The sequence below is a fragment of the Nesoenas mayeri genome (assembly GCF_963082525.1).
Source record: "Nesoenas mayeri genome assembly, chromosome: 20".
NCBI lineage: Eukaryota > Metazoa > Chordata > Aves > Columbiformes > Columbidae > Nesoenas > Nesoenas mayeri.
The window spans coordinates 216,263-274,306 of NC_137569.1; the positions used below are offsets into that span (position 1 = coordinate 216,263).

Sequence of the window (58,044 nt, forward strand, 5' to 3'; positions counted from 1 at the left end):
GGAGGCAGCGGTGGGACGGGGAGAGGGGCGGGCTGGGCGCGGCTGCCGCGCGCTGTGGAGGCCCGAGGGGGTGGGCGAACGAGCCGGCCCGAAGCGGCAGCGGCGCCGGTGTGAGGGGCGAGGACGGAGCGGGCGCGGGGGTCGGCGCGGAATGGCACCGAGGCAGAGAGATGGGGTGTTATCTGGCCTTTCCCGGGTTGCTTGGAGATGATGCCAGAGTAAGCACAGCCTATCTGTTCCGGGGCAGCACTGAGGCAGGGGGCGCGGAGCGCTGCCTCTGGACACCGAGACACAAATGCACGAACACGCTGAACGCCCACATGTCCCTTCACGCGCAGGAACTTGTACACACACCCACCACACTCACCCTCGCGAGTTTCCCCCCCGTGGGCTGCAATTCGTCGGGCAACACTAAGCTGCCAAATCATCCAGCAGACCCGATGTGTGTGCATGGGGGCGCGAGATCCACGTTTCTGTCAAACTAGACAGAGCCGCTGTAGGAGCGCTCTTGGGTTTACTCTGTATCGCCTGCTGCAGCACAAAACAATAACTCAGGGATAAAGCCCCTCAGGAAATCTGGAAGTATTTTAAGCCAATTTACACCAGACTGAGCCTATATATATCTAGCCTTTTTATCAGGTAGCTACAATTCCTTTTGGTACCATACAACATTTACCAGGTTACTCACTCATTGCCTTTCTCTCAGGAACACTGCATTCACATGCAAAACTCACACACATTTACGAACATGCCTAGAAAATATTCCTCTCCCCATGGTAAAGATTTCAATTTTTAGAACATTTTTAAATTACTAAGGGAAGCTTGTGCTTTTTCATATAATATTAATCTAGTTGAAAGTTCAGTCTTCTGAGAACAGATATTTTGGAAGAAAATTTTCAACCCATTTTCAGCAGGGTCTAGCAGAGCCAAGAAAAACAAATTCTTTTGTTGTTTGCAGACTCAGCAACCATAGAATAATCATAAAAACCTAGTACTTATTTGAAAACAGCTGAAGATACCAATCACTTTGTGTGGGCTACTAGCCACGAGCCATCAGTTGTTTAACGTAACTGACAGGCAACTTTTCTGTGTCATCCTTGCTTGGCACCAGGAATTATCGTAACACTGAAATGATGATGGCAGAAAGGAACAGAGCGCACGCACAAGGCATGTGCCCGCAGACATACATGCAATCGCATACATCCACAGGCAGCAAAAGGAGCAGCCATTTCCCAATTTGTGCAAGGTCTTTCATCTCCTTTGGCCCTGCTCACCCACAAGAAGGACTAACAGTCTCTGTTACCCTTGAGGGTGCCAAGCTGTGTAAAGGGTAACATTTAAGAGACAGCAGTTGCTGCCATGGCTGCAAACTTTGTTTTCTCAATACTCGTCTCAGGTAACACTGAGGCCTGGCCATCCTCTCCTCAGCAAATTGCTATCCGATCGTGTGTCTGACAGTTCCATGGGCAGTTCCAATTCTTTCCAGATCAGAGTTCTAGCTTTTCACAGCAGAAGGCAACCTAATACTCTGGCCCAGCTCCAGCTGGCACAGGACTGCCAGCTGAGGAAGGCCTCAGCGATGGGGCACTTTTTGTCAGCAGCTGTCTCAAAGCGCTCTGTTACAGAAGAAGCGGAAAAAATCTCCAGTCACTTCACCAGTGCCAGGTCCTTAATCACATCTCCTCCTCAGCACCTGCTTCGTCATGCATAGCATCTTACAATGTGACTTATTATTAGCCATTACTTTCCACAGCACTCAGCTTACACAGTCTGTGCTTACAACACAGAGCTGACACCACTGGAAATTCCAAGACCAGGGCACAGGTGGGCAAAAGGGAGAAGGAGCTGCGAGTCTTACAGGGCTCTGGTCTGCTGCAAGAGCCGCCCAGGCCAAGGGTCTCACAAGCAAAATGCTGGGAGGGAGGATAAAAACTTGCTAATGTAGTAACTGACCTTTGGATTTGGCATTTGAAAGGAACAGGGTTGCCCAACACGACAGGAAGGAGACAGCTCCATGGCTGACGCCCTGTCTGGCTGGGACACTGCTGCATGCACCCATGGCTGGGGAGCTCCCCCTGGGGACTTACCAAAGACATATAGAACTCCAGCTAAAATGGCTAGTGCTTAGTTCCCAAATCAGCTAATTGTAGTCTGATTTTATTTCTATTCTAAAAACCACCTTTGCTAAGTATCTGGAGAGTTTCAGGAGTGTAAAAAGACCCGTAGCATGCTGTCCCTGCTCATACCTCGGGTGTAATCTACTGCTAGGCACCCCACTATCTCACTCTGCATTCCCCAAACACTTCATAGACTACTCCAGCTTCCATTATGGAATTCTTCAGGGCTCTCTGACTATTTATCAGTGGTGACAGTGGCTTTCCTGTCTGATAATGCTGGCTGATGAGTTCCTCGGGCATCCTTCACAAAACCTTCAACACATTCCTGTGTCCCACATAAAATTCCCACTGTTTGGAGAGCGGCCTGACCAGTATGTTGACTTGTCTCTTTTCCTGACGGGGGTTCTCTCCTTCCCGAATGCTTTGCTTGTTTTTCTGCCTTGTTATCCCTCCCAGCTTGCTATGATCTGTCTCTCTCCTTCTTGTTCTACAGTGAATTGATTTTATTATGTCTCCTCCTGGAGGGAGACTGCGAGTGTTAAAACATGCTCACAGCCTATGCAAACTTGTAGAAATTTGGCACAGTCCCAAAAGCAAACAGCTCTCTTCCCTCAACAGGAGAATTTAGCCCTTAGCTACTGTGGCATTTCGGTCTGTGTGACATAGGTGACACGGCTGATGTTCACTAAATCACGCACTGCACCAGCAAACGGCAACAGAGTCAGATATTTACCAGGGGCAGCCATGTAATGCTTACAATACAATGTCTGAAAGATTGGGAAAGTCTTCTAGCAAAGACAGAACCCAGACCTTGCACATTTGCATTAAGCATAATGGAAGGAATGATCTGAAGCTCCTAATCAAGTAACTCTGAGAGAGCTTCCACATCAGTGTTTTGGTCACAGTACCATAATACTAGACACTTCAAAAATTATGATGTGGAATGCGGAGAGGCAATTGGTGTCCAGATGGTCTTCAGCCAGATGCTGGAATGCTGGCTGGTTAACCGGCAGACCAAATTAAATGGGAAGTTATTTTTGGGGCGGTGGGTGGGTGCATTTGTATAGACAGAAAAAGAACACGCCATGGCCACTGCTTACCCACAACTGTGCCTTAAGTTACCTGGCTGGGCACATACAGAGTTTGGTTCTCCAACCAATGGCTGGTATTCAAAAGCTGAGGCTTTTGTGACACTGGACACTGAGAGAGCTGAACGAAATGTGCATTCATTCACTTGCAGCTTTCCCTGCTAAGCATGAAACTATCGCTTCAGCAGGAGTGAAAACGGAGCTGTAGAATTACCTCTCATCAATCAAATTACCAAAGAGTGAGGGGGAAAAAAAAAAAACAAAATAAAACAAAAAAAACCCCAAACAAACTCTCCTCTTGCCTCTGCCAGCTAGACACATTAATGTGATCTGGATCTATAAGAGTCTTAAAGAACAAGCAAGTTAATTCATCCTCTGCACTCAAGCAGCACAGCTGCAGCACTGACATGCAGGGAAATAGAACTAAGGGACAAAGAGCAGCAGTGACAGCCACAACTCTAAAAGAATAAACTCGCTAGCTGTCACCAGCTGTCTTCCTACATCCCAAGGAATTGTCACTGAATCCTCTCTGGAGATGGCACATGCTCCACAGATTGCCTCATCAGTCCTGCTGTGTTTCCAAGGGTAGGCTCAGCCTTCAGACATGTCACAGTTTTCCTAAGAAAGGCAATAACCAGGTCCAAATGAGTTATTAACAGTCAAGAAGCCTTGCTTTCTCTCCAGAGAGGAGACAGGCTAAGTAAACACGCAATGCAGAAAAGCCTCTGCGGGAAAGGTCCCTGGCCCATGCAACTAAGCAGAGCAGGCACGTCAGCCATGCTAGAAAGATGTAAACTCCGACTGCCCTTGAGTACATTCAGCTAACTAAGCTTAAGATAAAACACAGAGTACCCAAACTGCCTCACCATCCTAAAATACTGCACTTTTGATTTTATACAGATATATAATCTTGATCACAAAGCTCCAAGCACTAGCAAATCCAGTACCTCATTGGAAAAGTTGTTCCAACAGTTGATTCGTCCCACGGAGGAAAAAAAAACCAGATTTGTTTGTACAGTCTGAATGTGCTTCATTTCTGCTTGCAAGCACTAGATCTCATTGGGCCCTTCTTAGCTGGCACAAACAGCCGTCAGCAAGGATGCCTCCCCAGAGGCACTGCGAAGACGTCACCGCGGTGTGCCCGAGTGAACAGGACACGGGCCGCCTGCCTCCGCTCTGTGGGGCTGGACTCACACACTGCCCAGCGTTACCACCACCCCCTGGGGCCGCACCCAGTGTCCCCTGGCCTCAACACCCACAGTTGCTGACAGACACACCATGCCATCATGCACAAGCGCAGCTCCTGCAGGCTTGGTTCTCGGGTGTGCCACTGAGGTCGTGCCCAGCAGCAGCTTCCTGTGGGGGCCACTCAAATCCACGTCCCTCTGCAATCAGTAAAAAAATGTTTCAACACGGAGCTCCAGGGAGGATGTCACACATCGTGCCAGAGGAGATGCACACCAGTCCTAAGGGCCCTTGGACCATTTTAAGGTTCCTTAAGGTTCTAGCTCAACCCTTGTGCTGTTCACAGGGCTACAGAGAATTTATCTTGAATTGCCATAGACATTCGACTGTTAGGAACCGTTTGCATCATTCTGGGGGCAGCCACAGTCCCTTCCAATGCTGCGCAAGGTCCTGAAAACCACTCCTGGATTATCCTTCAGCACCCTGAGACATTCCTGGTGTGTCTGGCGCAAGGGCTGGAGCCTTCAGTGGCAGGGCTGAAATTTCCAGAGGGACAGATGACTTCCTGGCAGCCTCACTGAGCCCCACTGCAAGCACTGCTGCGTGCCAAGACCTGCCAATTGTCATGCAAGGCGCAACAAAGTTTTCTGTTTAGCCTTCTTTCCTGTCTCAGACTTTTCCAGGTGCTTTTTACTGTACTGTGGCATTCTCTGATTTCCTTTTTGCCAACTATCACGCCATCCTCTTGCCTTTCTGTGCTCCCAGAGCCATCCATTTCTGTGTCACCCTCTGGTGTTTCTTTCTCCCTCTTGCTGCGCTGCAGAGTTCTCTCGTCCTCTCAACGCTGCCGCTCCTCGCACAGCGCACCCCCGTTTGCCGCTCGGCACGGGACGGCGGGCGCGGGGCGCGCGCGCGCTGCTGGGCTGGGCCCCGTGGCGCTCGGGTGACGCCTCCGGCAGCTCCGGGCCAGGCCCGGACGCAGCTGCGGGCGCAGGTACCGGGTGCGACGCCCCGGGCCGGTCGTGCGCCAGGGTCTCGCCCGGCTGGGCCAGCGCTGCGACCGCAGCCGTGAACCGGGCGGCACCGGCGCAGTTTTGTGCTCGGGCAGCGGGTTTCGCCCAGTTCAGGGCGGGGCAGACGAGACCGTCTCGGGCAGCTTGGCGGGAGCGGTGCGGGTCCCGGCACACAACGAGCGAGGGGAAGCCCGCCGAGCGCCGGGGCAGGCCGCGGCCCCGGGCCCGCAGCACGGCGGTGCGCGGCGCTGGCCGGAGCCGGGGCGGGGGGCGCGCACGGAAGCGATGCGGGGCCGGCGGGGGGAGCTTACGGAGGAGCCGCAGCAGCCTGAGTCAGCCGGACACGGCGCTGGGCCGGGCCGGGCCGGGGCGGAGTCGCGGGGGATCCCGGGGGCGCGCGGTGCAGGGGCCGGCGCGGGAACGTTCTGGAAGCGGCTCCCGCGCCTGGAGGGCGCGGAACACCATGGGCGTGGTCTTCCGGCGCCTGACTTCCGGCCTGTCATGTCCCGCGCAGCACGCCGGAAGCTCTGGGCTTCGGTAACGGAGCTTCCGGCCGCCGGTTTGTTCGGCGCGCAAGGCGGGAAATTCGTGTTCTGTGAGGCGGCCGCGGCGGGTCCGGCCCGGGACGCGCCCGAACACCGCGCCGCGGCTCCGGCGGAGGCGTCTTTCCTTCAGTTAGACGCAAAAGTTAGTGACTACAATGAATGGAACCTCTGAAAACTACTGTACCACAGCAGAGGTATTTTATTTGATGAATTTGATAGCATTTGGTATCTGTATGTTGCTTCCAATTACTCTTATTTAAAAGTAATGTTCACTTGACAAGCCTGTTTTGGTAGGCGATTTGGTTTAGCAAGGTTTGGTCTTTCAAACTGAAGCGAAGGTTCCTCGAGCTCCCGGAGCTGCTCTGCGCGGGTCTCGGTTAAACTCGCTCTCACATGAACCTTCACACGTAAAACTGATTTGGGAAACTTTGCTCTACTTGAGAGTTTCAGATGCAAATGTAATTCAGTAAAGCTGGAACCACTAAATTTTTAATGGTATTCAGTAGGAATATGGGAAGCAGTCATGTTCAGTTCTGATTTACGGGCAAGTATTGACCTTAAACTTGCTCCTGGTTTTTCTTTCCTCATGTCAAACTAGACTGTTTTAAACTATTGGAATAGTGAATGGTGCCTGGAAACATGAAAACAGCCCTCGCTCCAGGCTTTCCGGTGACCGAGAGGTTGAGCTTGTGTTTCTTCTTGATTCAGTCTTCGTGTGTGTCTTCTGTGTTGCGGTCTTGTTTTTATTTTTTAAAACACGTTTCTATATGGAACAGCAGCTTGAAGTTATTCTTTGCACATACTGAACCACTTTCACAAAGATGGTGTCTCATTACTGAAACATTTTCTTACATGACTTTTCAAAAGGAAGGAGGGTTGGAGTTCTGTGAAAACTCAGCCTCTAATCTAAGTTTTATTCCAGACAGTCAGAGGTATTAAACAGCCTCTCTATAGCGCTCGACTGCCTACCAGGACATTGCAATGATGATCCAATACTTCCTGCATCACTGGTAGGAAAAATCAGTGACACTGTTTGTTTAAAGGCAAGGAAGGTTTTATTTAAGTGACTAATCTGTTATAAGACTTTAAAAACCATCTCACATCAAAATCTATACCAGTTGTAGAAATCTTACTCCTTATTTCATATTAAGAAATTCATTATTGTACATTTTTGAATCTTTACAAGGCAGCCATAAGAAATATAAACATTTGTCACCAGATAGAACCTTCTCACTGACAAACAATATTTAAAAGTATGCACTTAATAAAACTATAGACTGAAAGAACATGTATAATTTCAAGTTTCCTTGCATTAATTCAGCTGTAAGTGGACTGGCCCCTTCCCTGCCCCACAAATAGAAAAGTAAGTTACGCAGAAGGCTTGGGGTTCTGTGAAAGGACTGCCATTCTGGGCCCTACATCAGTCCTCCCGGAGTAACGCTATATTTAAAGCTCGCAGTCTGTAAATGGTGTGTACGTTGTGATCTCTGGTATTATCATCTCCAAGCAAGTCAGAGTAAACCTGCCTCTCTCTCTCTTCCCCGCCCATGAGTTCTGTACATCCTTACAAATTAGAAATGAACTGGCAAATGTGTTTCACATTCCCCCACCCACCACAATTATATCCAGTTTCAAAGGCATCTTATTGAGAGAAATACAAGTAGATGGTAAACTGTAATCCCCTTACCTTGGGCTTGAACTAAAATGAGGGAGAGAGGAAATACCGACACCTGACTTCAATTCCAGAGTCCATGGCACAGGATTCTAAGCTGCTCCAGGCCATTTCTTATTTCTGAAAAAAAGAGCTCTTTTCATCCAGAAAAAAAAACGTGTTATTACCTCAATTTTTTAAGGGGGACTGAATTTAGGATCAACTGTAGGAACCTGTATTTACACTTGAGTGATTAAACATCACGAAGTCAGATTACCTTGTTAACCCCACAATTTCTGCTGAAGCTATGAACACGGATCACGAGGAATCACTGCTCTTAGAGAAGCTGAGGAAGTATGTTGTAAAGTTTTGTGTTTATGGGAATTCTATCCTATACCAGCTCCAGATGAGGATGGAAAGTGCCACTTTCTCCCCTGCATGCCTGAAATGAACAATTCAATGCAGCAATCTTGAGTTCAGATCCCACATTTTTAGCTCTAATCAGAAAAATTATGACATTGCAATGTACGATCTCTTCTCTCCATTATTAAGCTAATGAGCTTATTAAAAAGGTGCCCATACTCCAATCATCTAGTATGTTTATGATGTACTCACCTTTCTGTGGCTTAGATGCAAGAGGGGGAAAAAAAAACCTGGGCAAAATCCTATTTGTTCAGTAACAATTGTTGTACTTACAAATTTTAAAAAACCCAAAAATACTTATTGATTTTGGGTATTATAAAAGTGCTTATAAACAAAGTTTTTAGCAAATTTGAGACAGGAAACAATAACGAAAGAAGGAAAAAAATCTCTTGTTTTATCTTCCGAATCTATTATGTGAAGTACATTATGATACTATATATCTCAGTATTGGGGATTTGCTTAAACACACACACATTAGTAGTGCCCTGGACAAAAGACTGCAATGTAGAAGTGGGACAACTTGTTCACTAATAATGGCAAACAAAGCCTATCTTGCAGAATGGTGGAGCTCCCAGATAAAGTGTCATTGTTCTGCTTACTTTAATAGTAGATTAAGATACGGTCATTTTTTTTTCCACCAGTTTACTGATAGTTCCACTTCTACATAACCAGTTCAAGTTTTAACTCTGTTTAGAAGTGACTTCCCTAAGTACTAAAGGAACAGGTGAAGTAATCTGTAAGAATTTAGACTCCGTTCTCATGGAAATAAATCAAAATGGCAGTTCTCATGAACCCCAATAAAAAAGAACAATTACCAATACCATGTCATTTTTACACCTAACAAAATTTTATGCTGAATAGATATAAATCATGCCACAAAACTAAACAGGAGTACTTTGGTCAAGCAAGATTCTGTTCCAAGAGCACTAGTGTATGCAAACACTTTAAGAAAGTTATTCAAAATAAGCAGATTTGGATCAACATCACTATTCAGGTCTATGGAATATTCTGCACTCTATACAATGACACCTTTTTTCAAACTTACTTAACTAGACAACAAAACTGAATACAACCAGTGCTGTGTGGTTAGTGTTTGGTTTGGGGTTTTTTTGTGGTGGTGTGTTTTGTTTGTTTGTTTCTTAACAAGTATACTGGTTACAAATTTGCTGTGACAACAGAACCAAAACTTCACTTAAGGTGTCTTCCAGTAGATACACACACATACACACAAAACCAGAACACCACAGTTGTGAAGGTATGTTTTAAAAATATCTCGGATAAGTCTACCACTGCTATTAGTCGTAGCAATTTTTTTACATAATTTAAAACCGGATCCATATCAACAGGGCAAAGAAGTGAACGCTGCCAGCTGTGGCCTACTCTGTGCTGACCTGTGCTGCTGCCTTAGCACGCACTGGAATGACAAGTTTGTGTTTTACAGTTTCGCTTATGCTCCCTCCACTTAGCAGGTAAAAGAATGTGCTTTTCTGTAACCAGAGGCACTAAAGGTGCTGAAACTAGTGATGAGTCCAACCTGCGCCCACCGTTCCCACCTGACTTCTCGGACCCTTTCCCTTTGTGTATCTTTAACACTTCCATAGCCTATAAAGTTTGAGTAAATGTTGACTGCAAAGAAACTGCAGCAATGAAGACTTGCAATCAGAGAGTAAGAACACTTGCAGGACCAATCTTATCCTTAGCAAATGTCCTGCTTAGCAGGATTGATAATCCTTCTGTGAAAGCACAATTAAAACTGAAATCCAATTGCAAACTGAATACCCATGAACCACTGCATGCAGTTTCATGTGGACAAAGTGTATAACTAAAATTCTGACCAGAAGGAAGTGTTTTAAGAGAAAATACGATCAAAAAAATTATGCTCTAAAACTAGTGTTTCATGGAGGAAACCTCAGAGATCACCCTAGGGAAAAAAAAAAGCTACCAGTTCAACATGTATAAGGTTCCCAGCCATTGCCTCGGAGTGCGTGCTCAACTGCCAGCCTAGTTAGAGACGTCTAAAAATCACACTTGTACATACTCTCTCAGCTTCAACCGAAGTTGTTGTTGTTGTTTACCGCTTTAGTGGCAACTGGCTAGTGCTTTCCAAACAAGTGCATCTGGCACCTGATGTTTCAGAAGATCAGCTCCTGATTAACATGAAGCCTTAACCTCGAAGCTGATGCCTGTATCACTGTTTGCCAAAGTGCTCAGCTGGAGGCACATGGTCAGGAGATAAACCATTCTATCCCTGAGCAATAAGTCGTGTTGGAATTCTGCAAAGGCCATATGAGCCCTCATACATGATAGGAAACATAGGGAGAATATTTCCAGCTTGATTTCAATACCATGTGTAGAAACTCTGTAATTGCTACCACTCTAAATCATGCACACACACTAGCATTTGTTTTACTACTATTAGCTCATGATATTCTTAAAAGAAGCGAGCACAGTGACTACCGTAAAGGTGACCCAGATATTAATAAATGACATTGTGTCTGCAAAAGACAGACCTTAACAACCTAGGTGACTTCTCTGACCTTGTGCTCAGATGCTAGCTCCTTTAATACAGTCACAAAATTAAACACAAGATGCCCCTTTTGAAAGACAGTAGGCCCTTCTACTACAGCAACTTAAAAAACAGATTTTGGAGTCTTTTGAATGATAGAGATAGATGGCTAAAGCAACATGAGCTTTGAACTTTGCAGCAGGAACAGTATTTACTGTCAGGAGACATGCTACACAACACCCAGTGCTTAAAGAGAACGTTGCAATCAACGCTGCTTTTAGGTCCCCTCAGCAAATTTACAATTTGCCTAGTGAGCGCCTTCCTCAGAGGCCCTGGATTCCCACATCTCTTTAAAACTACCAAGCGGGAACTGGCTGGAGGGAGCAGTCCGGCGCGCCTGCGCCATCCGCTCCTGGCTGCAGAGGACAGGAGAGGAAACACCACGTCATTAGAATTAATGCACACAGTAAGCCAAGACAGAGCACAGAATAATTCCTCCAGGTTTGTAGGTTAAAGAACTAGGTATGATCTTACTGGGAAAGAACTTGTAAACCTGAAGACTGTCTCAATGTAGTTTGTGGATACCTTTCATTTAGCTTTTGTAGCTGCCTGACTTGGCAACAGACCATAAAAACCCAGCTCCCTGTAATGCAGTTTTTACCTGCTCCCAATTAGTGTGAGCTACCAAATGTTTAATACGTTTCCTAACTCTTCAGCAAAGATTACCCCTTCCCTCAAAGGAAGCATTATCAAAAACAAATCACTGATGTACCAGAGATCTTTCAGGTAGTTTGAAATACGTAACTGACAATTTTTAGACACGTAATGTCTAAAAAAATCAGATATCTCCATCTATAAGCTACTTTGCTGCCTTTTAAGGCAAAAGTCACATTACTATGCCATTCAAAAAGCACACTGAAACGTTTGGGTAAATGGAGAGTATAGACCTAGGTTTACTCCTGCACTGTCTTAATAGTTTTTCATTGCATTTCCTGTTTGCTTTACATGTCAACTTTCAAAATCATTAACCAGGCTCGTTGAAAGACTTTCTGATATAGCTACAGGCTAGGAAAACCCGAACGTTAGGGGCTGGGGGTGGGCACAACACCCTGTCCGCCCGACTCCCTGAAATTAAAAACAAACAAGTCAACCTGAAAAAAGAAATCTCCTTTTGACTTAAAGCTTTCTCAGGGTCAATAGTCTGGTTTTAACTTTTAAAGAAAAGGGGGTTTTATGTGCACTTGTAATTTCATTGCAGGTTTTAAAACATGCTCCAGTTCAGTCATAGAAGTTCTCTGTGTGAATTTAGTGCAGAAGTATGTACATGAACAAACTGCTACTATGTTAAACTAACTAAAACGCTTCAGAAATATTACCACCTGGGGAAGATTTCACACATTTTACTTCTAATGAGTTCACTAAGAGATCAGAGAGAAATTTAAATTGGTAGGAAAATGTCTATTTGGCACCTGTAATTTGGTATGCCCATTCTTTGAAGCTCAAATGCCGTAATTCTGAATACTACAGATTGTCCTAAACAGTAGTTGCTATAAACCACAAGAAGGAAAACAATTTACCCACAGGAATTCCGTTACTTTTTTCTCCTCCAGTGTAAAGATTCTAGTTAGAATAATGAAAAAAAGCGATTGCTCTGAAGTCTGCAGATCCCTTAGTAAAAAGGCTCCCTTTAGCTTACCACCTCAGGATCTGTCTCTCGACCTGAGATGGTCAGAGCCATCTCCTTACTCGGAGTAGTCCACACATTTTACACAGTCACCAAGTTCCACAAAACAATGTGATCTTAGTACACTTGCACATTACTTTGTATACAGCAACACTAACTGCTTCAAACTGGCAGACACATTTATTTCTAACATGAAATTTTTATGATTTGGTTCATAAGTGGAGTTCTCCCATTTACTCGATGTCCAGCACTTCACACAAACACGAGTGCCCATGTTGGGGTCTGTTGACCAACACTGTAAGCTGAAAGGAAATCTTGGGTTTAAGGCACCCAAAAAGCATCTTGCTGTACAAATCCTGACCACCCATTATTGTAGTTCCCACTTCTGCTTCCCTTGCAAGTGTACCACTGTATCAAAAGTCAAGTGGAAACAGATATAACTGTTTAAAGTGTAAACTTTCTCTGTAACCTATGGGACCTACTGTTTATACTGGTTTGGGCGCAGCTAGTTAGCTGATACCTCAATCCTTCTGAGTAAAATCAGCCTGTTACAGCTTTTTCTCTTATTGCACATTTTGCTATTATCTGTTGTAAAAATAACCAAAGATATTTCATGTTGCTTTGATGTTAGAAGCACTTGCAATAGTTTCAGATTGTTTTAAAATTTCCTAATAAACATGTCAAGAGGAACAGACTGGAAGTTCCCCAGTTGGTGTAAGAAGGCAGATTCCAGAACAGGGAAGACTCCGAGGTACAGGTTCCCCTCTACATCTCTTAGTTTGAAGCTGCCTAATTATCATTGAGGCATGCCTACAAGTTTAATGAGGTGCACCCAAGATCTATACTCCCAAGCTTCCTAGGGGACAGATTCAAATTTGTGAACTCCACCTCGAACCCAGGCCATGGAGGGCAAGTGCCTGTCGTGATCTTTGTCTGATTCGGGCTGGCTCTGGGCACGCTCTGGCTTGGGGTTCAAAGAAGGTGGGTCGGGTTGCTGTACAGACATAGTCCTGCGGAGATGGTTTCTCTTGCGCAAAAACTCGGGTTGGGAGTGGAGGCCAAAGCTGCCTTTTCTCAAGATCATCCGAGAGTTGTTCTTTTTGGGTCGTGAATGGAGACTGAACTCCAACGATGCCAAGTGGGCTGCATAACCTTCACTGAGGAACTGAAATAGGAAGGAAAGAAAGGGAGTGACAAATTACTGCTGCCTCAACCTATGAGCTCTATGGGAATTAAGTTCCTATTTTGGGCACCCCAGTTAGATACCTACAGGGTACTAATACTCCTCTCCCCTCACTGTTCCATTTCGTTATTCAGTAATATGCAATACATGCACTTGCAGACACAACCTATGATCACTCCATTCTCTTTACTATTCACCCTGCCAGAAAATGGCTCATCTGAAACCAAAACTGCCCTTCTTTCTCTGAAACATCGTCTCTGCTCGCGCGTGTGCCTGTGTATGAGCGCACGCACGCATCCACGTGCACGCATCTCCTTGCTCCCCCAGGGCCTCCCGATTGAGTGGCAAGAGTTACTTACCTGGCACTGTGCCTGGTACTTCTTTGTTGATCGTCCAACTATGTAGATCTGGGATGGCGACAGAGCCAAGACATTGTACACAGAAATGTCCTTCATGGAACCATATGCGGCACAGATTTTGATGTGGCACTGAAACAAATATTACTTCCAAAGTGAACGCTCTATTGAACACCATGCACTACAAGGATGGCACTTGTTTTGCAATGAAGCAGCAGATGAGTTCATTGTTAACAACCTCATTCTGTAAACCACAGAAAGCTAAATCTGTCTACCTGCATGCCAGCAAGAACTACAGATATGCATGCTGGAAAGAACATGCAGTTCATTTACTTATTTGTCAGGCCCCTTCGGATGTTTTATCAGCCTTCCTTGCTCTTTAAAAAGTGAGGAAAGAAATGAGGAATGGCAAAAAGACTTTGTGATGGCCAGTGAGATTCACTGTTCAAAAGGCAGGGAGGTCTCTAACTTCACTGAATGACATTCTCTGGAAAAATGTTTCAAGGCTATAAACAGGTTTCTAGTACCTCTTGCATGAGATTCCGGAGAAAAATGGTCTTTTGTCGCAGTGGATCATGAACAAGTCCATCTGAGAAGAAGATCATCCCTTGTGGGAAGTTGTGTTGAGACAACCATGAAACCACACGCTGTTTTTGCATATCTGGACGGCCAGTAATATAGATAATCAGATATCCCAGGTCCTGCCAATGCCTGTCAGAAACAGTGGGTAAATTATGTAGGCGCAGAAAGAGAAACAACACTCACAGGTCAGGTCAACGTTTCTTCGCTCAGCACAGACCCAGTTAGAAGTCAGACGTTATCCGCCAACAAGTGGAGAGCAGCATGCCTAGGTCTCTGCTCCTATTGAGAAATCAAGTAATAATGTCACATCCTGAGGAAGATAGAGGGAAGCAAGAGAGATTCTTACACAGTACGTAAAAATGTATTTACAATAGACCTTGCTACACATCAAGTCCTGCTACATTTGAAACCTTTAACGAGATTCCCTGCCATTTTAGCTCTAAGGAGTGGAAACCCTTGAAAACTGACATCCCTCCATTCCCGTGCAAGTTCCAAAATGAGAGCTGTATTTCCCCGTTTGGTGCGACATTAATGGATTTGCAAGAGTGGATTTAAAGGCCTTTTAATTCCTCCTCCAAAAGATGCTCTTGCATTCATGGCACTTGGTATTTCTGAAATAGAAGTATGTCTTTATTTGAAGTTAATGAAACACAAAATAGAATTTTTGCTAATAACAGTAACACATGGAATCATTATTAATTCACTGCACACGCTTCAAGCCCATATTCCCAAGAAGCAACCTTTCATCTTTAGGGAACTTAAACTACATATTTCAAAGTAAACCACAGTATTCTAAGATTCCCCTGAAAATCAGGCAGGCCTATGTCCAAGTAAATATAGAAATATATCTGTAAAGAATCCTGGCCTTTAAATAATTGTTTATTTAGTAAAAAAACCCCAAACTATTCAGCCCTCTTCCTTCCTATAGTGTTCAAACAGGAAAGGCAGAGATATAAAAAGTGCACAAATTTCACTTACCTGACCACATCAACAGCCCCAGCTCGGACTTTGGGGTCACTGCCCATAATTGAAACGCTTGCTGCAAATGAACCATCAATGCTGAAGACAACACACTCCATTCCTCGGGGAAGCACAGTCAGGTAACTTGCAGCACTGCTCTGGTCCCCTCTGGAGAGTCAAAGCAATAAACACATTTAAAAAGCAAAATGTCAGAACATATTTTCTGTGCATTCCAGTTAAGACCCAAAATTACATCTGTCTGGATCTACATCTTCAAAAAAGTCACTGTCACATAGGGCTTCTGATTTCAGTCCTACATGGAGCAAGTAAAACTTGCTTTTAGGAAACAGTGTTCCAAATAAAAACTTGGAATCTGACTTTAATAAGAAATCACATGTGTATAAATGCCTAAAAGAATTACGAGAAGAACCTCAAAACAACCTGAAGTACTCCAACTACTACTCAAACAAGTTGTCTATATCTGTATATATACGTCTACATATGTGCACAAACACACGTACCTACACACATAAATTAGCTAGTTCGTTGTTGTTTGGTTTGAGTTTTGGTTTTGTGTGGCTCTTCTGTTTTGTTGGGTTGGTTTGTTTGTTCTTCCCCAGCAGTCTACAGCTACTGGAAAATCATTAGAAATTACAAGGGAAGAACTGACATGCAGCTTTTATTGGCACGTACTTACACAAATTAGCTTTTCTCCATTACATAAACCGTTGGTAATACAAGCACCGCCCACCCCTCCATCCTTGCAAATTACAGTGGGAATGCCAATCCAGAAAAGCTTTCTTCAAAACAAAACAAAACAAAAACCCAGCCCACCCCAAAACGAACATAAACCAACAGAGAAATGCAATCACAGGTGGCCTTGCTCATGGAAAGGCATGCAAAATGCAATCTTATCCTCATGATGCATTTTCACCAAGAGGTCTGGACTTTAAGACACTGATAAAGCACAAAGTGATCCAAAGCTCTCACCACTCCATGACCCCATGCTCCCTAAAAAACATAATCTGAAGACCACATCTTCTTTCCTTTCGAAAGATGATTATTGTATGACCTAGAAATTCCTATCTGGTGATGAAGATTCTTGCTGTACATATGAACAGCTTATTCAGGAAAGACAAGAGAATCTCTTTAATCCCTGCAGTCTGAAAGTCCATGGAAGCTTGACTTCTGAAAACACCTGATTTCATTTTTAAGTAACTCTCTTTTCTTGAATTGTCTCTTCTATTACACTGATGTAAAACGTTTCTTCCTCCTCAATTAGCACTACATTAGATTGTAAATTGACTTTGGACTTGGTTAACTGGTCGGTAACAACACATACTGTTTGAGCTAAATTCATCTCACTGATCAGCCTCTGAAGTAGGGGTTCAAAGGAAGCTATAAAGCTACTTCCTAAGGGGCTAGGCATTTTAATTTTAAGTGCAATATTAAACTAAAACTCTGTATGAAATCAGACGGGGCTTTTATTAAACTTAAGACTTTTTTTAAAGCACAGCTACATCAGGCCTGCACCTACCTAGGCCAACAAGTTTTATTTCACACATCTTCATTGTTCATGTTTTACTGAGCATAGAGATTTTTTTAAGAAATGCTGGGGTGCTAGGAGAGCAGCCCGATTTTGCTTCAGTGAATTGGTATTTTCAGGTGATGGTTTTGGTGTTGTTGTTTTTCCCAATTTAAAACAAGCACGGTCCTGAGTACAAAATTAAGGCAACTTTCTTGATCACCCTGACATCAACAGTGAAACAGGAGGCTGGGAGCAGGGCAGTACCTCCTCTGCTGCTAATTTCAATATTAAAAGCTTCTTATCAGTCTGACAAATACAAAGCTATACCCTCCAGCAGTCTTTTCTCCAATGAACATGCCACAAAATATCCCCAGCCATGCATCTTCCCACAAGAAGACCAATTACAGTCATCCAGTCTCCATATTTTGCAAGACCAAGTGCTCCTAAACAGAATTGCACTGAGGATTTGTGCTGCAGTAGGGATAAACCCATTGGCCTGGGCACCTCCAAACTGGCCAGTAAACATTATCACTGCTTCAAATCGAAGCTGACACCACAGTGACAAGACCAAGAAGAGGTAACTGACCAAAATCTCCCTCCACGCCTTCTTCAGTCTTACGCATCTCGCTCTCTTCCTGAACACAACAACCCACCACAGCTGTAGGTCCAGCTTGGAGCTATTACCTGACCACCATTTTGATGGGATACACACCAACTCTCAGTCTCTTCTGTGTGGGTATGTTGTAGGATATCCGTCCACTGCTGTTGGATATCTCTGTGTCAAAGTACACCCACCTACCCGAAGATGGCTCAGTCATTATGAAGATATCAACCTGCAAAAACAACAAAATGGCCATCTGGTGCGACAGCAGGCAACACAGCCCCTATTTACGAGGCCTGCCCAACCTACATCACATTAGTATCTCCAACTATGGCTTCTACTAAAAGCTTACAAGGCGGTTTGAAGGAACTTCAAAATTCAGTAAAAACTTCACAGAGGGTCCTCTCAATTAGAAAATGCTTCCTAACACACAATACAAGAGTTTATTGCCTTCATCGTTTAAAGCACTCAGCTTAGCACTGCCAGTGTCAAACAAGGGTACAGAGCTCAGAAATCTGGCAGGAACCCTTCATTAGAATATCAGTGTATTCTTTTTTCAATATCAATGTGAAAGCTACTAGAACAGCATTCTGCCCACTGTGGTCATTTAACTGTTCTGTCTCACTTCTCCCTCTTTACATCAAGAGATTATGAAAAATAGCCTTTTATGTAAAGTTAGACAAGATTCTTGGAGGGACAACATGCAAGTGCCCGGCTACTACAGGCACCCTTAGGAGTGACAGTTCCCATCCATGTCACATTACTACTTAAATTCTAAAACTAATATTTACTCTTCCATGTCCAAGAGAAACAGCAGCCACCTAGCCTCTAGAATCCCTGTTACCTTAACTCGTTGTCTTACTTGGGTAGGAGGTTATACATTTTTGTTTTAGTGATTTGCCAACCACTATAAAATTCTTTTTCCTCCTTGCTCATAAAGTTAATTGTCTCCAGCAGGCTGGCAGGTTCAGAAATCAGGGCACACCACACTTGTCGTTAACCAGAGGAGATGGCCAGCATCGTGTAAAGATGGATGAGAGCTGGGAAACGTGTGCTACATTCCATGACTGTTTCTAGTAAAAGCTGCTTTAGAAAAACAGGGAAATTGATTACTCGGACTTCACCTTTTCACCTGTTAAAGCCACCATGTCCAGAGGTCCATACATAAAGCGCCCAACCAGTACCTGAGGACCATCTTCTGCTGCAATGACGTCATTAGCTCGGTGATTCGCAGTCACATTCTGAAACAAGAGCAGACAGCGGGAAGGGTGGCGTTTGCTTCTGTAATGAGGCTACTGTCTCCGTTTCTACGAACGGTGGCGCAGGAACACAGTCCTGGACCGCGCGCCTGAGGAACGTCACAGCACACCTCAGCACACCCAACAACACCGCGCTCTTGCTCCAGCGGGAGCCAGGATGCCAGGGAGAGCGCTCGAGATGACCACGCAAGAGAGAACATAAAAGGGAATGCCAATTATCTGCAAGTGGTGCCACAAATTCAAACGATTATATGCAAGACAGATGCATCTTAATTGGCATTTCTAACTGAAGTGGCATCTGAAGAAGATAATATTTTTTTCATGAGATACAGATTCATCTAGCATACAAGAGAACAGAAGAACCTCTTTGCTTAACTGAAACCCAAAGCTCCTCTGTTATTTAAAGTAAGAAATATACTTTCTCCCAACATGTGGAGATAAAGCAAGAATAAATAGATCCTATTCCCTAACTGTTAATTTGTTTGCCTCTGGATTAGTTTAGCAGTTTTCAGCTCTTCAGTAATATTCAGTCATGTAAACACACGCTTTGGGAGATCAAACTCCATTTAAATTGCTGCCAAACCCAAGTTCTAGAGCTGCCATATATATTCAGATTTATACTTACTCTCAATTTGACATGTGTCCTTTTGCGCAGCCATTTTTCTCGTGGATTGGATGGACTTAGTGTTGCTGGATCCAGGTTGTCACTTTCCTTGAAATTCACATTTTCATACCTCATCACCTGAAATTATATTAATATTTTAATAAACAGTGTGTGTCCTGGGTAGTCCTGGTACTTGGCAAAGAAAGGTCAAGTACACTGCTGCGCCAGCTGAGTGACACTGCAGAGCCAAAAGCACAATGACAGTAAAAAGGTACAGGCTATACATCCATGTTAATTGTACAGACTCTGTTGGCCAACACTCAGTCTCAAATACTTATTGAATGGCTTTTCTATTCACAACAGAGCTTGAACATTCTTCCAGAGAAGATGGTGAAAATATTAGGGTGGTATCAAGTGACAGTCACATTGTCTGCTCACAGTCTGTAAAGTCAGTAAAGGAGCTTAAGACGGTTAGCCATCTAACTGAACTGAAGATTAAAAGACCGATACCCTCGGAAGATGCAATTAGCAATCACAAGGTTATTCATTGCAGAGTAAAGAAACTGAAGAGATAAATGACCTGTCTTAAAATGAAGGCCACAACGTCTGTCGATTCCCAGTAGCTGGCATGGAAGAGATGTGGCAGGGCCACAGTTGGAAAGGCTGTCAGCACATCTGGACAATACAAGGCATAATCTATCCGTTTTGTTCCCCACCACTTTGCAGTAACTACAGAAAAACCCCAAACAAAATAGCATCACATTTCTGTAAGATATGTTCTCAATAAATCTCTTGCTGCCTTTATGTATAAGGTAGATAATTGAACTAAGACTTCTGCTTTTTGAATCTTGACATTTAGAGTCTGTTAAAGGTATCTATCAAACACAAAAGTACTGTTTTCACTGACTGCGTCATTACTTAAATGTCTGCAGTCTAAACAGTTCTATTGAGTCCAACTTTTGGGAAGCAGAAGTCACCTCACCATGATTCCCATCGCTTTCTGATCCATAAGAAACGTACCATGAAAGACTACTACTCTTGTGATCAAGTTATAGAGTAAGAATTGCAAATGCTTCTCAAATAGTGAACAGAATATTGATACATTACTACAGTCCATAACAGGACACTACAGTAACTTAAAGCACTTTTAATGATGGGCAACAAATCTTATCTATATTTCTTAATGCTGGAACATGTTTCTAAACCCCTGTTAGTATGAAACCCTTAATGACTATGAGTCACAACTTAAAATAAAACTGTGACTTCACTTGTATTACTTTATCTACTTAATTACTAACAGAAGAGGAAGCTAAATTGTGTTACTTAAAATAGCAGAAACTTAGGCTGTTCTCATTCCCCCCAAATTTCCAAGCAGGTAATTTTCCTTTTCATAATAAACTTCTGCACAGAAAGGATGCGGCGGGCAGACAGCGCATGACTCCACTCACTGCTGGTGAGGTATGCTGATGGCAAGCTTTCTGCTGACCCTGAGTTTTCACTGTTCGTGCTGGCCAAGCTCAGCTTTCTGGTTTTTCCTTGTGGTTGATCAGATGCATTTGGAGACCCAGGACTCTCCTGAGAGAAAGGTATGTTCGAAGAGCTGTTCTCAAGGAACAGAGCACTGTGGTTGTGGATAGCATCACCTGCAAGTTACAGAAACAAACAAACCACATTTAGAAAGCCACAGTGGGACGAATAACGTGTTTCACAAAGCTCATACACAAGAACAGTTTTTCCTTGGTAATCTTCTTTGGTTCCACACTTCCTAAATACGTCTGTGCCATTCTATCCCAGATGGTTTTTAACATCCTGGCACACTGGTATTTCAAAACCTCTGGAGCTGTGTAATGAGAGAATGCTTAGAAGAACAACAGGTGAGGAGGGCAATGAAAACAGGCACTGTACCGAGGTGGTGAGATCTGCCGTCCCCCAGCGGGTATCTCTGGTACCGCGGGACGCTGAATGGAGGCAGGAGATGGAACCTCTTCTCCAGCAACGGTTCCAGTCTGCAGGCAGAGGGGTCAGCAGAGTGAAAGAAACTGTACACTTGGCTGCAGGCTGGGCGGACCTGGCACACTTGAATGAGAATGAGACGGAGAGTTCAGGATTGCTCTTTTAGAACTTTCAAACAGTCTACACAGAAACAGGGTTAATATGGTCTTCTGCAAACTCCAGACTAGCACACACCTGGCCACAAGAAACTTAACCAAGTTGTTTGCTATTTCATACATAAAAAACACTTCACTGTAAGTTAGTTTACAGAGACATCATAAGCTGAGATGCAGGCACGTAGCAGACATGAAGGCCAGCCAGAGAAATAGACTGGATGGAAAAAGAAGCTTTAAAATCTTGTAATTGTATTACTGAACATTACAGTTATCATGTTCGGCACTTCAAATACTTATGAGCAAAGTGGTTTGATGGGCCTGTTACATCCAGATGACTTAAACCTAGGTGACAACAGGAGCAGGTAGATGACACAAAGCACTGCCGTTTCTGAAGTCACCTTATGGAAGTTAATGTATAGAAATGAGGCTGGTCATTAAGGTAATCAAGCAGCCTGTACTCTAGCCCCGGAAAGAGCTTACCATCCAGGCCAGGCAGAACGGTACTCCTCATGGCCAGCACCAAACCGAGCGGCGATCCAAAGAGGAAGAAATCAGACACCTCAAATTCAAATCGGCCCAGGTTTACTTCTGAGAGACTGGAATTCACAGGAGGAAATTCTGCACCATCTTTCAACACACTTGAGTGGATGCTGATGAAAGAAAATGCACTGATTCAACAGTAACGAAGAGGGCATCCAGAGAAAAAAAAAGTTACCAAAGCAGACTTCTTAGAAAGCTCTAGCATCTGCACCCAGATCCAAGCAATACGCCTTCGACTGCGGACAGACATTGCAGTATAGCAGCCACTTATTATTTTCAGTGCAGCTATTCAGTAAATTTACTGCCTCCAATATGTAAGAGTTCTCTACAGTTAGTCTACAGAATACCCACTGGTAAGCGAGACTGAAGTTTAACTCACCTCCCTTTTAGTAGTACAGAGGTATCTAAGTTTATTCTGAAACTTCTGCTACAAATTCTGATCTACTCAAGTTGTATAAGAACAACAGTATTAAAAAGTTACAGACAAAGCATGTTACATAGGTACACAAAAAGCATTGTTCTAATCTGTTCCCCAAGCTATGAACTAGAACTTCACTGCTTTTCAACTACTTATTACAGGTTAAAATTAACGATGTTTATACACAGCTTTTAATCTTTTAAGTGATTTTAACACTTTCATTTACTTTATATGCCACATACATCAATAAGGTAACGAGCTGATAGGCTCCATTCAATGGCAAGTCTATTTCTTTTAGTCAGTCATCAAGCACGAGTTACCTAGACAGGAAAGCATGATGCTGGGCTATAGTATCGCAGTCATAGGTGGAGGAGTCGCTCTGTTTCCTAGACAATGGCTGCCTTGGCTTCTCATCCGCCGTGATTCCCGAGATGTCAACGTTGCTCTTGCTCAGGCGTTTGCTGCCACCCAGACCGGGGTCCTCTGCTAGGAGGGGATTATCCTTCAGAGAATGAACAGAGCAAAAGGAAGATTTGGACAGTGACCAAAATATGACAGAGCTTATACGAAATGGTATGCGTTTGGCTTCACTTTATCCAAGAAAGGGTGGAATGGGTTAGGCTTTTTCTCTGCAAGATAAGGAAAGACATGAAAACTAAATTTCCCTCTAAGATGTATAGCCTAAAAGCTGGAAGGAGAATCAGGAATAGTAGGAGAGGGAAGTGTCACACAACAGCTTTATCCCTCATGACTTCCTCATCCTTAGAGATCTATAAATATCATAAGCTAATCAGAAAGGGTCTTACCTGCGTGCACAAAATGCCCATTACAACATTAATGGTCTTGCTCATCATGTTCCATGGATGTGGGACCTGATTTTTTTAAGAATGTGAACTTCTGCAGGATTCAAGAGGAGACCGGTGGTACCATGTCTTTAAGGTACCCCTTAAAATAGGAAATATATTTATTTATTGTTCGTTTCCCCCAGCAGGTCTGCAGCTCGCACCAGCATCCTCCCTGGCATATTCCTATTATCCTCAGACTTTTATTCCTGCACCCATTTCAGTAGCCAATACAAATGCTGCTTCTCAAAACAAAAGCCATTAGCCTGAAACCCCCCATTCATGCGCGAGATGTGGGTGCACGAGGCACACAAAATCTGGTTCTTTCTAACAACCGTGTAATCCAATTGTCTGTAAATCTCCTAAATCTGTGAACTATTCGGAGAATGTAACAGTCACTGCATCACCAATCTGGCTTATTATAGACTACTTTGAAATAAAGAGAAGGGAACTATATAAACCAAATTTACTCTACTTTCACAGTTTATAAATAGAATATAAAATGCAATGGTTGAGAGTACCTCAGTCTCATCCTTATTTCCAACTAGTTTCATTTCACAAATGCCCCTGACATTTGTGAAATGGTAAAATAACAAATTCTACATTTCTGCATCTCAAACTCTTCCAGTGAGATCCATTTCTACTGCAGACACCGCAGGTGGACGTAAAACAAAGCAAACAAAACAACAACAAACAAACAAAAAGGTTTCTTAAAAAATATATAGTCCTCCTGTATGTGCTTCACAGGAGCAAGCTGAGAACAACGGACAGAAAGACAAGGAAGGAAAAGAACACTGAACACGAGTTGTAGAGATGAAAACAGGAGAAGAAAAGGGAAAAAATGCAAACAAGAATGAAAAGGGAAACTCTGTGGTTTCAGGAAAGAGAGGAATACAGGAAAGTTGGAACTATAAGAACCTATACTGCCCAAAGCCTGATCCCCGCTCTCAGATTCGTCATCAGCCCTGGCACAATCAACCCCAGAGCAGGACTGGGATGCAGGAGGACCATTTCTCCATTGACTTTGCTTGCAATGCACTGTCCTCAGCGCTGGTACCGCCAAAGGCCGGCTGCTGAGCACACAGAGCCGTGTCCTGAATGCGAGCAACTCCTCCTTCAACGCTCCGGGGGGTCTCGGCAGCGCCCCCATCACACGGCTCCCAGCTGAGCCAAGCAGGCCGGTATCGCTGAGCCCGTTTTCAGGAGTTAGGCAAGAGTCAAGAGATAAACAATGTGGCCAGGGTCACAAAACCATCGAAGAACGGAGCGTGGGCACCTCATTCAGTGTTAGCTCTAACACATCACACCTCCTCTCCATATCCATCTGAGTCTGAAGTACTTAAGATTAGTTGAACTTCCATTTTCTTTAAGTGTTGAACACAATAATGAAGCTTACATGCCAGCATTACTTTAAAAAATTGTGCTTTTACTTTCATAAAATCTTTCCTGGATCACAATTAGAATTAATCCTCCTCCTCTGCAAACATAGCACTCAAACTGTCACATCCACAGATCCGCGGGCGACTCACATTCCTCATCAGGCAGGAGGCATTCTTTCACCAGCCACTAACACTTATTAACGAACACATTTTAATGCTAGACGACCTCCAGGCAGTAGCATAAGGAATTCCAGACCCTATGTGAACAAATAAATTATAAAGAGAAAAGATTTTGGCAAAAACAAGAGTCTACCAGAGACTGAGAAAGGACACATTTGCACGACAGACAGGGATAAAATAAAGGGCACTCAGTAATCCTGCTTTCAAGTTTTACAGATAAAGCCTTCCCTAGTGATTGCTATATATCGTAAAACTGAAGCTGCAAACTTCATTTCAGACAGCAATTTTTTGATACATGAGCAAAATCCCATGATATCATGGCAATTTACCAAATACTTAAATTTTCTGTGGTTTATATGGAGACGATTTCCTCCAGGAAATTAATCTATAGGGTTTCAGCTCTGTGGAGTTTTTCTCTTCACCTGGATGCTGCTGATGCTTCCTCTCCTGCTACTGTTCCGACTCTCATCAGCCGTATTAGAATTATAGCAGATGGCATCAAAGCCCAAAATTCCTCCAATGCAGTCGCCAATGAGATACACCTGAGGAAACAAAAAGGATTTTTGGGGGGAGATGTAGCGTGGGTTTTGTTCTTTAAAAAAGCACCACAGCACTGCAGAGGAGCTGCTGTCTCACTTTACACCCGTGTGTCTGGTTTTCACACCTTAGGTCCTATTGCAGCTGAAAATGTGGAGCCACATTCTCCCACTTCCTTTTATCTCCAGACATATGCCCAATGCCAGGGATATTTGTCTCAGGGACTATTTTGACCAGCTGGGAGCTCTGCCAAATGGGTTAAAACTCTTCCAGCTGCTGGCAGCCGGATTCCAGCTCGAAACGCTCAGATCACCAGACAACTGGTCTCACAAAGACTTTAACCCAGTTAACTTTTCCTTCAGAGTCATACAGGGAAGAGCATCAGGCCAGATCAAACACAGGCTGGGACTCCCCTGGCAGGACAAGGGAACAGAACTTTTAAACGAGGTATTAAGCAGAGCGATTCATTCTTGCTTCACGTTTAATGTAAACACACAAACTACGTTCAAAGTGTAGATCTGTGAATTAAGATACATACAGTACTAACATTGGTAACTCAGTAGCTGGAGTGACCAGGCTGGGCTCCACCTCCGCAGCCAGCTCCACGGAACCGCGCTCCGCCGCAGCGGAGGTGACTGCCCTGCCCGCCGCCTGTGCCAGGACGGGCAGCGGCTGCGTTACCTTTCCCCGGGTAACAACCCCACGGCTCACAGGCTGTGGCAACCGTTTCTCTCCAGTCCTCAAACTGAAGCAAACATCCAGTCCTTTGTTCCCAGCTCCAATGAGTTTAACAGAACACACTACCTCTCCTTGGAAAACTTCACTTGCTTCTAGCCTTAATTCAGCTTACCTACAACACTAAACTACAAGTTTTGGGTAACAGGATGTTGTACATGCTTTCTTCATTGTAAAGTGTGTAAGGAAAAGCAAGTGCTTCAAGATGCAGATAGGGAAAAACCTCAAACCTCTCAGTGCATCCCCACATACCACACTCTCTTAAAAGAGCACGTCTTGGGATAAAAACATTTTAAAAAATAAAATAAAATATAAAAATACATGAAGGTAATCCTATATTCTACATTAAATGTCTTTTTTCTTCTTCTGAAGCCTGGAGGTCACTGTACTTTAAGGAAGTGCACGTTTCCGGCTACATAGAGGGCCTCATCACAGAATAATTTCAGTAACTCACACAGGGCAGAAGTACCATATTTATTCTAGGTGAAGCAGGAAAGTAGCGGGGTTTGTAGCCTAAAGATGGAGAAGCAGGAACAGTAACTGTGACATGTCAGCCAGAAGAAATCTGCAGGTGAGCCACTCCAGAAAAACCACCCGCCTTCCCCGGTGACACGGGAAGGCGGCAGCGCTGCTGGCCGCCGACTGTTTGTCTTTTAAGTTTCTTTACCGTCAATTGTTTTATATCTACTGTGATGGACACAAAAGAAAACAGCAATAGTTAAATGCTGGATTCCTTTTGCTCTTAGTGAGAAAGACCCCAGCTTTTCTATCAGCTATAGCAGGTGTGTGAGAACTCAGTAACACAGGTTATCATCTGTCGTGGGCTGGCATGCTTGTTCGCTGCTTAACACACCACACAACTAAGGCTCTTATACATCAGCAGAATTCACAGTAAGTAAGAGCTTGGGGGTCCAAATGCTTGTGGGAGAAGGCACGGTACCTTCTACCACCCGAGTAGGTCCAGGTTAGATACTGCACAGGCTTCCAGAAGTGTCTTTCTCACGGTGGGCACTGCGAAGGCATTTTGCCACACTAACACTCATTCATCGTATTCACAGCATTGTTCCACAACTCAATACGCTGAACACAATGGCTTAAGAAGAAACAGCCTTGCTCCAAATAAATTTTACTTTGATGTAAGAGAAAACAGTCCTACCTGTCCATTAAAACCAGCCCCATCTGTAGATTTGAGAAATTCATTGTAAACTTGATTGGCTCTACTGATCACCATGGCAACTGCCTCCTGGTACTGAGGGGATGAAACAGCCAGCAAGGGCAAGGCAGCCAGTGGGATGTGGTCTTCACTGCTGCTGAGACAGCTCTCATCATAGCTGTAGGGATTGAGGCTGGAGAAGGACATGCTATCATCAGGAAAAATGCAAGAGGCAGCACACAGCATTAGAGAATGAACAGTGACTTACTAACAGAAATGGGTTGGGCTATTGCAGTTCACAATGACAGAACAGAGGAAGGATCATTTTCTCACAGAATTCAACTGCTTAAAAAAATGAAGGAGTTACTGCTTTATGCGAAAGGGATCATGCTAGAAGGCACTTCTGTAGTTAAACATACTTGGTGCAATTTTTCCACATACAAGTAGACAATCTAGAACAACAGAGAGATTATTCCATTTTGCCGCTTTTTTTTCCCCACATAACAACTTACTACATCAAATAATGGGATCCAACCATCATAATGGAATATTGTTTCCTAGAACACAAGTGTGACACACGTACGCGTATATAAACATTTTTCCCAGTGTCCCATCCTTTCAACAAGATTGAACAATGCTGTACACATTCCGAAATCATACTTAAATGTCTCCCTACTAACATTTCACCAAAAGGAGGTGACTAGACTGAAAACACAAGCTTAAATTTGATAGGATGCCAACTTTATTTTTGCTTGGATGTGCACCTTGTACGTTTCTCAGCAAATCTGTCAATCGTGTCTTGACTGATTTTTACTGACGAGTGGGGAAACAGCTCCCCGGGAGCCCAACCGCGCGCCCGGCGCTGCTGCGGCTGAGCGGCTGCCCCGCGGAGCTCAGCGCCAGAGCTACTTCGGGTAACTCAGCTCATCCAAAGTTCATCCAAAACTGCAAGCGGGCGACTCCAACACTGTTTTGTATTCATGTTCTTCAGGAAGTTGGTGGGCTATCCCAATATTAAAAAGCAAGCTGCCTGAAACAGAATGAATCTATGTCTTTTCTAAAACCTGCATGCTTGAGTCTATTACGAGGGTAATGGAAGAAGAACAGAAGACTTGCCATGCCCAGGTATGGAAGCTGGTCTGTGTCAAGTCCTGAGCCCCACTGGACATCTCCACACTTGCCTCTCGTTGAAGCCTCCAATGATGGTGTGTTTTCCATCCAAAGTGGTGTAACAGTTTCCATGCCCTGGAGCTCGGCTGCTCTGCAAAGCTGTGTCAATTCAGTAACTAACACAGCTTCATTTTGCCAGCTGATCAGATCATCCAAATGCACAGCAGACATACAGTTACAAATACTACCTCTAAAAATGAAAAATGAACCTTAAAAACCTACATTAAAAGGCCTCATTTACTATAACAATTGGTAGATAACACCTCAGAAAGGGAAAGGGAGGAACACAGAAGGAAAAAAAGTTAAGTGAATGTTTGAAATGGACAAAAAAAACCTTGTGTATGTTTCTATAATAGAAGTAAAATGCAAACAATATTCACAAGAGAACTACAAAAACCAGAGTCAGTGGCTGAATAAATAGCTGACAATTCTTTTCATTTTTTTGTGACTAAAGGAATATAGATCAAACTGAAACTGAGCAATTTTTGTCTAGACCATTAATCACTGCTGACTGGCTCAGACATGAGGCCTTAGGTTTCTTAATTTCCATTTATTTTATTGTAAAGGTTGCAGCCACAGAGACCTCTGTTATTATCATAGACTTAGACATAGGGAAGAAAGATCCAGACCACTGAAAAAGTGCATGGAAGAGATGTGGTTGTTTCTCAGAGGGGACATGCTGAGTGTTAGTGCTGAAGCTGAGACAAACAGGTAAAACATCAGCACTGGAGCCAAGAGGAACACAAGCCTTGTTATCTTGATGCATCGGCAAGACACCGCCGGAGCTCCTTCCAAAGCACACACGTGGAAATTCCACTTCCCCAGCGGCTGGAGAGGGAAATCACAAGGAAGCAGCAGGAATCACTAAGTGACAGATAATCGAGTCTCCAGTGCTAGAACCAAACACCTCCCTGACCAAAGGCAGCAAAGACGCGGCGGCAGACACGGCCGGCCCGCCTGGCGGCCAGAGGGGCCGGCACAGCGCCCGCCGGGACCGGCACCGCGGCACTGCTCCGTGGGGATGGGGCTGAGGGCTGTTCGACCTCGGCGGGGAGCTGGTGAGGAGGAAAGCAGGCACAAGTGAACAAAGGTCTATTCTGAATGCAGAAAGCGTCTGGCTAGATGCAGACCAAGACAAAACACCAGTCCCTCCTCAAAACTTCCCCAGATCAGCAGTCCTTGGCCATGGCAGAGGTGAGAGGAGAAAGCAGAGGGGGAAATCATCCGTATGTTAACACTTGTCCGGATAACACAGCCGTTTTTTGAGGTTTATGATTTGGCTATCTGCGCTCCATGCTGGCAGTCCTAGGGACTTGCTATTTCTGTCTCTGAATGCCAGAATATGCATTTACTTCCTTAGGTTTCAGGATAAAAGAAAAACAAGTAAAGGAAAATACTCAAATCATAATGACTGGACTTCTCCATATACTTTCTAATTGAATTATAAAAGTATTTTAAAAAATCAGTTAGGAAAATGCAACACTAAGAGCCTACACTGTGGGACCAACCTCTGTGCAAGAGGTATGTAAGGGGCTGAGCACTCCAAAACTCATACAACAAAACACTTCAATCTCATTTCATTGTTCACCTGTTTGTTTTCCTACTTAAGTGTTTGCCTCCTAAATTTAACTTTTGTTTTGGCCTTTTTTCCTTCTGTCTCCTCCCCCGACCTTCCCCCCAGATCTGCAATTACTCTTCTCCGGTGTGGCTAATACTGTAATTCAGGAGCTCTAGTCTAAGTGTGAATCGGTGTGTGCTCATCAAATCATATGCTATAAAAAGCATAACAGTTGATCCACTCTGGCATATTTTACTCCCTGAAAAAGGAAGAGATGGTTCTCATAGAGTCACCTCGCTGGAACAAGAACGTGCCTTAGTTTTAACCCTTATCTGTCCTTAGCAGCAGAAACAGAGCTAAGTGTCACAGAAGATCATTCCTACATTATAAATGTACACAGGCTGCATAAACAGTGTCTTTCTGATTTAAATGAGAAATACAGGCAACTGAGTGTCATGGGAATAGATGGGAACAGACCGGATTAAACAATCAAACATTTACTAGATGGAGTGATTTTGCCTTGAAAGATCCCTTTCCTCTGAGCCACCCTGTAGGCAGGGAGGAGCACACAGGTGCAGTCACACAAAAGGTCCCGGGGGAATCCCCCGATCCTGGGCAGGCTCAGCACACAGACACAGCACAACTCAGCACCTGCGCCGAGGCAGAGCGGGTGCGCTCCCCGGCACGCACTGCGGCTGCGCGGCCAGGAAATGGAGGACACATTCCAACCAAACAAGAAATCTTGTGCTGCTGCTTAGTCAGTCATCTGGCTCACCCTCGATGAAACGTTACAGTAATTAAGAACACACACTTCCTCCCCCACAGTTTGCTACATGAAATGTTTAACGCAAGTTTATGCTCCACGGCTGCATCCCGGAGTTCTGGCTGTGAAAGCTGCTGGCATGAAGCTGCAGAAACGCAAGAGCAGAATCATCTCTCCTTTTGTCAGCCCCAAACGGGTACATCACAAGCAGCTCCACGCAAGAACACACCAAAGCAATACCAATCTTATGTCAGTGCTGGCAATGATTCTACAGGACGTGCAAACATCCAGCTCTGCTGTTCTCAGCCTGGTTGAATACTATGTGCTGCAACAAGAGGAAATCAAAAAACAGAGAAAGAAAGTGGGAGCTCCACTCATTTGGGCTGCCATCACACGCTCGTCCTTTCACTCTACCAGCTCTTCTTGCAGACAGCTGAAACCTGCAGGCACTCAATTACGGGATACCCAAAAGACACGACCGAGCCCTGTGTGGATCAATGGCGTCGATGAGCAAGGATGGCCTCCCAAACACTCCTTGATGCTTCACCTCCTCTTCTAACATCAGTCCTCTTGCTTTACAGGGCAGTGACTTGGACATACACACACACCTGTTTTCCTGGTTGTTTCAGTGCCCTTTCTCCTTGCTGTGAACAGTCAGACACACCTTCTTACCTTCCTTCCTTCCTTTCTTCCAGTTCTGCTAACTCTTCTTCCTATATGCCTGCCACAGCTTTAAGTCCAGCTAGTATTTCAGAACATTCATGTATTCCCCATGTCTCCTCTCTAACTCTGCGATCCGGAAAGCGGACGTCACCTTTCCTGCACGTTATGGGCCAAAATATGGTTGTAGAGCTCTTCAACCTCAACTCCTCTGCAGGGTTTTCTGCTCAAGGTGAGGTTCAAATGTAACCTTGGGCACTATACTGCAACAAAAAGTACAAAAGTGACCATGGCTTAGGGGAAGCCCCAGACAAAGCTGACAGGAGTTTCTCCTTGCTTAGAAAAGAAGAAATCAAGCAAACCTGATTCTCTTCTCCCCATTAGTACAGAATCCACTAGATATTCCTGGTTTAGACCTGCAGAAGAGTTGAAGCGGGCCCAAGAGCGTGTGCTTCTTTCTCCTTTATCTATCATGTAATTTAAAATATTTATGTCAAAGAAAATATCACTAAGGAAAAAAAATGTTACCTGAAAAGGTTCTCTCATTTAATGAGTGAATTTCAAGACTAAAAAAGTGGGTGAGAAAGAGTAGCTACTGAAGCGGATATATCCACTGGAAATTTCTATTTGTTATTTCTAAATGAATTTCACTAGAGCCACAGGGACAAATAACATCAAAAATATTTTAAGATGTTAATCCTTTCCCTTACTGAGTATTCTGTATCTGCTCAGCTATCCTGCAGAATGCTGCTTGGGCTAGTACCAGAGCTGACAGAATATAATCGATTATCATTACAACAGCGTGGAGCCTTGCAGTAAGCAAAAGATTAAGAAGGATTCACAACATTTCATTATGAAAAAGACAGGTCACAGAGAGCCATTCAAAACCACACTGCAACGTCAAACATTAGAACGTGCAAATCAACTTACTTGGAAACAAGAGAGAAAGCTGCTGAGCAGATTGCTGGGCAGGGAACAAGTCTGATTAAGATGTGGCCCAAAGCAGCAGGGAAATGGGCCTGGGTCACCTTCTCAAACACAGAACTGAAGGTGTTGATGTCTGCCAGCTTGCTGCTGTGGTCCCCGCCTCCCGTGTCCAGGATGTTCCCCCCATGCAGGATCAAAATTAGCACATGAGTTTTGCAGTTCTGGCGTTGAACTCCTTCCTGTGAGAAAAACGGAATAAGAAGGGAGGTGTTTTTCGGGCAGCACTGTTACACCGCGGTCAGTGTCCGCAAGCAGATCGCAGTGATTTTTGTTCTCCCGTCTCCGCTGGGATGTTCTTGTGGTATTTGCCTTCCCTGGCGGTGCGTGCGCACGCCGTGCCACAGTTAATCCAATCCTGCCTAAACCAGGCAGGGCACGCTGTGCTCTGCCAGAAAACCCTTGCAGCACAGGTGTAGGTTTCATATCCACAAAGATTATAAACCAGTTCGTGTACATCAAAAGCTATTTAAAATATATTGAGACTGGGGAAGAATTCCAGCATCCACAGACAGCCCAAGCGAATGTATTGTATCTAGGTGTTGCGAACAAGGTCGCTGCATTTACTGAAAATCTGCTAACTTAAAGCATCACAGGTTCTAGAAAGGTAAATGTTTTTTGTCAAACAAACGCCCTGTAACGGCAGATGATGCAGCTCTCCCCGCCTTTTGAGACTGGCAACGTTTTACCAACATGAAAAACGGGGCTAACTTACCCACACATGTACTGAAAGTGTAAAAAAACCGTATCACTGCTGATATCCATAAACCTCACAAATACATTTACGAATATGTGAACACATGCATACACAGACAATAATCAGTGTGCTCCACAGAACGAACAAGATGTTATGAATTTGAGACTGGAAAAACATTTTGAATGTCTCAACTCCACTTTTTTTTCTCCTTTACGCCTGGAGAGTTACACACGCTCCAGTAAGAACTCACTAATACACTAGAGATTAGGAATTCTGCTTCACTTTGGATCACATGGCTCCTGGAGCCTTCCCGTTCTAACCAAATATGAACACAGAATAAAAATAACAGTAACATGTATTGTATTTGTAACTAGGTCATACTTCCACCTAAGTTAATGATGCAATGTCTAAAAAGCTTGTGATGACATGACAGTATTTCCACATGCCTTGGAAATCAGCACAGCTTGTTCTGGGAAACAATCTCACCTCATTGTCCTCCTGTATTTCAACACTGCTTTGTGCCAGGAACCTTTGTTTTCTTAAAGAGCCTCTGTATAATTCACCTGAAAGGAAAAGAGACATAGACCACATAAATATTCGGCTGGCCCATCTTTTACAGACACCTGTGCACGTCAGGCACATTTCTAGTTTCAAGACAGAAAGACCCGTTCACGGGAAATCCCGTGGGCAAACAGACCAACAGACAAGGGCTGTGTTTTAAAACTTCAGCTCACTCAAGCGCCGCAGCCTGAAAATTCAACTTGACTCACCAGGGCGAGCAAAACTGGCAGCCCCCCCCCAGGACACACACAGCTTGGGGAGCCAACGGGAAAGGACTGCACCAAACGGGAATATCGAAGTAGGGCACTGACAGCTCTCTTGGTTTGAACACATCTTCCTCTCTTTCTTCCAACATGTCAGAAGAAAATAAACCCATCACATAACACTATAGATTACTCCATTTACTGTTTTCTTGGCGTTCTGAGTTCACACCCTGCTTGTGGCTCCTCTCATCTGATGGATGTTTGCAGGCAGTCTGCCAGACCCCGACCGACCAGGCTGTAATTTCCACCCAAAAGTACTGAAATTAGTCCTAAGCACTTTCTGAACACTCCCTACTCTCTGCACTAGGGTTGAGTGCTAATTCTACAGCAAATTCTACCACGATCATTCCTTAGAGCCACTAGAAATTTATTTAACCTCTGTGGCTACGTTTCTCTGTATTTAAAAGCAAGGTAATTACTCTTGCTTTCCCAGAAGGCAAGGATCTAAAGGTTTAGTCATTTAATACTTGTATAAAACAAAACAACAAAACCAAAACACCAGAAAACAAACCCAACAGTAACACCACACACCCATAAACCCTGAACTTCCACCAAATGCAACTGCCTTCTGAAGTCTCTGCAATTTAACGCTGCTTCTACTTAGAGTTGTCTCCAAGAGCCTGTCCAGAACACTCATTTTTTCTGGAGGTCGTCTTTGAAAACCTGGCAGGTTTCTAACACTTCAGCTCACGATGGAACCAGCATCACAGAAACATTATCTTTGTGTCACGAAAAAGGATTATCCCAGGCCACGGGGCACCTCCTTACAGTGAACCACAGTGTTTATGTCCAAGGGATCACTGAAACAGGGAACTCGGGACTCCTCAACACCTGCTCCCAAACCTCTTCAGTTCCGTGTACAGTGCATCGCAGCAGACAAAGCACTTCCCCAGCCTACCTGTGCGCTGTTAATTAGGGTGGAATTCAGAATAAAAACAAGAGAACTTGCTTTAGGTACAAAGCACAAGGTGGTGACAATTCCCAAAGAAAATTGCTATTTCCATTTTCGTGCTCCCATGAGAAATTATGCTGTCTTTTGCCATCTGCTGTGCTGTTACTAGCCATTTATAATGACAAGTCCATCATGAGAAATATGTTCACACAACGGCTGTAACATATGCTTTCTATTAACAAATGATAAAGAATACTGTAAGACACTGCAGATGCAGCTTCGCAAACTGCACTGTTCGGAAGAAAACAATAGCACGTATCACGGAGCCCAACCCCGCTCTGGACGCCGGAACACAGCAGACAGCCTGCGTTAACCTCCACGCTGGTCCTTCCTGAACCACCCTCACACGCACACGCCCAGATCCCGCACAGGACCCCGCAGAGCGCCGGAACAGAAGCGACGCGCAGGGCTCACTGAGGACCCAGCTCCCAGGGCTCCTCCGCCCCGGACCTCAGAGCGGCCCAAGCAGCTTCCAAAGGGGAGGGGGCTGGCGCGGAGCAGCAGCTGCGCTCCTGAGCACGGCTGCAGAACCAGCCGACAGACACCTCCCTCTGCACCGCGTGAGCGCAACCAACAACGGTCCCGGAGAACGGTGATGGCAGAAAACACCTCTCATTTCTGTAAGCCAACTTGCTCTCTTGCACAAGCAATGCAAAAAGAAGCACAGGAAGATCAACAGCACAAGGCCAGGGGAACACACTCCTCAAAGTGGCGCAGCAGCGGCAAGGGAACCCTACCAATGCCAGGCATGGCACTACTTTGCATCCCTACAGCACTCGGAAACTTTAACACCACCACCTCTTGCACCTCTTTAATCGCAGATGGAAGAAGGAACTCTGGAGCACAAAGCACCGAAGGCTTCCATGCTCCAAACTGAGCCCCATTGCACTGTCCCCTGTGAGCTGCTGTGTGTCCCAGCAGCTCCACCCTCCAAGGCTACACCTCTGCCACTCCAGCCAATGCTACAAGGCACTAATGCCTTAAATAATGTTACAGGCACTTGCTTGATACATTTTCATAGTCCACATTTAAAATAAATACATTTTAAACAAAACGCAAACAAATCCTACTCCTAGTCCATGCACACCCATCTCCCTTCCCAACATAACACCAGACCTGTGCTGGTTAACATTTCTATCCTATTCTCTTTAGTTGTTGTACGGCCTTGGTACAAATAAAAATGAGAAGAACTTCAGCTCACGTTGTTTTTCCTGTAGAAAGCCAGATGAGCAAAACGCAGACTCTTCACCTGCAAAACGAAAAAACACAGAAACCAAAACACGCAATGTGAAACAGGGTTGCTTTACATGAACATCAATTTCTTTGCTTTTTTTTATGGTATTGCAGTAAATATTTTTATTTGCTTCAGTGGGAATAGCTCAGCACACTTGACATGGCACATGGCACACTGGACACCTGCTCTAATCTATTCATCAAAATGGTTAGTCTAGAAGCCAGGTTTTACTCTTCATTTCAAGGAAGGCATCATAAGCAATGAAAATGTAGCTAGAAGTTCATTTGATTACCTGTAGCATTAGCCACTGAATCTCTAGATAACTAAGAATTAGCATAGCTTATCTAGCTACACAAAATAGATGCTTAGTCCAAATATTTAATTAGCAGTGCTTTTAATGATGTCTCTGTCCTTGCATTCCAGTCCACTTGTCCAAGGAAAGTTGCAAGTACAAAGGGATTTCCTCAGATGTAAACAGAAAAACCTAAAATACAGACACATTAGGATACAGGAATAGAGGGGCCTTTCATGTAGTTTGTGCATCTAGATAAAGGTCTCCTGCAGCACTCAGGCCGTTCCTGCCACGGAGGGTAAACACCTTTGCCATCATCCTGCTGCTACAGAAACGAAAGCCCAGTGGTGCCAGCCCACAGCTGCTACCAGAGCTGGGATGGAAACACAGGTTTCTCAATCCCTTCTCTATTACAAATTCCTTCTTTGGAGCCCCAGGCAAAACTCGCTCTTTTTCCTGGAGCCTACCTACTGCTTGAACATATTCAAACAAGCAACAGAGATGTTACTCTTCTGCTGAGACACAGTCTGAATAAACAACAGAGGCAATGCTATATTCTGTGTATTTGGAAATAAAAACCAGACTGGCGGAATGACAAGGAACAGGTGGTGGCACTCCACGCCACGTGAACAGAACAGTGCCCGTGTCGCAGCGGCCTGCCCCGAATTTTAGTTCAGTGAAAGCTTCTACTCGGTGCCTCAAGCGCCCTACAGACCCTGTACGCGCTGTTCCTCACCTCGGGAATTCAAAACGCTGTTACACTAAACCCCATTAGGGTTTATACAGAGTGAGCAATAATTTTCCTCCTCTGATGGATGCAGCAGTACAGAATAAGAGCTCCGCCACAGTTCTCTTCTTCTTCAGATGCCCCAGCTACTCACAACTGACCACTTGGCTTTTAAAGGGAGCAAAGAGAAAGTTAAAAACGACAGCCTCCTCAATCTACAGCATAGAAATCTACTCTTCTCCATTCTTTGTGCTGAAACTGCAAGCAAAGAGCCCACCTTGGTACCTGACCTTTGAGGAACGAAAATTATTTGAATGAACCACTTTCCAAACTCCACATACAATCCCTTCCATTTTCAGTTCCTCACCACAGACATTCACAGGCCGTTGTCCTGCCCAAGAGCCTGGGTCACAACCATCACCTGCGTTCGGCTATTAGGAAGCAGTATTATCTGCAACAGCTCACAGCAGAAGTAACTGCTGAGGCAAAGCTGCCGCCTGCCCTGCCCTGGGAAGAGCCCGCGGAGCGCCGGGGAGGGCGAGAGCTGCAATAACACGCGGGCCGCCCGCCACGAGCGCAGCGCGGCCTTCAAAGCGCTTACACACGCGACTCTGCCGACCCCGGCACGACCGGAAAACAGGAAAACTCCTTCCCGTGACAGCTTTCCATGGCTCGCAGACAGAAATTCTCCATCCCAAAAGAAGAACTTCTCATGGAAAGTGAAGTCAATTTCACTACAGAATTGAAATTAATTTTTATTCGGTAGGTTTCAAAAAACAGAGAATTACTTCTTTTTAAAGCTTTACTAACAAGTTTCAACTCTGAATGTAAGTTTGTAACATCTAGATTCAGGTCTTTTGGTATGCGTTACTGTGTCTGTCCACATTTGTCATTGTTACAAGAGAATACCAAGAAGAGGGCGGGAGAAAAAAATTACACGTGCCCTCAAAAATTACAGATAATGATTTGTTGACTTTAAGGAGCAAAATAACCCTGTGGCAATGACCAACAAGTCTCTTATATACCTTGCGGTCTCGTAGTCTACCTCACAGTTGTGGAGCGAGTCCAACACCAACTTCCCACTGAAGTCAATAAACTTGTATTACCTGGCCTGCCAGAAGTTTTCTCCTGAAAGAGATCATTGCAGTTCATCTGACAGCCCTAAAATACTGCTTACACGGCTGTGTAAACCTTTTAACTGTGAGATACTGTAAATGATATTTCTGCCGAGTATTTACATAATATCTGACAACTAATTGCTTCAGTAGCCAGATTTTCTTGTTAACTTTAAATTAATACACAAGGCAAGCTAAACATTACCTTGATTTTCTTCCAGCTTCCCAATTGTTTCTATCTGTTCAACAAGGTCGTTTGAGTTCCACTGGCTCATCCCTATGAGAATGGCACTTTTTCCTTCCACCATCTCTTCTGTAGGAGGAAAAAGGAGAATATAATAAATTGCAGTGACGGACAAGAGAAAAAAGACAGAGTGAGAACTAGTAATTGAGAGAGAAATAAACACTCATTGTGGTCCCTAATGGTCATACAAAACAGGTTAGCATATGCAGGACTCTCAAGGAAAACTGCCGGCTTACTGATACGCCCTACAGCATCCCCACATGCTTCAAACTGCAGGAAAACCATGGTTATGAAGGTCAAGCCTGACTGTGCAGCTGGAACCCCCTGCAGTCTGCCCAGGTCTGCACTGGGAACAACGGCGCGGTGCGCGGCACGCAGTCCCTGCGGCACCCGGTCCCTGCGGCACGCAGTCCCTGCGGCACCCGGTCCCTGCGGCACCTCGGCGGGCGGACGCCAGCACGTCCTGCCCGCTGCCGCCACTCCTCTGTGCCTCTTCAACAACTGACTACAGAGATGTGCTCATCTATTTTGTGCTAGAAAAAGTAAAGTGGAGCCTTGACATTTTTGTGGGCTGTCTGGTAAGGAGAGAGAATATCTTTTATCTGTAATAGTTTTTTCCCCTTTTATTGATGATGCTTGCTTGAGATTGAAAGTCATAACAAAATTCAAAGTGAGTTGTTTCCCCAATTACCCTTACTGAATACATAAATTTGGGCTTGCGTTTTTGTGCCCATTTAAACCTTTACCATTCCACAGTGTTTCTGAAATGCGGTTAGTCCACAAAGAATGCAACTACATGCATCTAAGGAAAAGATTTCCCCCTCCTCTCTTCACGCGTTTGCTTATCCCCACCCCTTCCAAATTCTCCCATACAGAAACATGGTACTGAACTCCAGCTGCACTGTGCAGAAGGTCCTTTCAGCTGCACGAGTATCAAACGTGGACAAAGTGCTGTGTATAAATAACAGAGAATGGGTGAGAAATACAGGTAAGACACATTACAGGAAACTGTAATGCTGTAGATAGAGTCAGGATATCAAGCTACTTCATTTCTAGGAGGTGAAAGCTACAGTCTCTCTCCTGGACAGGTTCTCCTCACCCCAGCACAGACAAACTCCTGCAGTTTCTCTGGTGCTATGTTTAACCCACCGATAATGCCAATTACCGCAGCCCACACATGCTTTCCTCTACCAAACATACAAGCTCCATCATCACCCAGAGAGCTTCTGAGCACAGAAACGCCTTCTGCCTCTTTTGCTGGTATATGGTCTATTTTGCTTTTGTGTATATTTATTTTCCTGACATTTAAACACTTTGTTATAGCTGACTGTTTGGGAGAAAGTATCTGTCATCAGGAACAGACACCATCTATGTATCTGCTTCGGGCAGCAGCTCCAAAATATTTATGAGCAGGGAGGTTTAGAAGACTGTTGCATACAGTTTGCACAGAAATATCTGGAAACTCTCATACCTATATTTGTCTCTTGTAAAGTCTCGTAAGCAGAGGAGGTGACAAAAGACCATGAGTGGACTCCATGGATATAATATACTACAAACACCAGACACAAAGAGCCACTTCAGCGCCACAGATGCACAAGTAGCTCTGTCAACATCAGGCGCTTGGGGCTCTTCCAAATGAACGGTAAACCACGTATCATCAGCAATTAATGTGTCACATGGAAAATAATACACAAGTGCTTCCCATGGACGCTTGAACTTGAAGCAGGGGGAATGATACCCACTAAAAACTGAGGCAAGATACACATCTTTACATTAAGACATTCACAAGCCATCTTTGCAACACAGCCCTTCTTAAAATTACCGTACTTGGGTGAATGAGGATCAGCTTTCCCACAGCTTGAGGCTTTTTGCTCAGCACAGCAGATTTACATCACACTGCTGCTTAGGGCACAAGCACGCCGAGCAGCGCTCAGGTCTCCCAACCCTCCACTCTAGTTCCTTGACAGCATCTCCAAATAATACTCAAGTTGCTCAGCAGAGCATTTTAAAATTATATAAATGAGACTAGTGGATCTATTTGCAGGAGAGGAAGGTGCAGCAAATTCAGGGCAGCTCTTAATTAGCAAAGAGCTGCCATAGCCTCTTCCGTGAATAAAAATACTGAGAAAGCGCACAGAGAGCCTGTCTTGAAATACATACCATGTATCTATTTGCTTCAACTTTATATAAAGCAAAGTAATATAGAAGACAGTGCCATAGGCTCATTTGAATAAGGCAAAACTAATGACAAAAGTTTTTACGCCGACTAAATAAACCTCTCTGGAGAAACGAGGCGGCTGCATTCCAACAACCTGTTCAGTTCTTAGCAAAGCCGCCAGCAGGCTTTTGCCTCCAACATCTGCTACAGCTACTTGCTCACAAGGCAAGGAGAAAAATGCCCTCACGTTCCAAATCAAAAGCCTGGTGCACAGATAAAGAAATGATGACTTATGTTTCTGATAGGTCTGGTTCTCACTCGCTGGACTAGTTTAAATCCAGAATAACCGTTTACGTTGGAGTTCATTTGAATTTAAAGGAGGTCAAAAAGTGGCTATAGGATCCCCTGCGAATGGCAATACTACCATTTGCATCTACTCACAGACACGCCATCAACTGTTAACTTTGCTGCTTCTGACGGAGTCCACAAAAAGCCTGAAATCACCTCCCAGGTGCTGTAATAACAACCACCAACAGCTTCCTCTTAAATACCACTCGATTTCCAGCCACCTGCCGGAAAAGAGTCCTCATAGTTTGCAACTGGAAAAACGAAAACCTAAAATAGACCATATGTACTCACAGTCCACCTCTGTTTACCCACTGCCTCGTTCTGCCCCCCGTGAAGAGTCCAACGCCCAAACAGGACCAGTCTCTAAGTGACACCGTCACTCCTCTCTGTTATACAGCATGATCCAACATGGTCAGTTTTGCCATGTCTTCTCCACATTATTCCCGAGTCGTACATTTAAAGTCTTCCTGGAAAGGACATCTTGCTAACTTTGTGAGGGGGTATGAAGGAAAGTGTTTTCTGAATGAGAACTTGTAACAGAGCTCAAATGCCGTAGGGAACGCTTCTGTCACTCCACAGGGCACAGATAAAAGGGTCACAGTAAGTATGTAGGTGGAAGCTTACATACACTCGCTTTGTTTTAGCTTCCAAATGTATGGATTGCTCTTTGTGCTTCGCTCTGCCAGCCAGAAAGCGCAAAACCTCCCATTCGTATCAACAGCTCGTGAGCGCTCCCGAGTCCTTCACAGCCCACCCGGCAGCCGCTGGCAGGCGACCGCGGCTCCCGACAGCTCGCCGCAGCTCACGGGCCCCTTCAGAAGCTCCGAGTAGCCTATGTGCACCTATTGCAGGATTCACCCACGTTGTAAATATACACGAGGAAAAACCACTTGTTTACTCAGCACACAGTTCTCCTGCCCAAAGACAAAACCAAACAAAACCCCAAAACCGCACACCCACACTGAACAGCCTTTACCCGTCATGCTGTGCAGCAATTGTCTGCTTGCCCTGTGGTGTGAATTCAGCAGCAAATTTCAGCAGCTGAAGCTCTGCTCCTGCTTTCCAGCCAAGAGGCAAAGCAGCATTAACTGCAGTTTTTCAGACCATGAAGCATGTAGTAGAAGCAGAGCCATGTCCCTGAGCAGGACTCACTGTACACGGGGCAGCAATATCACAGTAGCAAAGTGCCAAGAAAGACTGAAAGAGCTTAAAACAGTGGCAAATTCTGGATGGCAAATAACTCAAGTGTCCTGGTGAATCCTTTCAGCTGTTCTTACTGCCTGGAATTTGATACTGTCCACAATTATCTGGCCATGAATATTTCAGTCCATTCATTCCATGAAACCTAGCCATAAACAGCCCCATGGAAAGGAGAAAGACTACTATTTCCTCACCAAAACCCCTGGAGATTGTATTTCATCCTGCCTGCTCCTCACTGCCAGGACCTGCGATCCCCTGGACGATGCACATTTCTGCGATCCCCTGAAGGCCTTCCATCGACTGAGATGGATTTCAAGCGCATGGATTCTCATGAGACATAACACAAATACCTTGAGACTTTGCTTTTGCTTCTAAACCACAAGACTAATAGCTACCATTCCTACGGTTAAAAAAGTAAACAAATATGTACCTACACACATATGCCATACGCAGTCTCTCCCCCAAAATCTTAGTTATGCATCCATATCAGCTTTGTACCTATGACAGTTTACAGCACTCATAACATGATGTTAAATTCCCATAACAATAAAGTCTCCATCCTCGGTGCAAGGCTGACGGGCGCAGCGGCTGCGGGGCCCGCGGCCCACCCGCCGGCACGGGCGACTGCGAGGGGCAAATCGGCTTACAACCGCTATACTGCTTTTCTCTCCCTGTGCAGACAGCTGGAACATCCCTGTGCTAAAAGTCTCTTTCAGGTAAGAAAGCCACTTGGTTCAGAACAGGTATAAAAACCAAAAGAGCATTCAGCCATGTATGTTCTGAAGCATGCGCTGGCACGTGCACACACACAGAGCTCTGAACCTGCACTCAGAGCGCTCAAATCCCTTTTCAAATAGAGACGGGTTGCTGAATCCCAGCTCAGAAGTGCAGATCTGAGCCAATTTCTGGCTGGGCACGAGCTGGCACTGTGACATCAGACAGCAGACAGTTGGACCTTGTGCCTCAGCCCACCCATAAATATTTTTTAAAATGCTCTCATTTATTTACCTGAGTCACTTATTTCCTTACTCTTCCTTTGATTGCTTCTTGATTCTCAGATATAGAACCCACTACACCAGCCAAGTAGGTATTACTGTAGGCCTAGCTGTACAGGAACAGGGAAGAAAACTGGTATTTGATGCATATCTCATGTCTCAGGCTTCAAAAAGGCCCTGAACTGAATACACACCTTATTAACACAGGCAACAGATGAGGGAAGTTGGTTCCCTGGAATATATCTAAGAGTGGGGTTTTTTAAACAAAACAAACAAGCAGAGGTTACAGCCACTTCAGTGACAGTTTCACCAGAATGGAAAACCCAGGCCACTGGCTGTAAGAGCTGGGCACCAGTGCTGGGCACCAGTGCTGGGCACCGCAGCCTCCCCGGGGGCTGCGAGCGGGAGCGCCGCAGCCGCCGCGCCGCACGAGCCGTAACGGGGCCGGGCGCCACGCACCCGCGAAGCTCGGGACTGCTGCTTCTAACACCGGATCCAGTCCACGGCAGCTCCCTCACCCACCCCAGCACCCACCTCCGGTAAATTTAGGCCAGGTCACAAATCCTTGAGAGAAGATCGGATGTTCTCTTTTCAGACCTCAGTCTGAAGATAACGCATGTTGTCAGTTCAGCCCCAAAGGAGCTTGGTTACTTGCTGCAAAACTGGGGAAATAACAGGGAGGGGAAGACTAGAACCATGTACTGACCTCGCGCATCAAAGAATTCATCATCGGAGCTGTCCACAGAGTCTTTGAGGACGTTCTGCATGTGCCACTGAGCAGCACTGAATCGGCGTGGGCCAGCTGGAAACACAGAGAGACTCACGTTAACCCCGGGGAATCTCACCTCTGCTCCAGGCTTAGCGAGAACAGAAGTCACAAACGGCCTGTGTAGATGGCTCAAGAGACTGTTGTGGTCGGAGCGAGTGCCTTCATCTCGACAGCCAGCCAAAGCTCCCAAGATGGCACAAAAACTACACCTCTCACGTTCACCTAACAAAAGCAATTAAAACAAATTCTTGTTAAAGATAAGCCTGCATCACTTTCAGCTAATGCAGTGACTTGAAAAGATAAATTCTGTTGAATTCACAAGGCTGTTCAATTCCAGCACTCAAACTGTACATTGTTTATTAAGTAGCATTTCCCCGGGACATGGCAGTAGCTCCCATTTAAATTCCGTTTCACTTCTATAAGAAATGCCACCCTATTTGGCTCACAGATTCAGAGGCAAACTACTGCATTCTCACTCACCGAGCTGTTTCCACTAGACAGCTTTGTTTTGCTGGAGCCTGGGGCTCTCATTTGGCACTTGCCACCCGAAAACAGCAAGGTAAAACCACATTAGAATAAGTACAGTACCAGATGCAGTCACGACAGCTCAGATGGTCCCAATGGACTGTGATATTCAAACTAATTTGTAACTAGTAAACCAGACCTGCCTAACTATATCAGTTCTCCTCCGATCTACAGCACCTCAACACTAGAAAGTAGTAGTGAAATGTATTATTTATATTAACAAAGTCTCCCCTCAAATCAGTGGGGAACCAGGGATCAAGTTCCCCATATCCATAACAACACTGCAGCTGTTGGAGAAAGGACTCTCCTTGCCAAACAGAATAATGTTCTTGGTTTTATTAATTTCTCTAAATGATGACATCAGACCTGAAATCTAATATCCTGTGGGCCTGTCCACAGAAGCCACCTCCTCCTCTCGGCAGCAAAAAGCAGCTCGGGCAGGAGAGGCATCCTTCCCATCCTTCCACATCATTCCGGGAAAACATGCCACTGGGTCACAGGCCTTTGTTCTACTTTCACTCCATCGATAGATGAGCTAATCAGAAATATGAATGAAAGGTGGTAGGCGGAAGCAGATTTTAGCTGTCCAAAAATGAAGTAAAAAAAAAAAAATAAATCAGTTAACAGCATTTTATTAGCTAAAAAAAAAAAAAAAAAATCAAAATAATAGTTTATTAAGGAGTCAGTGTTCATTACAGGAATACAGCGTGTGTTGGGAATGTGTCCAGTGATACTTGCAGCTACCAGAGAATGCACACAGATCACATTTACTGTTACGGACTTCTGGAACCTTTTACTAATGATAGGGAACAGCAGAGTGAGCTATTCCTTACCAAACACCACCTTGCGGTCTCTCCATCCAAATATCTATTTGCTAGAACTTATCACTACAGTTGTCAAAACAGTGGGAGAAAAACACTAGTGCGAACTTGTAACCAAGAAAAGTCTGCGTCTGGCCAGTGCTTGGAAGACCAAGAATTCCAACATTTTAAAGCATGACAATGGGAAGCAGCACCTTTTTTAACCTCTGTTTTTATTTCTGTTTAAGAAATTCCTAGTAACAATATGCAATGTTTTTGAAGGCTGCCATTTTTTAAACCATCGCACAAATACTGAAGAGATATTTCAGGCTTTTACTTAACACAGTAATGTGCATATTCAGGTTGTTTGTTAAAAAATACCACTGCAAAAGTATGGTTTGCAAGTTACCAGACTGATACACAGAAGACGAGTTTCTGTTGAAAGGTATTCAACAAGTATTTGCACAAGACGCTCCAAGTCGCATCCACAGCAATATACGCTGTCCACTGCAATGACACGGAAGGGCCGCCATGGCAGAAGCCAACCTCGGGCTCAGCCCTCGGCACGCAGCCGAGGCGCGCGCCGGGATGTCAGTGCTCCCGACAGCAGCGACAGCGGTGGAACACCAGCGCACCTCACAAAGGTGCCTCTTCTTGACATCCGGCTTGCACGTATGCAGGCTCGGATTGCATTGATCATACATGATCGTTACCAGGAAAATAAACAATTACAGTATTTTTATATTGCAGCATGTACAGTAATACACAGGACCTCCTCCAACGCTGAGACTGTTCTATGTATTGTGTTTCCCACCACTTCACATAATGCGATCTCAGTCTAGCACTGAAGTTCCTGGTTATTACAACAAATCAAAGAACAGAAATCCCATAGACTACGTAAAAAACAATGTACCGGCAGATTAACAAAGTAGCAGTTGTACTTTTATTACCTGTGGTTATGACCCTGCTGATTGGCTATGCTGAGGAAAACAGAAAACAAAACAAGGCCCACACAAGACACCACCAGGTCCCAGGATCACATCTGGTACTGTATTTTTTTTCAGTCAAGCATCCACTTGAAAAACTCTCCAATTATGCACTCACCTGATCCAGTTAGTATGATTCACTGAAGACTCGTTCCTCATTATGATTATCATTCATTTGCTATGATTCATTGATACAGCAGAACAACTGTTTAAAGACCTCGTAACAGCCACTACTTTTCCTTAATTCCCAGTTCCCTTAAAAATATAGATACATTTGTATTCACTTTAAGAAAAAGAAGATTCTCGCCTTAAGCTGTTTGCAGACCAAACTAAGGAGTGAAAAACCTGAAGTATACAATTGCGCGCACGCAGGCGTTTGCAAGCATGCAGATAAGAAACTCTGTGACGTGAAGCATCCCAGACAGACACTGAACTGTGTGTCTCAAGCTCACGCTGCTTAATTGCACAAATGGCACAAAAGGGCACAGAACTATATTGGAAAGGGAGCAATCTACAAACCCTGTAATAGCGATGGTGGTGGAAGAAGCATAAGCAAGAGAAGATAGACTGGTGGGGTAAGAAGGCACTGGAGATGAAGGACAGCGAGGACGTGTAAGGACCTGTGTATGAAAAGGTCTGCGTCTTTTCGGCCAGGTCAGACAATGCAGCCCAGGAGCAACGTGGTGGCAGATCTGAGATGTAAATGTAGAACGAAGCCGAGAACTCAGGGTGCAAGCAAAGTGGATTCTGTTAAGTCAATCCACACCCGCTCGGCCACATGGCCGCTCAGGAAAGCTCACTGATACTGCGTAAATTCACTGTCTTGGCTCTAAATTGAAGCATACCTATCAATGATAAGCAATGCACAATGTCTGTGCAGCATCTGCTTGTACTGGTAACTGTTCCTTCCTGTACATTTCTTACCAGAACCTACCCAATTTGCTTAGGTTCTGTCTCATCTTCCGATTCCCAAGTTCTTTTGTTTTCTTGTTTTCTTTACTCTTTGGCAGTAGGGAAGAATATCTTCTGATGTGTTCATTTTTAGGCTTACAGAGGTTGTGTTGGTTTTTCAAGGCAGGGAAAGACAAAGGAAACTGATTTCAAGCATGGCAATTTCAAAACGTTTCTGCAAAACAGTCCTGCTTCTTCGCAATAGCCTTAAAATAAACCCAGCCAGACAAAAAGAATGTGAATCTCAAGGCACAGCAATGTAATGCAGCAATGAGCACATGCAGATTTTTACATAATCTGTACAAGGCCCAGATATAAAGAAAAGGAAAGAAAGATGCCTAAGTACTTAAGTACCCTTGAAGTCCCACCAAAGACCACTACTTACTTCAATTGTGAGTAGAGCCCTGTTCTGCCCTGCAGCTCCGCCAAATTTCATTGCTAACTTGATGGGATGCAGAAGACACCCGAATTTTGCAGAGTTTGTCAGAATCAGGTTTTTCTACTCTGTTTGATGGGAGTAACTGCTCTAGGGACTCCTGCCCTTTATGTGCCGCTGTCTAAGCTCTGATCCCAAAGAGTTTATCTACATTTACACCAGAGAAAGCTTTGAAGTTGTATGGGGTTAACATGGCGAGGTTTTGGCAGCAAAAGGGCTACAAGGGAGGCTTCTGTGAGAAGATGCCAGAAGCTTCCGCAACGTTCAACAGAGCCAGTTCCAGCTGGCTGCAAGACAACCACCGCTGGCCACGCTGAGCCCAGCAGCGATGCTGGCAGCGCCTCTGTCGTAACGTATTTCGGAAGGGGGAGAAGTTGCTGTGCAACATCAGCCGAAAAGAGGAGTGAGAACGTGCGAGAGAAGCAGCCCTGCAGACACCGCGGGCGGTGAGGAAGGGAGGAGGCTCCAGGCCCTGCAGCCCACAGTGCAGACCGGAGCGGGGCCGGCTGTCCCGGCAGCCGTGCAGGGTAACGGTGCAGCGGATGTCAACTGCAGCGCGTGGAGAGCCCCGCGCCGAGCACGCGGACGTGCCCCAACGGAGGCTGCGAGCCCACGGCGAGCTGGTGCTGGAGCAAGGTCCTGGCAGGACCTGTGGCCTCATGGAGAAGAGCCCATGCAGGGTTCCAGTGACCTTGGGGTTTCGTGCAGACTGTGAAGGGAGGGCAGAGAAAAGTGTCACACACCTCCAGGCATAAATTCTGGCTACGAGAAAAGCCCCAGGGAGCATCAGTTTTATTACATTGCACTAGGAATGCTTCTAGATTTAAAAGCAGCTTAAACATAGCAACAGTCGGCAGCACAAGTCTGTGTAAGCTCACTGCAGCAGCTCTTCACATCTACATTCACTGCTGGCTGGACTGCATTGCATCGCCCTAATACATTAGTCTTATTGAGTCTGCTTCCTTCTGTGCCAGCAGATTAGCATTAGCCACCTTAATAGAACTCTATTAACATTTCTTGATTGCATTAGACACTGGCATTGCCTGGACTCGCTGATTTGATTTACAGTGTCAACTGCTGCATGTTTTATTTTATTACTTTTTTTCAGAGAAGGAGAAGACAAGCCTTAACTTCAAATACAGGTTAACTCCTTGGTAATGACACTTGATGCTTCTAACTCAGCAAACTTTATCAGATTTTTTGACTAATTCTTAACAGCCAGTTTTCAGCAATTTTTGCAAGTAGGGTAGCAACTTAGATTTAATTTCCATTCTTCGGTATCACAATACCTAAGCACAGAAGGGGAAACCATGTAGAAATGCAATGCCATTAACAGAAACGTGACACATCACTAATTTTCCAATCACAATAGTTGAACTAGAAGCACATGTAGTAACTCCCACAGGCTGTTGAGGCAGCAGGACAAACTGACAGTAGGATCCAAGGGGAACATTTCCAAGCGGCAGAAGGAGAGTTCACAGAGATGCACAGGTGCTTTTCTTCCAGGAGAAGCAGAAGCCAAGTTTCCTACCTTAACTGGTTGTTTTTTCATAGTGCTGCAGGTTGCTAAACTGGGCTGTTCCAGAGCTCGCCCTGAGTGCACCCACAATAGCAGTGGGGGAGACGACAAAAGCAGAGCTATCATGCAGCACCATACACAGAAGCTGCATTCCCTAGTTAGGCTAACACTAATTAAAATTAATTGTAATTATAATTAAGATTGCAATCAGTGATTTTTTTTCTTTTGAAAAAGTCTTGCTTTTTTCTGCAAAGAACAGCTGGAATTCCATTGGTACTTTACTGCACCTGTGATCTGGTGAGATGAGATGAGGTGATGTGATGCACGAGTAAAACGCAACTTTGAAAAGCACTCTCCCGATCTTCCCTGAACTAAATCATGTCACATTTTAATTTTCCTGTGGCTGACACTATCACATATCTGGGTGAACATAACTCTTGCAGGACCCACAGAAAACAATTTTCAATATTACTTGTTACGCGAAGATGATATTTAAAATACCTATCAAGTCAGGAGAAAGAAAAGGCATCTACGTGCTCCACTCCAGTAACTGACATTACCTCTGATTTACAATAAACCAATACCGTACATGGTAGGCCCAATATCTTCAGGTGCAACACATCTGGAGATGAAATGTGCGCAGAGCATAGTAATACCTTCTATAAAACAGAAGGAACAGTTGCCTGTGGAAATTATGTCCTCTAGTGGACAGCACACTTTACCAAGATACACGGCTCTACCATTGGATCTAATGAGTCGAAAAGTCATTTCACAAAAGCAATGGGAAGTAAGCCTAGCCTTGGTGTGAAATCACAGCCACGTTACCTGTCTGCACTGGTTCTGCTTTCTCCTCCGTTTGAATTAGCTTTTACAAGCACTGCCTGCAGCTGAAAATGAAACCATGACTTGAGTCATCCCTGTTTATGTGAGAGGACAAAGCAGAACAGCCAACACAGGCCAGCAGAGTCAGAATCGCTCCAGCAGCTCCTACAGGGCCTCCTCTCCTCTACGATGCATGAATCAGTGTTTGCCTTGCCAGGCCAACAGGACAGATGGAAAGAAAGCAGGCGGACCCGGGTGCCAGCCTGGGCAGCCCCTCACCGGCCCGGGCAGCCCCGCTAACGTGCCGGCCCAGTCCAGTCCAGCACCCCGGCCTTCCAGGACACATTCACGCGGCCTGGGACAAGAGCAGCAGCTTTCAGCCGATGCGATTACAGCAGCAGGCTTTCCTGTGAGACTAATCCAATGTGATTCACGTCACTGTCATAATAGCACAGATTTCAAGCTTTGCAGCATGCCCAGCAGTTTGCTACATATTTTGCTTGGTAATAAGCATTTGCTGATTCAGCCTAGACATAAGCACATGCCACAGTCAGGCAATCATAAAAAAAGCACTCCTGAACACTGCCAAACCAACCTACTTAGCAGAGACAAAATGGCATGCAACATCCTCATAGCTACTGAAAACTCAGCCTTTTACATAAAGTGCTGAAGACTGAATTAATCTCAATTATAAAATAATCAAAACTAGACTCTGTTGCACAGATTAAAACATTTCCACTTGTCAAGAGCTGTTTTGGAATTGCTACCATTTGAATTCAGGGAAGGTCTTCCTAATAAAATTTTAAAAGCACACATCATTTTTCCATTTGGAAAGAGATGCTGGGTAGGAGAAATAACCTTTGCTGTTACCACTGGCTGCTGTTGCATAATACTGCTTCTTTCCCTTCTGCTGGTTCCAGAGGCTTCCTGCCTACCCACTAAGTGATTTAACTGAGCTACCCACATAGTGTTATTTGGTGACTCTGCGGTTCAGACTTACCAGAGGCCAAAATCACCTACTGTTATTTTCTAGTTTTGTTTTATTTCTTCTTTGGTAAACATAGAACTGAAGATGGACTTTAGAAATATGTGAATTTGACTTCTACCAGAGCCAGTCCTCGGACTCGGGAGCTCAGGTAAGACAGAGGGAGACCGGACCCTCCCTCCAGCCGCGCCAGAGTGAACCACAGCTCACCCGGACCGAGCCCTCACCGAGCGCGGGCTGCCAGCAGAGAAAGGCCATATACGCCATTGTTGTTAGCAAGGCCACACAGAATTCATCCAAAGTCACACAATGGATCTGTAGCAGAGACTGGAACTGAAATGAAATCAGCTGAAATCAGCATGCAATCCACTGCCTGTGGAAGGCGCTGGGGGTGCAGCGGGAGGCCTGTCAGGTGTGAGGCCAAAGGGGGAGAGGAGGGAAAAGTAAAAGTGGGCAGCTGGAGGGAGGTCAGAGAGAGCACGGCCACGGGGTCACAGGAGTAGGAAGTGGAAGGTCAAGGGGGAGCGCTCAGAGGACAAAGCGGGAGGCCAGACAGGCGGAGGAGAGAAGGGAAATAAAGGGAAACCCATCGGAAGAGATGGAGGCTGAGAGCGAGAGGGAGGGAGGGAGCGCGGGGGGACGGCAGGAGGCCAGAGGCCGAGGGGCAGCCGGAGCTGGGGCTGCCGGCAAGAGAGGCCGGGGGGAGAGCGCGCAAGGCCGGGGAAGATGGGGAGCCAGAGCGGGGGCCCCAAAGAGGGATATAAAGGTGGGGAGAATAAAAGAGTAATGGGCCGGGGGAGGAACATAGGGAGCCAGGCAAATAAAGGAGAGGGAGGCCAGTGCAGGGGCGAGCGGCGTCCAACCCGCGGGACTGGTGTTTCCTCCTTCCCTCCAGGGAGGGCGGTCACCTGGCCCTGCGGCTGTAACACCAGCAGGAAACAAACCTCCTAAACATTGAAGACAACAAAGAGTTTTCCGTCTGTTTGGTTCCCAGAACTAGTCTGCAGACAGGCTGAGGAAAATTAGGAGCTGACACGGGAAAGCAGTGGAAACATGCACGACTTATCTCACTGTTGGCAGCGTGCCGCCAGATCAAACCACACCATCCACTGGTGCGCCGGCAGCGCTCCAAGCGCCGGCCAGCCCTGCCCTGCTGAAACCTGCGTACACTTACAGCCTCGCGAACTGCAGACTCAGCAGCTTTGTTGGCACTTTAGAAAGAGGACAGAAGAGGAAGAATTAAAAGGGACAGAAGTGGGACAAGCACGAGGAGAAACTTCCTGGTTTAAGAGGCAGCAAGATGAAAGGCAAGAAGTCACAAGCATGTAAGTGGGAGGAAAGGAGAAGAAAGGTAATCCTTAAAGGGCAACAAACAAGCAGAGTCTTGGAGGGAACAAAGTCAGCGGGTCTGTCAGAGAAGCCGCAGGCCGGGCCAGAGCCGTTACCGCTCCCCCCGAGCGGCGCCGGGCTGACGGGCGGCACCGGTCGCTTCGAGAGCTGAGAGAAGGGCTGGTAGGTACAAAGGAAGAACGGAAAGGTGAAGGGAAGCACTAAGGGACGAATAAAGTGGCCAGTTTGGGAAAGAAAGCAGCTCCGGACAGAAAGAGGAGAAGAGAGGCAGCAAGACTGAGCAGATACCAAGAAATGTTAGACAGGAGTGTCAGGAACTCCCTTTATTCTCACTGTGGCTGCATCCGTCCCTAAATTAAAATCAAAAGGAGAGCAAAGAGCACAGTTGACTAAACCAGTGACATAGTTACAGGCAGAAGACCACACAAAATGCAGGTTCCATTGTCAAGAAGTGAAAGAGCTAACTACAGGAAAAGTCCAGACACCACGATGGTCAGAAGCAGCCAATATAACCAACTCCTCTCTCCCATTCCTCACGCAGTGCCTTTCACCTCATATCAATTCAGTAATTATAAGTCCCTGGTTACCTACTCTGTATATCCTTCAGCTGGCAGTTCTGCAGCAGATGGTAAGGACAGGAACGTATTTGCTCGCTGAGTACAGGAAACAAATCAAGAAACTAAGCCATACAGCCCTTTAAGCCCCTATTTTAAGGTACCAGTGACATTTCCAGTCTTGCATCTTATGGGATTATTGGCAAAACGGGAGGAAGACAGAGAGGAGGTTTAACACGACTGTTCAGGCTCCAAATCCTAGATCAGGCTTTCTTGTGAATGTGGTGCATCTCTTAGAGCCGGTTCTTGATGCTGCGCATGCCAGCTTCCCCACCGCAGAAATTAACTTCACCCTCCCTCTCAGCAGTATCATCACCTCCTACAAACTCTCTCCCCAAAACCAGAGAAGATATGAATAGTCTCTAACCTTTTCCTGCAAGGACTGTAGGTGGACTGCCTGCATCACATCTGAAGGACTCTGCTTTCACAGTGCAGAGATTTTGGCTTTCTGAGGAGGCATTTTTGAGTCACTGCTGCCTGTTAAAAAATGAAGTAGGAGATGAAGAGCGGATACCACACCACCCCCAGAGGGACACGTCAGGTAGCGATCTGCAGCTGCTGCTATAGGATTTTGCAACCTGCAACCCTGCAAATGCCCAGTAATTTTTTGTGCAGGGACTATTCCAAATGCTTAAGATCTGGAATCCTCTAGGTGAGATCTGGCTACTCAAACAAGTCGAGTCAGCCACCTCTAAAAGCCCTTTATAACCACACGTGTCATTCAACTGTGATCAAGCAGCAGATTTAATGGCTACTAAAATGATGGTCTTTCTATTTGTCATAAGGTTACAGTACTGGCAGGGGCTGCAAGGCAGGGTACATACAAGCAAGGGCCACAACATATTGGTGCATATTTGTGAAAAACTCAGTAGGCTAAATTTATAAAAGCTGCACATTTCCCCTGCTCCTAACTCAGACATGTTCTGCCAGAACTACGTGGTGAACAGTCAGTTCCTGCTTTTCTTTACAATAAGAAGTTGTGACCACACCATGAAGCTACCATCAAAAGTCCTATTTTGTCTACTGAAGTGAGGTGGAATCGCATCTAAGACAAGTACCATCCTTTAAAATTCCTAAAACTCCTGTGCAAAGTTGGGTTTGAGCAAGCTACATTATTCAAGCACCACTGACAGTGAAAGCAATGCTCCCTCGTTTTGCAAGTAAACTTAAAAGGTCTACAAAGCAATGCCAAAGAAAAAACAATGAGACTTTTTCCTCACTTGATTATTTCTTCATTTTCCAAACATGGAAACAACCATTTAGTTCAATACTTCAATTGCATCTTCCGAAATTATTGATGTTCTCGTATTCCTGAGCACTATGTCTCTAGGCTGCCACCAATCCCTGTGTATTTTCACAGAATAATAATAAAGAACAAACAACAAACACTGCTGAGCAAAACCTTTGGGTTTAGCTTTAATATTACCATGCTGCTGTAAAGCTGTGCAGGAGCTGACCCCAAACACCAGGCAAGGCGCAGGCACACGCAGCAGGCACAGAGCAGCAGGCACAGAGCAGCAGGCACAGAGCAGCAGGCACAGAGCAGCAGGCACAGAGCAGCAGGCACTCAGCCCTAGCACAGTTCGGCCTCCACCTCAAACAGCAACGGGCTCTGTGCGCAGCCCAGCAGAACACCCTTCCGGAGAGGCTTCCCGGCCCTTCCGCGAGCCGACACACGCACAGCCCACCCGCTGCGGGGCCGCCCCCGCCAGGCACGGGGGTCGGGGCGCTGCTCTGAGCATGCCCGAGCGCTCTGGCCTCAGCCCCAGCTGCGCGACCTCTCAACGGCTCAGGATCTGGAGGCCGCACGAGTTAGAGCGGGTGACGCTGCCAGCACAGGCGGGACCGCGCCCGCCCGCTCCCCGCAGCGGGCACGAGCGCGCCTTCCCGCCTGCGGACGAGCCCACGGCCGCACGTCCCAGGCTGCTTCTCCCGAGCAGGCGGCAGCGAGCACCGGCTCCCCCAGGCGGCAGCCACAGAGCTCCACAGACACGGAGAGACCCTTTCCGGCCCAGCACCGGGCAGCAAAGGCGGGAGGCGGCCAGACGGCGGCGGCCGGGGCGGGCGCCCGTGATGCGGCTGCAGCCCCGCGCGGCGCCACCGCGGGCACCGAGGACCGAGCGGACCGCGCTCGGAAAGGACGAGGAGGGCAAACGCACCCACGCCTCGTTCACCGAAGTTTGCGTTTACCGCTCCGGGGGCCGGCGGACGCGGCGCCGGGATGGCCCGCGAGGGCCGCAGCCCCGCGCTCCCTCGGGGCTGTCCCGCCCCGCCGCGCGGGCGCAGCACTCACCTGGGCGCGGAGCCTTCGCCATTGCGGGCTGCCCGCCGCGCTGCCGCCGGCCGCCTCAGCTGCTCGCGCGCGGGGCCCCCGCGGCGCGCCGGCAGCGCGCGCCCCGCCGCCTCATCTGCGCCCGCGGCGGCCCCGCACCGCCCACCCGCCTGCGGCGCCGGAGACGCGGCCGGGAGACGCCGCCGCGCAGCCCGCGCGCCGCCGCGCAGCCGCCGTCGTTAAAGGCGCAGCGAGCGGCTCCGCGGGGAGCGGCCGCGCCGGCGTGACGGGGCTCGTGACCGGCCCGGGCAGCGCGGCGGGCGCGGGGCCCGATCCCCGCGGGGCTATGACTCCGCGGCCCCGCCGGGGCGCTCTTGCTGTCGTGGGCGAGATGTCTGATATAGAAACCGAACCGTGTACAAAACACGGTCTGCACGCTAATTCATGAAGAAAATGATCAACACAATTGGCAATGCCCTCTGCTAGTGGCAATACAGAGCTGCTCAAGGATGGGAGCTCAGAGAGGAATGCGACCGACTGACACCGTTGCCTCCTCACTGAAACCATCTGCCCACCTAAAGACCCAAACCTGCCTGTACTGGGCAGGGAAAGTCACTCTGGAGGTGCAAGGCAGCAAAGCCGAGGGTTGGTTGATTGGTTGGTTAATATCTCCAGGGCTGAATTCAAGCCCAGATTCTATTGAGTTGTGCCAGCTGACACTTGGTTCAATCTGGTTTAAGCAGCCTTTGGAGCCCAAACGAGGACTGTTGAGGATGTAAGAGAAATGGAGAATCTGCGCTCTAGAGCCAACATCATTTGTCCAAAGTCAGAAGATAAATGCTTAATTCAAGAAGGGGTTGATGCTGAGTGCAGTTCCACCAGCAGTTGTGGAACCGCAGCGATAGAGCAGCGTGGGACGCAGGGGAAGCGGCTCGTGAGGCTGCAGTGGTGGCCAAAGAGCCCTTCAGGCTCAGTTCCTATACCCTGCCTGAAGTCAGCGCAGGGAGCAGACACCACAGGGAGTCAGGGAACAGACGGCAGCGGAGCAGCGCACAGCCCAGCCCTGCACATGAGCCGCCCGCCAGAAACGGGCTGCACCACCTGCCAAAGAAGCTGTTCAGGATCGAGAAACAAGCCTTGAGATGGCAACTCTTGGCAACATAACTTCAAATAGTTTATATGTCACCCGCAGCCAAAATAATAAATAAATAAATAGCCAACCCTTTAGAGCAGCATTCTGCCAAAAAACAAAGGGAACAAAAGCATAATCCACAAAGGCATAACAGAAGACAGCAATGGATGGGCAAGTGGTCCCAACACAGACTTTATGCTCCCCACAGGTACAGGCCCATGGCCAGCACGGAGGTACTTGGCTTGGCGGGGAGGCCACAATGTTGCCAGATTGCTGCTACTTCTAGTCAGTCCCGGATACCAGAAAGGCCTTTATTGCTAAGGCTGCACTGGCTGACCTGAGGGCTGCTCAGCTCTGCGGCTGAAGCTGGACGTGTGGCTGTCAAAAGTCCACAAAAGACACAAGGCAGCCAGACAAATGCCTGTGCCTGGCAATGAAAACGTTCCTAACAATATCACAGGTCTTGCAGGGTCTAACTCATGGTCAAGCCAGCTGTCAACAGCTGCAGAAGCAAGAACTGCTGAGCCCTGAACCAGGTGGCCTCCTCTGCTTGACTTCTTCATTGGCTCTGACCTGAAAGACGCGTTCCCCTCCTGCCTCCAGGCTCCTCAGCAGCCAGAGGCTGCCGAACTAAAGGTCTATCAAGCAGAATATTTGGCTGACAACTGACCGACATGATATACAAAAAGAAACCCCCAAAAACCCCAATCCAAACCAAACCAGAAAACCCGCACCTCTTTTCCTAGTGGAAGGAAAGTAATCCATAGAGAAGAAGGATATGCAGAAAGTTAGCCTCCAGGAGTAACCCAGAAACAAAGCAAGATAAAGAGAAGAAACTAGTTCAGTTATGCTCTTACGTTGACATTAATGGAAGTTGAACTAGGTCCAGCATTAATACAAAAAAGTAGCTCCAAAGCACTGGTAGAGAAAACACTGTTGCCATAACTACCTCACTCCCAGAAGCACGTTGATTTAATTTCTACAGTTAAATATTTACAGAGCAGATTGCATGTTTTCAGGAGTTGCAGGAGCTGCTCATAGAATGCAAATGCAAAGTCCTGTCTTCAGGGTTCTGACAGATTCCCAGGGTCACCCATCGGGAGGGGGAGCGCGGCCGCCCGGCAGGGCGCGCAGCACGGCCCGCGGCACCCGCGGCACAGCCTGGGGGCGGCGGCACCGGACGCGGCCCCACAGCACCTGAGCACGGCGGGACGGGACAGGCGCAGGTCCCACGGGCAGCCCAGGCGTCCCCAGAGCGCCCCAGGACGAGCCGCAGCGCGTCTGGACGAGCAGGGGACACACGCTGCACCTGCGGAGCCGCGAGGACCAGGGACTTGCGGGCTCTTGGCCACGGGCAGTCCCGGACAGGCCAAGTCAGGGCAATCAAGGCCTGTTGGTGCACCCAGGATATGGCACTGCCCTTGCACCAGACTGCTGTGACACGCTTCTACAGCCATGCCCTATATCACTGCAAACCACTGAACTTTAATTCTACTTCGGCTGTACATCTCTACAATGATTTCTATTTGTTGGAGTCATCCACACGTCTATAGAACCACTGAAGTCTTTCATCCTGCTTTTGCTTCATCCCTCTCACAGCTATGACAATGAAGAAACTTGCACACAAACAATCAAGGAAAAGCCAGGCCTGCAAAGATCTTACAATGAAATCTATTCTAGACCCATGCAAGTGGATCCTCTGCAATACCAGGTCGATACTTGTTTTGGATATCTAACCTGTTCCTAAAGACTTTCAGCAATAAGAAACAGTCTCCAAGAAAATGT

At 45.9% G+C, this 58,044-nt stretch overlaps 1 protein-coding gene across 1 annotated transcript; it reads right to left on the minus strand.

Annotated features, from left to right (window-relative positions):
- Window positions 1–13,068: 13,068 nt before the first annotated feature.
- On the minus strand, window positions 13,069–55,286 carry PITPNM3 (PITPNM family member 3; the record flags this gene model as incomplete). Its single annotated transcript, XM_080356911.1, has 20 exons — window positions 55,149–55,286; window positions 43,805–43,900; window positions 38,359–38,466; window positions 35,987–36,034; window positions 33,496–33,572; window positions 32,259–32,494; window positions 27,181–27,370; window positions 25,175–25,294; window positions 22,672–22,853; window positions 21,874–22,043; window positions 21,191–21,361; window positions 20,734–20,928; window positions 19,866–20,014; window positions 19,307–19,423; window positions 18,547–18,663; window positions 17,506–17,654; window positions 15,312–15,461; window positions 14,279–14,462; window positions 13,755–13,883; window positions 13,069–13,377 (listed from the first exon to the last, which is right to left on the minus strand). The coding sequence occupies exons 1-20, from the start codon at window positions 55,168–55,170 to the stop codon at window positions 13,069–13,071; spliced, it is 2,919 nt and encodes a 972-aa protein (XP_080213037.1). The 5' UTR covers window positions 55,171–55,286.
- Between the last annotated feature and the right edge of the window lie 2,758 nt (window positions 55,287–58,044).